At 30.7% G+C, this 60,948-nt stretch overlaps 1 protein-coding gene across 1 annotated transcript; it reads left to right on the forward strand.

Annotated features, from left to right (window-relative positions):
* The first annotated feature begins 49,089 nt into the window (after positions 1-49,089).
* Positions 49,090-55,266, forward strand: LOC122273092 (putative inorganic phosphate cotransporter). Its single transcript, XM_087160448.1, has 4 exons — positions 49,090-49,147; positions 52,056-52,211; positions 52,393-52,478; positions 54,852-55,266. The coding sequence occupies exons 1-4, from the start codon at positions 49,090-49,092 to the stop codon at positions 55,065-55,067; spliced, it is 516 nt and encodes a 171-aa protein (XP_087016574.1). The 3' UTR covers positions 55,068-55,266.
* Positions 55,267-60,948: the final 5,682 nt, after the last annotated feature.

Here is a 60,948-nt window from a genome sequence, read left to right on the forward strand (position 1 = left end):
AGTTAGAATTTCAAAATATAAAGAAACATTTACCAGAGGTTATCATCCTACATTTACAGAAGAAATTTTTATAATATCTGAAATATTGAAAACAGATCCTATAACTTATAGAGTGAAAGATTTAAATGGTGAAGAAATTAAAGGAACTTATTATGAAAAAGAATTAGTAAAATATAATAAGAAAAATGAAACATATAAGATTGAAAAAATAATAAGAAAGAAAGGAAATAAATTATTAGTGAAATGGGTTGGTTACCCTGAAGAATTTAATAGTTGGATAGATGAAAAAAATATTATTCTAATTTAGGAATCATTTTCAAATCTTTTAATTTTAAATGATTATTTTCTTTTATTCTGTTAAATAAATTAATAGCATTCGGATTATATTGAATTTCATGTTATTACGAAACATTCCTATAAATGCTTTTATTTCAAATCAGTCGAGCAACAAATGATTCATCGAAATGACGTCGTTTCCTTCTAGAAGTTTCTACACGTTTCGAAATCATTTACTTCCGTGTTTCGTTCATTTGAGTTCAAATCGTCGAAGGAGTAGGTTATTATATTTAAGATTTAAGTTAAGTAGATTATTCTTTTCTTTTTTTTTTGTATTTTCAAAGTATTTTTTCCTGCACGTTTTTTTAATTCTTATTGTATTTTATTATTCTGAAAATGAATTACTTATAGTTTTATTAAACGAATTACTTAAATATTTCTTATTTTAAATTTTCTTATACTAATTATTCTTATTTTAAATTTTCTTATACTAATTATTCTTATTTTAAATTTTCTTATACTAATTATTCTTATTTTAAATTTTCTTATTTAACGTAAAGTTTCTGACTTATTTAAAGTAAAAAATTATATTATTATTATTATTATTTATTTATTATTATTATTTTATTTATTATTATTATTTATTTTTTATTATTATTTTAGACTTTACTTTATTTATTATTATTATTTTAGATAACTAAAAATAATAAGACTTTATTTTCTAAGTTTATTAATTTAAAGCTTCGATCTTCCTATCTGTTGAATTAACTTTGAAAAATTCCTTTAGTTTAAAAAACTTATTGTTTTAAAAATGATTCGGAAAAGCTGATGTCTTGCGAAACAAGGGTAAGTGATATCATAAGTCAACTTCCTGTTCAGAAGCCACCGCAGTGGCTTTTCAAACGGAAGTAATGATTGCTTAATAAGATCTGTGACGTAAGAGAGCTTGGCTCTCATAGGAATTGTGCAATAAAAGCCATCTCGGTGGCTGTGATTGCTCAATAGAAAGAAAGAACACATATTTAAATATTTTTTTAAATAAATGGAAAATGTTTATACAGAGATATTTAAACAAATTAAGAATAAAAAAATAAGTTACGATTCAGAAGAAGATGTATATTTTTATGACACGAAAGATTTTGATATTTTTTTAAAACAGAGATACAATTCCAGAATTAGTTTTTTTAAAAAGTTAAAAAGAAAATTGAACTTGATTTTTACAGTTGAAGCAGATGAAATGTTTTTAAAATTTTTAGATTATATGTATTTTAAAAAGAGTTTAAATTATAAATATTTTATGAAAAAGATATGTGAATATTATAATATTCCTAATAATATTAAGTTAGGTAGTCCTAAAAAACAAAACATTTATGATGAAATTTGGAATTCGTTTCTTAAAGAGACAGAAAAGTATTTATAAAAACTCCATTTAATAAATGGAAGATAAATTTTGTTGCGATTGTAAGACTTTGAAATCAGCTGACGAATTTTACAAATATAAAAAATATTTATTTAAAAGATGTATAGATTGTGATCTTAAAAGAAAATATATATATTATGAATGCGATTGTGGTAAAAATTATACTTATTCGCATAAACAAAGACATTTTAGAAGTAATTTTCATATAAAACGTATGAACTCCTTTTTATAAAAGTATTTATAAATTTTCTTCCTTATAAATGAGTAACATGACAAAGGAGTTCAAACACTTGAGTAATGTACTCTCAACTTTCAGTATTAAAAAACTAAGAGAATTGATAACTAAACTTAAAATTCCTGTCCTGACTGATAAGAGATTAAAATCAAATATTATTGAATCAGTAGTTTCTTATATCAAAAGTACAGGAAATTATAAATCTGTTTTATCAGATTATTTAGGATTGGATGTTTCTTATTATATGGAAAACAAAACTAAACTATTTAATAAATATCCTAAGTATAGAAATGAATTAAAAAAAGTTTTTGATTCTTATAATTTAAAATATAAAGATGGTAAATTTATACCTAAAGAAGAAAAAAATATAATAACTGAAACTAATTTAAATGCTTTGTATAGGCCTCAAAAAATAAAAGTAGAGGTAAATCTTAAAAATTTCTTTAAACCAGATTATAAAATTGTTGAGACAAAAGGTGAATATATAAAAAAATATATGACTCATAGAAAACAATATAGAGTGGTAGGATCTAAAATTTTACCTGAACAATACTATAACATTTTAAGAAATATATTTAAAAGGGCTATTGGAAATATTATAGGAAAAGTAGATGTAATTATACATAATCCTAAATTAAATGTACCTTTTCATGATAAAATGATGTCAACTAAAACTGCTTTTAATGAATACATTGATAAATTATCTAACCAAATTGAATATAAAGAACTCGATATAACAGAGTGTATATTTGATTTTAATGTCATCGAATTACCTCAAGGTGGTAGACACAAGGCTTTAAAAATGTATTCTGAAACAGATCCAGCAAAAAAGAAAAGTATTTGTCAAATAAAAAATGATGATAATATATGTTTGGCTAGATCAATTGTAACAGCTTTAGCTATCCAAAATCCTGAACTGTTAAGTGATAAATTATGTACTGAAAAATTATCAAGTAATGAAATAATTTATATTAAAAAAGGTCGTGTTTTACAAAAAACATTAGCTATAAAATTACATGATGTATGTAAAATTCCTTTAGAAGTGTGTAGTTTAGAAGAAGTTAAAATATTTGAAAATTTTTTAGACATTCAGATCAATATAGTTTGTAGAGAAAATGGTAATGAAATTATATATAATGGTGATTATAAATCAACATGTATTTTTATATATAAGAATAGAAATCATTTCGATGTCATTACATCAATGACAGGATTTTTAGGTAAGAATAATTATTGTAATTATTGTAAAGTGGGTTATAAACGTTCAAATCAACATAAATGCCCTTTAAAATGTGATAGGTGTTTTGTTGAAGAATCTAATTGTGAAGGAGAGGAAATATTTTGTAAAAAATGTAATCGGAAATTCTTAGGAGAAAATTGTTTTGATAATCATAACAAGAAAAATTCAGAAGGTTTTACTGTTTGCAAATTACTATGGAAATGTCTAAAATGTAAAAGAAATATTAATAGAAATGAAAGGAAAACAGAAGAACATATATGTGGTGAATATCGTTGTAATAATTGTTGGGAGTGGGTCACTAAAGGTCATGAGTGTTTCATGAAAAATGAAAACAGTAAAGGAGGTGTATGTAAAGATAATTGTGTAAAAAATAAAAGTATTAAATTAGATTGGTGTAAGAAATGTAAAACAGGAAAATACTTATTTTTTGATGTTGAAACCAAGCAAGATACAGGAATTCATGAAGTGAATCTAGTTATATGTCATGATTTTCATGGAAACGAAACAGAATTTAAAAATGAAAACGATTTTTGTGAATGGTTATTTTGCGAGGAACACGAAGGATATACAGTTATAGCTCATTATGGAAAAGGATTTGATTTTCAATTTTTAGCTAAATATTGTTTCAAAAAGCATATTAAAGTATTTACAATTTACCAAGGAAATAAACTAACATATATGAATGCTGATGGTTACTATATAAGATTTATTGATTCTATTAATTTTACAATGTGTGCACTCAAGAAATTTCCAAAAACATTCAATTTAAATGAACTGGCCAAGGGTTATTTTCCTCATTTATTCAACAAACAAAAGAATCAAAATTATATTGGTAAATATCCAGATAAATATTACTATGGATATAATTATATGGTTGATGAAGACAGGAAAAAATTTGATAAATGGTATGATTCCATTAAACATGAAACTTTTGATTTCCAAAAGGAATTTATAAAATACTGTAGATCTGATGTAGATATTTTAAGAAAAGGTTGTTTAGAATTAAGAAGATTATTCTTAGTAACTGTGAATATAGATCCGTTTAAATATGTAACTTTAGCTGGTCTATGTATGGCCATTTACAGAGATAAATTCTTGAAAGAAAACACAATAGCTATTGATGAAATTGTCATTCAAAAAGATCAGTACAGTAAAAAATCAATAGCTTGGTTAGATTACATATCAAAAAAGGAAAATATTAATATACGCCATGCTTTGAATGGAGGAGAGAAAAAATTACAATTAGGTGAAAAATGTTATAAGGTAGATGGATTTTATAAAAATACAGTATTTCAATTTAATGGATGTTTCTGGCATGGATGTACCAAATGTTTCACTAGAACAAAAGTAAACACTGTTAATCAATTGCTCATGGAAGATTTATATAAACGAACTAAGAAGATCAATAAAAATATAATTGAAGCAGGTTATGAATTGGTAAATATCTGGGAGTGTGATTTTGATAATAATAAGGATATGAAAAATTACATGAAAAAAGAATGGAAGAGAGATTTTATAGAACCTTTGAATCCTAGAGATGCTTTTTATGGTGGAAGATGTGAACCTACCAAATTAAAATATGAAATGAAAAGTAATGAAAAAGGCAGATATATTGACGTATGTTCTTTATATCCTACTGTAAATTATTTTGATAACTATCCAGAAGGTCATCCAATCAAAATATTTAATCCTAAAAAATACGATGAAAATTGGTATGGATTAATAAAATGTAAAGTACTTCCACCTAGAAAATTATATCATCCAGTATTACCTTATAAAGAAGAAAAATTAATATTTTCATTATGTAGAACTTGTTCTGAAACAATAAAATGTAATCATTTCAAAAACACTTTAGAAAAGAAAAAATGTAAGCAGTGTTATGAGATAAGAAATTCTGAGTGTAAACACACTGATAACGAAAGATGTCTAATAGGAACGTGGACTACCGATGAGATCAGATTAGCTGTTAAAAAAGGATATAAAATATTGAATATATATGAGGTTTGGCATTTTGAAAATAAAACAAATGAATTGTTTAAAGAATATGTTAAAACGTTTTTAAAGATTAAACTAGAAACATGCGATAAATGGAAAAACAATTTTAAAAATGAAGAAGAATACAGACAAATAGTTAAAGAAAAATTAGATATAGAATTAGATAAAATTGAAGAAAATCCAGGTTTGAGATTCATAGCTAAAATATGTTTAAATTCTTTATGGGGTAAATTTGGTCAGAGAAATAACATGAAACAAACTGAATATGTGATGGAAATTGAAGATTTTTATAGAATTATTCTAAATGATACTATTAAAGATTTGAATATGAATTTTTTGAATGACGATTGTGTGGAAATGAGTTATAAAATGAAAGATATATTTGAAAAAAATAACTTCAATACTAATATATATATAGCTGCTTTTACAACTAGTTCTGCCAGAATTAGATTATATGAAATGTTAGATAAATTAGGAGATAAAGTACTTTATTATGATACAGATAGTGTAGTATATATAGACGACGGAACCAATAAAATTGAAACGGGATGCATGTTAGGAGAATGGACTGATGAATTGGGAAATGATAAATATATTACATCTTGGATAGCTGGAGCCTCTAAAGATTATGGGTATAAATTAAATGATAAATCTGTATATGGAAAAGTAAAAGGATTTAAAATGTCTTATCAGAGTGAAACCATATTAGACTTTGATAATAGAACTAAAATAATAACAGGTGAAACAGATTGTTTAGATGTAGAAATCAATCAGTTTAAAATCGAAAAAGATAGGAATATTTCAAGTATTAAAACAAATAAACGTTATACCTTTGGATACGATAAACGTAGACTTTTAGATAATTATGATACTGTACCTTTTGGCTTTTAAAAAAATGTTTCTTAATAAATGGATAAGATTACAGTCATCCTAAACATTCAGGGATTTATTTTTCCCAGTCGTAAGATTTTAAGAGAGATAGGATGGGCTCATTTAAATTTACCAATCGGTGAATATATTGGCGTATTTACACCTAATTGTGAATTGAATGATCAAGAATTGAAGATTGTACGTAAATGTACTTCAGAAGTACACGGATTAAGATTTAATAGAAATAAGAATAGTTTATGGATAAATCATCAAGATGTAAAAAATTATATAAATAACCTATATCAACTATATGGTGGTACATTTGCTTATAAAGGAGGTATTTTAGAAAAAGAGATATTAGATGAATTGAATATACCATCTATTGACATTGATGTACCTAAATGTACTAAAATTTTAGGACCTGGATGTTCGTTATACAAGTGTATGTATTACAGAAATTATATTACAAAAAATGTTTCTAAATAAATGGAAGAATTTAATGACCTCAAACGATTTCCTGAAACATACAAATTAAATGAACTCGAGATAGGTAAATATAATTTAATATCACTGAGAAAAATAAATACAAAATACGGTGACTCTATTATAGCTAGATTAGAAGTAGACAATGATGAGAAAGATTTTTATCTCTCGAAATGTCATGGTGAATTATCTGATAAAGCTATAAGAAAAATTAATAGTGGAAAATATATTTTTGATTTTAAAGGTAAAAATAAATATTACGATTATGAATTACATGTAAAATAAAAAACGATATTTTCAATAAGGTTTTAATAAAATAAAAATTATTAATATAAAAATAAGAATTTTTAAATATGCTGATATTTCATATAAAAATGTAAAATATAGGCCTATTTTAATTTTTTTTAATATAAAAATAGGAAATCAATAGTAGTATATGGAAAGGGCTAAGTGTCCTCTAGCCCCCCCCCATATACTACTTATTTTCATAAAATGTTTGACACATCAATTTTTTTATAACATAAGGCATTGTTCATAGAAATCTTTAAATGGCAAAAAAACTGTTTACTTTATATGTGGAAATAATATTTAAAAAATACAAATAAGATTATTGTTTGCTTTCCAAAAAAATTGAGATCGAGTTTTATATGCTTAGGAATAAATCTTAAAACAAACTTTAATTACCGTCAGATGGGATGACTTTGTGCAGGAATTTTTAGTTTTCCATCTTTGACCTAATAAAAAAATAGTTAAAAGATGCTGAATTGTACAGCATCTAATCTAAAATGTGTTGTTAGCCATCTAGGAAGTAATTGCATGTAGTTAAGAGCTGATTTCAATTAGTCGAATGTATAAAGTCACACCGGGATGGGGTCACATTGTGCAATGCAATAAAATAATGACTTAGTTCAGTTATTTCCATTCACTTAAAATCGTTTAATAAACAATATTTAACATTGTTAATGTACAATACAAGCATATTACACATATATATGCACTATTTATTAACACATCTACTTAAGATGAACATAAAACTTCTATAATTTTCTATATTCTATAATTTTTTTTAAACATTTTTAGATTTTTTCTTATTAATTAAATTTTAGGTAACTTTTTTTTATGATTTTAAGGTACAATCAAACATTTGATATGAATTGACATGAATGAACAGTTGAATGGATTCCCTCATTTAACACCCCCAACGCAGAAGGATCCTCTCTTACGAACAGTCTCTAATTAACTGTATTAAGCAATTAACATATGGAAATTGAAATGAAAAATAAATAACAATATGAAAATATAAAATAATATTCACGGTGAGATTTCGAATGCTCTGCATGAATTTTGTTCGAAGTCGTGTTTCGGTGAATTCTGAACTTCATTGACGCTTTCGAAACCTATAAACCATTTTTTACTTTTGCCAAACATTTTTCTAACGCTTCTGTGGTGCAATCACAATAATTTCTTAATCCAGACTTTCTTCTATAAGTCCTTGGCATGGGTTTCTCAGAAAGGAAAATTGCACAAAGTCACCCCAGATTGTATTTTTTTTATTAATTACTAAATAGCTAACATTATAATGATTAAAAACAAAAAAAAATATGCATGATTTCTTATCTCAATTGATAAGACTTTTAAAACATAGCCTACCTTCCTGTCCAGGATAACTAGAACATCGTCAACCGAGCAAACTTTCCAGCCTCCAATTTTGCGACGTTAAAAAATTTGAAACTGCTTGTAACTTGAGCTCCCAATTTTCCAATAACGACGATGTTTACATTGCCAGTTCTTTTCAAACCATTAATTCGTTACGCTGACAACTCAAATCAGTTGATACCGAGCTTAAAAAAATATCCCTGGATGGCACGACCCAAATATTGAAAAATGACAGTTTGCACAAAATCACCCCATCTGACGGTACTCTACTTATATAAATTTTTTAATGTATGAACAATGTTTGTGCATATTGTAATTACATATATTTTAATGTAAACAAGTATTTATACATTATTTGTAATTATTTACTTGTATACGTTGTATTTGCACAGGAACTAACAAAGTGTATAGTTATACAAGTATATACGTTGAGTCTACATACCACATATCTGTGTACATAATGTACATACAGACATGCAAGTATACAGTTTATTTACGCAACTATGTACATATATTGCTCCTTTAAACAACATTCTTACATATTCTACGTAAATACGTACAATATATATACATGCGTACAATATATTCATTGTACGTATGTATATATACATACGTACATGTAATCATATATTTTGTAGTCATAATTACCCGTAATCGTGATTACAATAGTCGATTATAGTAATAAATTACTAGTAATCATGATTACTACTTTCAAATATTTTAATTACTGCTGTAATCAAGATTACAAGTAATAGATTACAGTAATAAATTACTTGTAATCATGATTACTACTTTCAAATATTTTTATTACAGCTGTAATCAAGATTACAAGTAAAAGATTACTGTCATTATCTGCTGTAATCAAAATTATGTTATCTCGTAAGCATTATTACAAATAATTGCTTACTGTAATCGAAAAATTTAATTGATAACATTTTTGCCGAACTCTGTCTCATAGTACACGCAATGGATATATGTATATTTATGCGATTAAGTATCTACCAGCTTTAATTAAAAATTATATGCAATATATTTATTTTCAAAACTTACATTCAGAGCGATTGTTATCTTAGTAAACTTCCTTATCGAAGTACTTGCTAACCATTTTACAATGGTAGTAGGTACAATGAAAATAAAATGTATTTATATTTGATACTTTGGTTTGCTAGATATGCATCAATGTCACAGTAACTTGTACTTTCATTCAAAAGTAGTAGTGACTGATTATATCGATATAAAATTTATCGATATTTTCTGTCAATTAATCGTTGTAATTTTTTTAATTTGGTATAAATATGTCGACTGATTAAAAATTTATATAATTAGTTTTCAATGAAGCTAATCGATATCATCAATATTTTATGCAATCGATTAAAGCAAATTATCGTTATACTTAGTAGTCCTTTTAATTCTAAGTGTCGAGATATTTGTCTTCGAGAATCGATGAAAAGGTGGCGATCAAAGTAAATCAAACTGTGAAAAACAACATTTTCACTGCTATTTTTGGAGCAGTGAAATTTATCACAGTGACAGTATCAGTGATTTTTTCACTGTGACAACTAGAAAAGTTACTTCTCCGTTACGTTTGACCCATCTCTACATCACGCACAAATATTTAAATCAAATTGTAGTTGGCAGGCCTGTATAGGTTACAGCGGTATGAAAATCCAATAACTTTTTTTTCTTTCATATTAATTTTTCTCCATTATGTCCACAGAGAAGAAAATTATATCAATAAAACCGAAAATTTAATGTAAGGTCGTAGTTAGATTATTTTTCTTTTTGGTGAAAGATAAAATCGTCTGTTTATTGTAAAATACAATTGGTAAAAAAAAGCAAATACAAATAAATACTTTGCAAAATACCAAATACAAATAAATACTGTTTAACTCATATAGAACATAAATATTTCAATTTAGATGATGAATGTTGGTAAGAATTATTTATTGAAAAATACTTTTGCTAATTTTATTCGAAACAGTAGTTAAATATATGTAGTTCTTTATTAAAAAAATAAAGATTAATATTACAGTAAGATATTAGTCTTAATGGAATCCAAACATATTACATATGCAAATTTCTATTTAAATAAATCACTTAATGTTTTCCAGCACCATTTCTATACAATGCAATAAAGTCGTAAAACTATACAAAAATAAAATTAATTTTTCAAAAATAGCAGTTATAGATATATCAACTCATACATCATTCCTTTATCACTATCAATTTAAACATGCCCTCTCATGATATACGACGCAATGCATATATGTATATTTATGTGACTAATTATCTACCACCTTGAATGAAAAAATCTATGTAATATATTTTTTTCTGAAAACCATTGATTACGTCATTAGTTGATTGTATAAATCTCTTTATTGAAGTATTTACTAACCTTTTTCTATGGTGGTAGGTACAATGAATATAAAAAAGATATTTATATTGCTTGGTAAACATCACACACGAATAATTAAATCAAACTATACGGAGATCCATACTTTTAAACAATTTCCAATCCAGAAAACGCTTAATCTGAAATAATTACAAATAATTAGAATAGTAAATCTATTTCATTTTATATATTCAGCAAGTTTTAGCTGCCATTATTCTTTTAGCAAAAAACAAACGTCTGCATCATCCCATGTTGCAAAGTTGCCAACTTGCTCCGGACTGCGGATATTTATTCGTGGTAGCCTTTGAATATGAAAGCATAATTCTTATATTAGTAAACTCAATTTATAACAGTTTTACCCACCACCGCTTATAAACAAATCATCATCATCTAAAACGCCACTCTATAAAAGTTGTAACGTGTTAAATCTTCTGAAAAATTACCGAAAATTTGCCATTTTTAATTGACCATTTCTAAATATATTTTGTAGAATCCGTTGCAGTTTGCATCTTTCCTTCGTTCGATGTATTGGAACTGGGCGCCTGAGACCTTACGGTCCTTTTACCATTCATCCTGCAATCAGACTAAAAAACATACAAGACAAAAATAAAGATAGCAGTTTGCATCTATGTTAGTGCCAGCTGTTACCGATTTTGAAAAATAGTTTTTTAATGGTAGCAACATTAGCGAGTCGACATAACAAATCTTGAACTTTGAAGATTTAAAAAAAAAATACCAAGCCACCATAGTTCAATTGCCAATGAAATTTATCAGGTTCGAATCCCAGCGGAAGCATAGCACCGACCACAGTTGTGTTGTAAAATATTCTTCCTTGTTCACGCATCATGAGATAAAAAATCCCGTACCGTCCAGCGACCCATCGAAGGATTATAACTATTTGAAAATTACTGTTCTAAAATAATGTGCTGCCATCTATCGAGAAAAAAACACGTAATAGAATTTCGCAATGTTTCAGATCTAGATGTCTTTCATACTCTGAAAATTATATTACTATTCTAGAGCACTTTCCAGTTTCGTCCATCATTAGAAATTCTTCTGTTTTGCACTTATTTTTGGTCATGGCTAAATCCTACATGAAATACACTTGCCCTGTAACAGTCGCCAAGCACCATGACTGTGGCTGTTCTGTGAGACAGACAGTACTTATTTTTCAGTTTGGGTGCCACATCCCTCAACCTTTCCATGTATGTTGTAGAGTTTTACACGTACGAAAACAATCAGTATATAACAACAGATAAGTAAAAGTACCGTCGCCTATTAATATCAGCCACTGTTAAAATTCAATTACTGTATATTTACATATTCTAACATTTACTAATACACGTTTTCTTGAAATTTCTAGATTCCATTTGATATTCACTATTTTTGTTACTTCAAACTGTAAGGAAGGAAAACTATGTGAACAAATCAGAAAATTTATTGTTAAGTGGTGGTTAGATTATTTTACTTCTGTGAAAGATAAAATCGTGTGTTAAATGTACAGTGAAAATGATAAATGTGTGTAAATGATACATTTTGTACTTATTTACACACCGTGTATGCACGAATGAATATAACTAAAATATATATATGAATTCATCTAATGCTATGTAGATAATTGCATATGTACAAACATTTTAGTACCGCACACATATACATTCACTTATATTGTAAGTATATGTACGTATGTATATTGTATATATATGCACGTATGTATATGTACGTATAAAATTTATGTACTTATGTATATAGCTAATAACTACCAATGCATGTGCAAACAATATAGACATGTACATATATACACAATAAATATATGCATTTGATTTCATGCAAATGCTTGTGTATACAAAAATATATATCCATGTTCAAGTACGCATGTATGTACAAGTACTTGTCTTTTGTACGAACATACACTCATTTTTAGTAAAATGTATGCCCCATGCATGCATGTACGATTTATTTATGAACAATATATAAATATATACATGTACATCATATGCATGTCCAATGCATGCATGTGCATATACACGACATGTTTATGTTCAGTGTATTTATTTAAATATTCATAATACATTTGTGTACGATTGTACGTACATTTATGTTTTACATATACACATACATACAATCGACATACATATATTGTACAGTTGCTCATGCATACATTCGACATGCATAACAGATATGCATACATACATTTTAAATGCATTAAATTGTACAGAAGCATTTACGTGTAGAGTTCAGATGTACATTCAGATAATGCACATATGAAACAGTGTACATATAATGTTTTTAAAATGTACATATGTGCATACATATATTGGACATAAACCTTTCGTACAAATTTTATATGTGTACATACATGTTATCCCAATATATGCAGTATGTACAATGTAAATAAGTGCAATTAATGAATCCCCGCATGTACAAAACATGCATTTTCATGAATGCATATCCATATGTACTATATATGCATGCAAAATCTATAAATGTATGTACATACGTACATGCATTACATATATTGTATATATACGAGCATTATATGCTCGTATATATATGTACATTCAATGAATGTATATACATATGTTTAATGCATTTATGTCTAAATATGTGTACAATGCAGTACATAACATTTATGTAAATTAACAGATAGCGACTCTAGCAAGCTAATATTTTATTTATTTTTTTATAACATAATGCATAGTTCATAGAATTCTTCGAATGGCAAAAAAAACTGTTTAACTTTACATGTGGAAAAAATATTTGGAAAATTCAAATACGATTATCGTTTGCTTTCCAAAAAATATGAGATCGAGTTTTATATATTTAAGAATAAATTTTTAAACAAACTTTAATAACTTTACTTACATAAATTTTTTAATGTAGGAAAAATGTTTGTGTATATTGTAATTACATATATTTTAATGTACGCATGTATTTATGCATTACTTGTGATTATTTACATGTATACGCTGTATGTACATAGGTGCTAACAAAGTATATAGTTATACAAGAACAAACGTTGCGTGTTCATACCATATATCTACGTACATAATGTACATGCATACATGTATGCATTTTATTTACGCAGCTACGTACAGATATTGTAACCTTAAGCAACATTCTTACATATTGTACGTAAATACTTACAATATATATACATACATACATTGTATATACTTGCTATTATCATAAAGTTACGCAATGTATGTACTTAAGTACATAAATGTATGCAAATGTATAAACATTATTTTCATATACTTTCATATATATTTTATCTACGTAACGAACATACAAAACATTGCATTTTCGTTCTAACTAACATACATGCGCACATGCATCATAAATGTATAATCATATGTACTAAGCATATATGTACTACATTAAGTATATTACAATACAATTATGTATATTGTACGTAAAAACAACGTTTGTGTGTACTCTGTGTATATATAGGAATCACAAATTGTACTTGCATGCGTGAGTACATTTTATGTACACTAAAATATTTAACTCCATACAAACTTACATAATGTATTTGCATACAGTACACAATCGTAATAACTTGTAATCGTATAGCTTGATCGCAAGAAATCACAATTACTTGTAATCTTGATTACATGTTATCATATATTTTGATTATTTGTAAGCATAATTACCCGTAATCGTTTTTTTGTGTGATTATTTGTAATCGCAATTACTTGGAATCATGATTACAGTAGTAATCAAAATTTTATTTACAGCTGTAATCGAGATTACAAGTAATTCATTACTGTAATCGACTAATGTAATCACGATTACAACTATAATCCAAGTTGTAATCATGATTGCAAGTAATTGATTACTGTAATTGTTTGTTGTAATCACGATTAAATTTGTAATCAAAATTATGTTATATTTTTATCATGATTACAAGTAATTGATTATTGCAATCAAAAAATTTAATCAATCACATTTTTTTCCAACTATGTCTCATGGTATACGCAATGGATATATGTATATTAATGTGATTATGTATCTACCACCTTAATTTTAAAAAATATATGTAATATTTTTATTTTAATAACATGTTAATCCAATCACTTCATGTAGTACTTGACTTGATAGGAATTGGAGCGAAGTACCTGCCCGCGGAGCGGGCATCTCACTTCTTCATCTGGTCATTAGGTAGTAGTTGTGACTATTGGCATGGGTTGTGATGTGGTTAGAGTGGTGGCAATGCAGCCTCTGTAAGAACTTACAGTCATATCTGATAATTCATGTAGTACAATATCTCCTTTATTGAAGTACTGGCTAACCGTATTCAATAGTGGTAGGTACAATGATCATAAAAAAAACACATTCATATATGTAATTTTTAAAGTCTGGTTGTTTTGTTAATTTCACGATCACACGCGAATATATGAATAAAATTGTACGAAATCTATACTTTTAAACACTTTTCGGTGCATGAGACGTTTAATCTGAGCTTAATACATAACATTAAAGAAGTAAGTCTATTTTATTTTATTTTAAACAGTCACCAAGTTTTAGCAACCACTATTCTTATAGCAAAAAGCAAACATATGCCTCTTCCCTCGATGCAAAGTTTCAGATTAAATACCACACGATGATTGGGACAGGGGCGCTTTCCTCACAATTCCAAACGCAAGTCAAGACAAGACAGAGTATCCAATTTACTTCATACTGCGAATAAATAGTTTTTAGTGGTATCCTTTGAATATGAATGCATAATTCTTAGTTTAGTAAATATGATATATAAAATTTTTACCTACCACTGCTAATAAGCAAATCATCGTCATCTGATACGCCCCTTTGTTACAGTTGGGACGCGTTGAAACGTTTTGAAAAGTTTGCGAAATTAACCAAAAATCTGCGAATTTTTATGGACCGTCTCTTAAAATATTTTGCCGTAGCTGCTAGTTTTACGGACCTCGAAAAATAATTTTTAGTGGTAGCAGCAAAAGTGTTTCGACATAATAAATCTTGAACTTTGAAGTCTTGAAAAAAATTTCTACATGCCATGACTTTTCACCTCCCAATTAAGTTTATCAGGTTCAAATCCCAGTGGTGACTTACCCCCGGCTCGCAACTGAACACAGTTTTGACGTAAAATATTCTCCCTTGTTGACGGATGATGAGTTAAAATGACCTTTCTGTCAAGCTAACCGTGGAAAGTTTTCCTCTCCATGTAAACGCAGACAAAGGGAACGGTGGACCAAAGAAGACACACAAAATAAGAACCTTGGGTGCTATTTCTGGTTGTTTTAAGTGGCATTTTAATTTGATTATTACAAGCTCTAAATTTTAACAGTTTTTAAGATGTGAATGAGCGACATGGAGGTAATAGAAGTGCCAGAGGATATATATTATCCTGATTGGAAGAAACCCAATAGAACTAGGCTTGATCTTGATCCGGCGGGCCAACTGTTGCCCACCGGATGGTTTTATCCAGCCCGTGGATAGAATTTTAACTTGCCGACGCGTTACGAATATAAACAATGTGCAATATACATCCATTTTATGTTCGAAGTTACAGAATGGCTTTTTTCACAGATCTTCTTTATCATATGAACCACTTGATTGTTAAGATGCAAGGGAAAGAATCAATTCATTGATGATAACTGGGCTCATCTCAAAGCTTCTAAACAGAAGCTTAATTTGTTGCCGGGCAGCTAGTAAAGAACGACTTGTCTCATTCTCGATGTAATACCCTCAGTAAATAAGGAAGAGCTTAAGAATTATGAAGAGGTCTTGAAAATACTCCATTTTTAGTTTCAGGTATCAATATTTCAGTGCCATTCGAGCAGAATTAGATATTTATACCAATGCTTTTAACGTAAATAGTGAAACAGCGAGGGCGAATTTGCAGCTTGAATTAATTAAGTTGAAATCTAACAATCATCTCCAGCAGCTGTTTCTAAATGTGACGAAGTTTGAGTTTTACAAACCATTACCAAGAGCTAGTTTCAAAAATTTAATAACTCATGGCAGAAAATAATTGCTATGTTTGATTCATCTTATAGATGTGAACAAGTGTTTTCAATTATGAACCTTAGAAAAAATAATTTCAGAAGTAGACTAACAGACGAACAATTAGCCTCGTTCCTGAAAATAAGAGCATCTGACTTCCAACCTTAATACAAGGAACGTTTGAAAATGAAATCACAATTTTATTCATTTCATTAAATATTTAAAATAAAACTTGTATATTGTTTCCTTATTTTAGAGATTTTCACATTGCCCACCGAACCTTTCTTTTTCGATTTTTGGCAATTGACCTAAAAAGTTTGCCCTTCCCTGGTATACGCAATGCATATATGTATATTTATGTGATTCAGTACCTACCACTTTAAATTAAAAAATATATGTGATAAATTAACTTTAAAAATCTGGGATGACATAGCTCTTCCCTCATTCATCTTTTTATTGAAGTATTTGCTAACCATTTTCTATGGTGGTAGGTACAATGAAAATAAAAAAGACATTTATATTTAATACTCATGAAATCTATTTAATTGATATGCGTCACACACGAATAGTAAAATCAAATTACATGGAGATCCATGCTTTTACACAATATCCAGTCCAGGAAACGCTTAATCTGAAATAATAACAAAACATTAGAAAAGTAAATCTATTTTATTTTAAGCATTCACCAAGTTTTAGCTGCCACTATTCTTTTAGCGAAAAACAGACGTCTGCCTCTACCCTTGTTGCAGAGTTGTCAACTTGCTCCGGTCTGCGGATAAATATTTTTTAGTTTCAGCCTTTGAATATGAAAGCATAGTTTGGTAAACTCAATTTATAGCATTTTTACCCACCACTGCTTATAAACAAATCATCATCTAAAACGCCACTCTAATACAGTAGTAACGTGTTAAACCTTTTGGAAAGTTACCGAAAATCTGCGAATCCGAAAATCTCCTGAAAATTTAATTAATCATTTCTGAAAATAGTTTGAAGAATACGTATCAGTTTGCATCTATGTAGCTGCCAGCTTTTACCGACTTAGAAAAATAGTTTTTTAGTGGTAGAAACATTAACGTTTCGACATAATAAATCTTGAGCTTCGCAGTTTTTAAAAACAATTATCATGCCACGACAGTTCACCTCCTAATGAAATTTATCAGGTTCAAATCACAGCGGTGAACTACCACCGGCTCGCGCCAACCACAATGGTGATGTAAAATATACTTCCTTGTTCAAGGATCATGAGTTAAAATACCCGTACCGTCGAGCTAACCGTGGAAGGTTTTCCTCTCCATGTAAGCGCAGACAAAGGGGACGGTGGACCAAAGAAGCCAAACGAAATAAGAACCTTGGGTGCTATTACCGGTTGTTTTAAGCGACAGTTTAATTTTATTATAAGCTATAAATTTAACAGTTTTTAAGATGTCGATGAGCAGCATGGAGGAAATAGAAGTTCCAGAGGATATATACTGACCTGTTGGGAAGAAACCTGACAGGAGTGAGCCAGATCTTGTGTCTTCCTGAGTAAAAAACTCATCAGATTGGTAACGCAAAATCAAGGTGAGACCATAAACTTGATTGTGGTATCACAGCAGGCGACTATTGCTTTTGAATTGAACGATAATATCATACAACAGAGTTAGGTGTTGTCCTATACTAAGTATCTGCGGAATGAGCCCTGAACGAAATGATTTGATTTTATCTTATAACCGTCGTTTAATGGCCGACCCAATTTCGGGTCTTTAACTCCCAATGTTCAGCCTTGTAATTTTGAACCCAATCCAAAAGACACGGGTACTCGAGGATCAAGTATTGAGAAAAAATTTCCTTCGCGGAGCACTTTTTTTCTAATCAGAGTTAAATGGAGAAAAAGAAAGTTGAAAACCTCCCTAAGTTAGAGAATCTTAAGTTAGAGAATATTTTACGTCAGCACTGTGGCCGGTGTGAGCCGGGTGCGGAACTGTTATCGACCAACCATCGCTGGGATTCGAACACAGTTAACGAACACATTGGGAGCGAAACAAATTGGGAGTGGGAACGAACACATTGGGAGGCGAACACTCAATGCCCTGGGCTACCACGGATCTGAACGTAATGATTAGGAATGAAAGTCATATGTGGAGGTGGTGAAAAATACCATGCATGTTGGAGCGCCCAATTGTTGCTCCCTATTGAGTATGCTCTTTGTCGTGAGACCCAAAAGCGAAAATACGACGGACGAGGTTATGACGAAGAAAATGAATCAGATGGAACGCAGACTTGGATTGAAGAAGATTAAGAAAATTAGAAACGGTGGTGCACTGTTGAAAGTTTAAAAAAGAGCTTCAGAAAAAATTTGTTTGTATAATTCCAAAAAAATGTTCGGAGTACTGATTATGTATGCATAAAACTAAAAAAAGACACATACCTATGATATATTCCAAATGGAAGGATCGGCTACAAAAGACCTAAAATCCCACCTTAGAGAAAAGAACAAGGAACTATAAAAGGCGCAGTTAGAACTTCCTCAAATAACTCTTTGCACTCGAAGTTCTTTAAGTTGTTAAGAAAATGGACGCAAAAGCTAACATTTTAAAAGAATTTTTAAAAACTTAACTTGTAATACCCGGATTTCACTGAATGAAGTGTTAACTAAACATTAAGGTGAAAAAAATTTCACAATTAGAGTGGCGGGAAATTAACAGGTGACAGTCACCTCTCGAGTGCAGAGGGTTGATAGCCAAAATTGTACGCACTGTGTCATAGAAATCAATCCAAAGAGTTTTATAAGGATGAAGAAGAGAGGCCTATTATATCTCGACTGGAAAGTTTCAAACAGAATACCTCCGTCCCATACGCTGTTATCGATGCAGTAGAATGGGCCACATGGCAAAATACTGCCCAATTCAGGAAACCAGTGCACACTGTGGATCGACAAGGCAAAAGAAAGCTATGTCAATCACATGAGCGCTAATAATAAATACGGATACAAGCATAGTATAAACCATTGTCCATCTCACAAGCAAAATGCCCATTGAGCCTGTGGGCCAGGGAGTGACTTGGTGAGCAAAAGAACCAAAAATTCACCGTCGATCAGGATCGCCTTAAGATTGTCTAAATGAGCGAATATTTTAAAATTCAGTTCAAATCGACTCTACTGTTGCAGTGATAGTTGTCAATATTAGAGGCTATATTCAAATTAGGCAAACTTTCAGTAAAATGCATCTTTTTTATTACGGGTCAAAGTCCTCAACAGTGCAAACCTTCCAGAAAAACTTAACTATAGTGTTTCCTTTTCTAAAGGAGTTTGTAAAAATACTTAAAATTCAAAGTCAATGAGAGTCGGAGTTAGTTTGTCTAATTGAGCCGTTATTTTAAAATAAAGTGCAAATAGAATCTGCTGTTGCAGTGATAGTTGCTTATATTAGATGCTAAAAAATCATTCAAATATGAGTAAAGGTAAACTTTCAGTAGAATGAAACTTTTTTAAAAAGGATCACAGTCCTCAACAGTGCCAAGCTGGCAGAAAAATTTAACATAAGAATTTTCTTTTTCCAAATAACTTTGCAAAACAATCTGAAGTTCAGAATCCATGAGGGCCGCTTGAAGGTTCTCTAATTGAGCGAATATTTTAAAATGTAGCACCAATCGACTTTTAAATGCTACTACTGAAAAGTTTAACAAACTTCTACCATAACAACCTTTATATGTGTCTACCACTTTCTCAAATATTTTACAAACTCCGTCTTAGTTGGCATGTCTGTATTGATTACGGCTGTCTGAAAATGAAATAACTATTTTTTCATTGATATTAATTTTTCTCCATTACGTCTAATCAGCAGAGAAGAAAATTATATCAATAAAACAGAAAATTCAATGCAAGCTCGTAGTTAGATTATTTTATTCTGGTGAAAGATAAAATCGTCTGTTTATTGTACAATACAATTGGGAAAAAAAGCAAATAAAAATAAGTACTTTGAAAAACAGAAAATAGAAATAAATAGTTTGGAAAAACCTAATACAAATAAATACTATTTAACTCATAAAGACCATAAATATTTCAATTTAGACGATGAATATCGGTAAGAATTATTTATTGAAAAATACTTATTTTTTATTACTTTTATTTGAAGCAGTTTTGAAATATATGTAGTTGCTTGTTAAAGAAATAAAGATTAATGTCGCAAAAAGTTAGCTTTAAGTGAATCCAAACGTATTCCATATTTTAAATGTCTATTTAAATAAATCACTTGCTGTTTTCCAGCACCATTTCTACACAATTCAATAAAGTCGTTAAAATATACAAAAATTAATTTAATATTTCAAAAGTAACAGTTATAGATATATCAACTCATACGTCATTCCTTTATCACTATCGATTTAAACGTACCCACTCACGGAATGCGCGATGCATATATGTATATTTATGTGATTAAGCAGCTACCACCTTAAACTAAGAAATACATGAAATATATTTATTTCTAAAAATTATAATAATTACAATATTAAGTAGTTCTTCAGATTTTCTTTTGTTGAAGTATTTGCTAACCATTTTCCATGGTGGTAGGTACAATGAAATTAAAAAAGACATTTAGAGTTGAAACTCATGAAGTCTGGCTGCTTGATATACATCACACACAAATAGCTAAATCAAATTATACGGAGATCCATACTTTTAAACAATTTTTAGTTCAGGAAGAGCTTAATCTGAATTAATTACAAACCATTAGAATAGTAAATCTATTTTATTTTAAACATTCATCAAGTTTTAGCAACCACTATTCTTTTAGCAAAAAACAAACACCTGCCTCTTCCCTTGTTTGCAGAGGGGCCAACTTGCTCCGGACTGCGGATAAATATTTCTTAGTGGTAGCCTTTGAATATGAAAGCATAATTCTTATTTTAGTAAACTTAATTTATAGCAATTTTACCCACCACTGATGATAAACAAATCATCATCATATAAAACGCCACTCTATTACAGTTGTAACGGGATAAACCTTTTAAAAGCTACCGAAAATCTGCGATTTTTAATTGACCATTTCCAAAAATATATTGTAGAATCGTAGCAGCTTGCATCTTTCGTTCGTTTGCTGTAGTGGAACTGGTCGTCTAAGGCCTTACGGCCCTTTTCCCACTCATCCTGAAATTAGACTAAGAAACATACACGACAAAAATAAATATAGCAGTTTGTATCTATGCAGCTGCCAGCTTTTACAGGCTTTTAAAACTAATTTTTAGTGGTAGCAGCATTAGTGTTTCGACATAATAAATCTTGAGTAATAAGTTTGAATTTAAAAAAAAAAATTTATGCCATATGACAGTTAACCCCCTAATGAAATTTATCAGGTTCAAATCCCAGCGGTAGCATACCCCCGGCTCACTCCGACCACAGTGGTGATGTAAAATATTCTTCCTTGCTGACAGATCATGGGTTAAAATACCCTTACAGTCGGGCGAGCTGCAAACCTGCCAACTTTTACGCATTTGGCGTAAAATTTTATTTCTATATTTAAAGTGGTAGTAAAATGTATGCTTTCTATATATTCTTGCATTTATAAACTTAATTTATTATCTTTTTGATCCACCACTATTTTCAAAAAAATTAATTGTTTACATAAATATGTAATACCGTAGAAGTAGTATGCGTAAACTACACCAAAATACTGCGTATATTTCTGCCTAAAATTGTAATTTAAATTCCATTTTACTACCACTGGGGAAAATCATCTTTGAAAGGATTAAAAGTTGGCAGGTGTGGAGCTGACCCAGGAAGGTTTTCCTCTCCATGTAAGCGCAGACAAAGAGACGGTGGACCAAAGAAACAACACGAAATAAGAAGCTTGAGTGCTATTTCTGGTTGTTTTAAGCGGCATTTTAATTTGATTATTACAAGCTATAAATTTCAGCAGTTTTTAAGAGGTCGAAGAGCGACATGGAGGAAATAGAAGTTCCGGAGAATTCATACTATCCTCTTCGGAAGAAACCTGACAATACTGAGAAAGATCTTGAGTCTTCCTGAGAGAAAAACTCATCAGATTGGTAACGCAAAATCAAGGCGAGACCATGAACTTGAATGTGGTGTCACAGCTGCCGACTATTGCCTTTGAGTCGAACGATAGTATCATAACAACAGAATGAGGTGGTGTCCTATACCAAATATCTGCCGAGTGAGGCTGAACGAGCCCTGGACGAAATGGTTCTATTTTATTTTATAACCGCCGTTGAACGACAGACCCAATTTCAGATTTGCGAATCTAAATGTTCAACTCCGCTGCCTAGTAATTTTGAACCCAATCCAGGAATAAAGGGATATCCTAGATCAAGTATTGAGCCAAATTTGCCTTCGCGGAAATTTGATTTTACGTCAGCTCTGTGGACATTGCGAGCCGGGAGCGGAATTGTAGTTCTCTATTGGGTATGTTCTTGCCATGAAACCCAGAAGCGAAAATACCACGGACGAGGTCATAAAGAAGAAAATTAATCAGATGGAACGCAGACTTGGATTGAGGAGGATAAAGAAAATTAGAAACGGTGGTGCACTGTTGAGAATTAAAAAAAAGAGTTTCAGAAAAAGGTTGTTTGTAGAATTCCAAAAAAAAGTTCTGAGTACTGGTTATGTATGCATAAAACCAAGAAAGAAACAACCCGAGGATATATTCGAAATAGATGGATCCGCTACAAAAGACCTAAAATCCCACCTTAGAGAGAGACTAACAAGAAACTATAAAAGGTGCAGTTTGAATTGTTTTTCTCAATTAATAGTCCAAATGGTACGCACTGGGTCAAAGAAATCAATCTTAAATGTTTTATAAGGACAAAGAAAAGAGGCCTATTATATCTCAACTGGAAAGTTTCAAACAGATTACCTCCGACCCATACGCTGTTATAAATGCAATAAAATAGACCACATGGCAAAATACTGCCCACGTGATGAAACCAGTGCTAACTGTGGATCTACAAGGCATAAGAAAGCTCTGTCCGAAAACAAGCTGCGTCAATTACAAGGAAGCAAATGATTAATACGGATAAATACATAGAGGAAAAGGTGTAAATATGGGCACCCTCTTTTGTTTTTTGGATAAAGTTACTTTCAATTTGAAAATTTCTAGATTTTTATCTTTCATTAACAACTATAACAAGTTTCCTAAATGCGAGAAGGCAAAACAATGATTAACATCAATTATTTCATTTCAAAAACGACGATTTTCAAAAATCTTTTAAAAAAGCACCAGAAAAAATGGGGTGTAAATATGGGCCCTCTTCAAAAAAGTCACCAAAAATAGTTTAAAAACAGGATAAAACAATACAAAATGGTAGAGAATTTATTTATAACAGGAAAAAAAATTATTTACAGAAATCGCAAACATAACTGGCTCTTTCACCCCCGGCACAGTGCCCACATTTGGCACATAACGCATCTTACACACACCTCTCCTCGAGTGTCTTCAGAGAACTTTCCATCACAAAAACTGCAAGTTGCATCGCTTGAGTCTGGTTTATCCCCACCGTTGACATTTATCAGATTCGTATCATCATCGCTGTAGATAAGAGGAGGGTCATCGAGTCTGATGAGTCTGATGATGAATCGTATCGTTGCGTGGGCCGAATTTTCTTTTTTTGAAGGCCTTTCGTCTTCCCACCCTGCCCTCTGGCCGGTCTCTTACCCCGGGAAAACTCAAGGACGTCTTCTTGAGAGCACTTGTCAAGCATCTTGGTCAACTAATCCTTGTATGGTAATCCGGTAATGAGGCTGGACCTTGCTGCTTTGCGTCCACGAGTAGTGGTTATCTTCTTAATGTTGGGAACAGGAGATATGTCGAACGGAGAAATTGCACTTGAAGTTCCCGGGGAACATTGAGGTATTTCAGCTGCCTTATCAATTGGCATAACTAGAGTCTGATGTGCTAAACTCCACTAAAAAAAAGTTGGTGTAATTATGGGCACCCTTTAAATGGGGGCCCATATTTACACCAACCCCACCTAAGAAGGATGGCCACTATCACAAGTAACCTAAAGGCGTGCGTGACAAAAGGTGTGCTTCAAAAAATAGCTTAAGATCTCCGCTTTCCGGATATCACTGTCAAATTATTTTTAACTGAACATAAGTACATGAAAAGAAAACAATTTCACATACCTCTCAAAAGTTTGCAGTCCAGAATAAACACCAATTTGCACAATAACTCACGCTGCATCCACACTACTTGAACCACGTTTGAACTGCTCTGTACAATCCTATATTAGCAACTGGCGCCATATACAGTCCTTACCGCCAGTCTTCAGTACCTCCCATAGCTACTAGGGAGGGGTGCCCATATTTACACCTGTGCCCATTTTTACACCTTCTCCTCTAATATAAACCATTAACCATCTCACAAGCAAAATGTCCATCGGACCTGTTAGCCAGGGAGAGGATTCAGGACTCTATACTAGATAACACTGGTTCACCTGTAATTGATTGTGAGCACTTAGGCATTCTTCAACATAATGTATTTTAAATGTTTTTAACACATTTTGTTGTTATTGAATTATGAATAAAGTTCTGAGGTTCGTTGACCTTCCTGCTAGAGGTGCGCGTGGTGGGGGCCTCGCTTTGTGCTGGGGAGTCCGTACTATCGATCCGTTTCATTCTGTGTTCTGCTCTGCAGATGATATGGCACTGCCTCCCTGTGGGTCTTGGGCTGGGAGCCTTAGTCGGTTCTTCATCCTTTGCCATTCGACGTTGCGTTGTGGAATTCTATCGTAACCGACTGGGGTCTTGTGCCTGAGATCCACAATTGCTTGGTCTCCTTGCGTTGTCGTGGTATTGCTTTCGTTGAGGCTGGGCATTGAAATTTTGGCGTATGTGATTTAAACAAAGCATATAGATATGCAACTTTGATCTTTCTTTTCATAAAAATGAGGCGAGATCCGTTGATTTTTCTTTCCCACGTGTTAGTTGATGCATTTTTCTACACAGATTGTACAGATAATTTTTCGGAGCAAAGATTGTGTTTTGAAAAAAGCTAAATAAAACAAATGCATATTTTGCATTTTTTGAAAGTTTGAATGGCTGTATCTATTTAAAGCATCAATATCTCCTTATTCAGAAAATGGCTTCGACACAGAACTTGTCCAAATAGTGGACTTCAATATTCAATACAAACACTGTTGGAGTGCTGTTGTTTAACTGAAATTTTCAAGGAGGGGAAACGACAAAAACTGAATTCTTCCCTAATTTTGACACAGCGTTACTTTGAAAAGTAACAATGGCCCATGGAGACAAGTGCATGTCCATAAATAGGCAGCGATTATAATATAGCAGAACAAAACTTTAACGACCGTACAAGTTGGCAGCTATGCATTTGCTACATGCTTGTGAATAGACGCCCCATTTAACGCAGTGCAGATGTCAGTCTGAAGCATCTGGAAAAAACATAGAGAAATCTTTTATTGTATTCGTACATTTGTAACCTGTCACTAAAGTAATCAAGAGGCACTTCATTTCTTGTCATATTACGTATTATTTTTAATCGCCCTCTAGTGGCTTCGGATAACATTTATAACATACATAACAGCTGTATTGTGTAACTTAAATTACTAGGTCGTTTTGTAGACGCTTGAATCACCTTGCACACGATAAGTATTGATGTTGTCTACGTAGATGTTTTGAGTTTTTAATACAAGTGTGAAATTTAATGTTCCTTTTTAATATTGAACCGAACGAGTCAACAAAAATATGGTTCCACTTTTTTTCTTTGCAAAATACCAAAATTCCAAAATCCATGATCGTCACTTAAAGGTTGTCTAATTGAGCGAATATTTTAAAATTTAGCACCAAACGACAACTTTTCAATGCTACCACTAAAAGGTTTAACATACTTCTACTTTAACAACCTTTTTAAGCGTCTACAACACAATAAAGTATTTTACAAACAGAAACACCGCATTAGTTGGCATGCCTGTATAGGTTACAGCTGTTACCACAAGGTCGCTAAACCCAATATGTTTGTAAACGAAAAGTAAGCAGTAGTAAAAAGTAGCAATTATAGATATATCAACTCATACGTCATTCCTTTATTACTATCAATTTAAACGTACCCTCTCATGTATATTACGCAATGCATATATGTATATATAATTGATTACGTATCTACCACCTTAAATTTAAACATTATATGTTATATATTTAATTTTTATAACTAAGTTATTATTCTCTATCAAAGTAAAGAATCTCCTATTATTGAAGTATTTGCTAATCATTTTTTATGGTGGTAGGTACAATGAAAAGAAAAATGGTATTTATATATGAAACTCATAATGTTTGACTTTTGATATACATCACACACGATTAGTTAATTAAATTATACGGAGATCCATACTTTTAAACACTTTCCAGTCCAGGAAACGCTTTATCTGAAATAATTACAAACCATTAGAATGGTAAATCTATTTTATTTTAAACATTCACCAAGTTTTAGCTACCATTATTCTCTTAGCAAAAAACAAACGTTTGCCTGTTCCGTTGTTGCAGAGTTGCCAAATTGCTCCGGACTTCGGATAAATATTTTTTAGTGGTGGCCTTTGAATATGAAAGCATAATTCTTAGTTTAATAAACTCTATTTATAGCATTTTTACCCACCATTGCTTATAAACAAATCATCATCATCTAAGCATCCCCTCGATAACAGTTGTAACATGTTAAACCTTTTGAAAAGTTACCGAAAATCTGCGATTTTTAATTGACTATTTCTAAAAATATTTTGTAGAATCCGAAGCAGTTTGCAACTTTCCTTCGTTCGATGTACTGGAACTGGGCGTCTGAGGCCTTACGGCCCTTTTCCCATTCACACATGATATAAAAAAAGACAGACATAAGAAACATACATGACAATAAAGATAGCAGTTTGCATCTATGTAGCTGCCAGCTTTTACGGACTTTGAAAAATAGTTTTTCAATGGTAGCAACATTAGCGTTTGACTTAATAAATCTTGAATTTTGAAGGTTTAAAACAAACTCAGCATGCCCCGAAAATTTACCTCCTTATGAAATTTATCAGGTTCAGATCCCAGTGGTGGCATACCCCCGGCACGTGTCGATCATAGTGGTGATGTAAAATATTCTTCCTTGATCAAGAATTAAAATACCCGTACCGTCGAGCTAACCGTGGAAGTTTTCCTCTCCATGTAAAGGCTCACAAAGAGGACAGTGGACCAAGGAAGCCACACAAAATAAGAACTTTGGGAGCTATTTCTGGTTGTTTAAAGCGGCATTTTAATTTGATTATTACAGGCTATAAATTTTAACAGTTTTTAAGATGTCGATGAGAAACATAGAGGAAATAGAAGCTCCAGAGAATATATATTCTCCTGTTGGGAAGAAAACCAACAGAACTAGGTCAGATCTTCATTCGTTTTGAGAGAAAAACTCATCAGATTAGTAATGCAAAATCAAGGAAAGACCATGAACTTGATTGTGATGTCACAGCTGGAGGCTATTGCTTTTGAACTGAACGATAGTATCAACAACAGAATGAGGTGCTGTCGTATGCCAAATATCTGCAGAATGCGGCTGAACAAGCTCTGGACGAAATGGTTTTATTTTATTTTATAACCGTCGTTGAACGGCTAACCCAATTTCGGGTTTACGACTCCCAATGCTCAACTCCGTAGCCTTGTAATTTTGAACCCAATTCAGAAGACAAGGGAAAACGTCGAAAACCTTCCAAGGTTAGGCTCATGGCAAGGGGTCTAACCCACGATCCGTCTACACTGCGAATGATTTACATCAGCACATTTATCGGTGTGAGCCAGGTGCGGAACTCGTAATTACCAACCGTCGCTTTGATTCGAACACTCGGATCTACCACGGATCTGGACGAAATGATCAGGAATGAAAGTCATAAGTGGAGGTGGTCTTGCCTAGAAGCGAAAATTCCACGGTTGAGGTCATAAAGAAGAAAATTAATCCGATGAAGTGCTGACTTAGATTGAAGAAGATTAAAAAAAATTAGAAACGGTGGTGGTCTGTTGAAAGTTGAAAAAAAGATATTCAGAAAAAAGTTGTTGGAAGAATTCCAAAAAAAAATCTGAGTACTGGTTATGAATGCTTAAAGCCAAAAAAAAAAAAGAAATAACCCGAGGATATATTCCAAATGCAAATATCCACCACAAATGACCTAAAATCCAACCTTAGAGAGAGGAACAAGGAACTGTAAAAGGTGCAGTTTGAATTGTCTTACTTAATTAATAGTCGAAATGGTACGCACTGGGTCGTAGAAATCAATCCAAATAGTTATTATAAAGAAGAGAGTCCAACCATATCTCGATTAAAAAGTTTCAAACATATTACCTCCGACCCATTGGCTGTTATCGATGCAATAGAATAGGTCACATGGCAAAATACTTCCCACATGATAAAACCAGTGAAAACTGTGGGACGACAAGGCAGAAGAAAGCTGTGTCCAAACGCAAGCTGTGTCAGTTACAAGGACGCAAATAATAAATACGGATTAAGATATAATATAAACCACTGTCCATCTCACAAGCAAAATGTCCATCGAACCTGTGAACCAGGGAGACGATTCATAAGAAGGCACTCTACAGCTAACATTGGTCCAACTGAAATTGATTGTGAGCCCTTGGGCATTCTTCAACATGATGTATTTTAAATGTTTTTAACAAATTGAATTTTTGTTATTGATTTATGAACAGAGTTCGGAAGTTCATTGACTTTCCTGCTAGAGGAGCGCGCTGTGGGGGCCTCGTTTTGTGTGGGTGTGTCCCAGCAGATGATATGGCACTCAAGCCCTGTGGGTCTCGAAAATTTATGTACTTATGTTTATAGCTAATAATTACCAATGCATGTACAAACAATTTAGACATGTACATTTATATACATATACATATACATATATATATACATTTTGTGCAAATACTTGTGCATGTAAAATATATGTCAATGTTCATGTACGCATGTATATACAAGTACTTGTTGTTTGTACGATCATACATACATTGTTTGTAAAATGTATGTCCCATGCATGCATGTACGATTTAATTATGAACAATATATGTATGTATACATGTACTTCACATGCATGTCTAATGTATACATTTACATATACACGATATGTTTATGCTCAGTGTATTTATACAAATATTCATAATACATTTGTGTACGATTCTACGTACATTGGGCATATTTATATTTTATATATACACATACATACAATCGACAGGCATATACTGTACAGATGTACATACATACATTCGACATGTATAACAGATATGCATACATACATTTTAAATGCATATATTGTACAGATGTATTTACATATAATGAATAGATGTACATTCATATAATGCACATATCAAGCAGTGTACATATAATGTTTTTAAAAGGTACATATATTGTACATACGTATGTGCATACATATATTGGACATAAATCTTTCGTACAAATTTTACATGCATGTTTTTTACATGTAAATTGTACATGCATGTTATCCCAATATATGCCTATAAGTATATATAAGTCCAATGAATCAATCCCCACATGTACAAAACATGCATGTTCCATGCATGCATATCTATATGTACCATATATGCATGTTCAATCTATGAATGTATGTACATACATTGTACATACGTACATGCATTACATATATTGTATATATATACGAACATTGTATGCTCGTATATATACCATATGTGTACAGTCCGCAAAAAAAAAAACGAATCACCCTGAATAACTTTCGTTCTAATGATCGGATTTTCACGAACTAAGTGTCAATCTTAATGGTTCCTGGGGGTGACCTCAAATATGTTAATTAATTAGTGCTAACTATTAATTAAGTTACGAAATCAGACACAAAAACGTACTTTCTCTGAAGAAACATATAATTTTTTTTACATATTTGGAATCTAGACCCTTGAATTAGGGGGGGTAGACAAAATTTGAAAAAAATTGGGTGGTAAATTGGGCCGCAATAAAGGTTAATATATTTGGCGATAGTCCAGAAAACCGCCAAAAAAAGTCGCCTGCGCAAATAAATATTTTAAGATAACCCATTGACTAATTCAAAAGAGGAGTGCTTAATTTTACTAGGTTGCTACGCAACCACGCTCTGATAGTAAAAGAATTGAAATAATGTTCAGTGATTGCTCGGAGGGGTTTAATTTATTGTTAATAGAAAATATCTCGAAGTTTCCAGGCCATAAACAATTTTTTTAGGGGATTTCTGTCCAAAAAGCAAAAAAAATATTATTTTAATCTCCTTTGAAAAGTAAATTTGAATCGATTTATAAATTATTTATGATAGTTTTCAGAATTTAAATACATGAACTTTTTACCTGATATTATTTAGATTACACTGTTTTTACTATATTTATTCGAGGATTTTATACTTAAAATCAAATGAGCATAACTTATTATAGCTATATACAAAATTTTAGGGATAATCATTTTTACAGCTTTAATCGAGTCTTCTAGGCAAGAAAGTTTGAAGAAAAAAAAAGTGCTTGAAAAATAAAATGTAGATTGTATAATAATTCTAATGCACATTCACAAGGTTTTCTATAATTTACGATATTTCTTTTTTCTATAACTCAAGGAATTGCTGAATGTTTAGTGGCATTTTAAAAAGATTGAAATATGTTATGTTTAAGAATAAAATATTGAAATAATATGTTGCATATTGTAGGATTCATTGTTTAAAAAATCGCTTCATTCTACTAGATATTTAGGTTACATCGTTTCCTTTGGATAAAGATGATTAGCAAATAGCATCCTCATGTTTCGATACATTCTGAAACTTATACGTTCGCAAATTCACCATAAAATGTCGCACAGCATATTCTTCAGTTACGATAAGATACATTTACCACCAAATACTGCTACTATGGTTATTTTTGCTTTCTTATATATATCTGATGCTCTCTTTTTAAACAGAGCTCGTAAGATCCTTAAGATACTGAAATGGGGGCACAAAAACTTAAAAGATAAAATATTTAATTTCATTAACTCAAAATATCTGGTGTCAAAATGTTAATTTTTAACTTTTATAATATTGATGTTCTTACGTTTTTAAAGACCATATGAATCCTGGTAAAATATTAAAATGCATATGTTTACTTGAACGAGTGTAAAATCCTTATCAAAATAATGATCAAGAGCCAAATGTAAAGCAGTATAATTGACGATAAAAACTCAATTGGCTTCAAAACATATGAAGAGGGAAGTAAAAGTCGACATGTTTCGAGTTTTCAAATATAATCGCCCATTCTCAGGACTTGTCAGGCTTGGATAACTTGTGACTTTTATTATTAGACGCTCAAAACATATCTATTTTTATTATCATCTATTATTTTTTTAAATCAATGAAGTTTTTATATTTTCGATTCAGTTTCTTGGGATTATCCATTTAGTTACACAACATATTAAATTATTTCACTCGATATTAAAATAAGTTTTACATATGTTATGGGCACAGGTTCTTAGACAGAAAAAATAATAATTCACTACTTTGTAAAAAAATTAATGCAGTAAAAAAAATTTTTTTTTTTGCTGCAAGCCTTAACATTTTAATTTAAGGTCATAAAAAAATTCCGTTTGCAATTGAAATTTCAAAAGTCGAATGTGAAAATGGAATGTCCCCTACTACCAGGAATCGAAATTAAATAGTTTCAAGGACAACTTTTTAAACAAGTTAGCGTTTCTGTCCTACTCGAAATTGTTTGGAAAGGTATTTTTTATATATCGATTCCAAAGTTCATTCTACATATATTTCAGGGTATACTTTCGGAGTATTTCGATCGAGTTTATTTTTACACCCTTATTTGCTTAAAATTATTAAATAATTTACTTTAAATAAATTATTCAAGCTACATGATTTAATGCATTTATAGTATAATAATAAACGGAGCTTCCGACGCATATCCTTAGCCTTAATACCGCTATCATTAAATAAATGGAATAAGCTTAGATAAATAATAAAAGTTAATTTTTCCCTCGTTTTAATTTTCAAGGAATAATATGTTTCGATCAAACAGATTTCATTCTGGAAATAGCGAAATTATTGAGTAGGTCCCTTGGAGCAATATCATTCTTATCCTCTTTTGACGAAATATAGGAAAAATTAGTTTTCACAGTTTCTGTAAAAAGTATGTTAGCCTACTTGCCACGTTTTTTTTTTAAATTTTTTATTAAAATAAGTTCGGAAATTGTGTATTTTTTATAGCATTTTTTTTGAAAATCAGATGACTCTAAAATTGGCACAGCTTCGGAATCCTTACAAATTTCAATTTTTAGTATTTCCTGCTTAACAAAATAAGGCATTTTCCCGATAACAAATTATACTACAATAATATGTTGGAAATCATGCTAAAGTAAAAAATTAAACTAAGTAGTTTAGTATATTATCAGAAAAAAAAATCTACTTGGTATCATAAAGAGTAAAAGATATAATGAAATAACTAGTGAATCACACGTGGTCAGATAATTTAAAATTTAATTTCACAACTAAGATAGTAGGACGACATTTAAGATACTGAGATATTTTAAGACACTAAAAAATTGGCTACGTATTCCACAGCTTTTTATGTTCAGTATCTTTATCCTCTTTGTAGTGACTTATAAAACATCAACACTATTTTAGATAATCTAAGTTGAAGTCACAAGAAACAAAAAAAAAGGACAATCAATAATATATATTCTTTTTTCAAAAAAAAATAGTATGCTAAGTAAATAATCAGCTGTTTTGAATTAAATAATTTTAAACAGCTGAATGTTTTTAATTTCTTAACAAGGTTTTATTCTTAGCTAGCAGACAATAATTCTTTAAAAAAAACTTGACTAGAATTTGAAAAGGAAACCTAAATTAAAGAAAATCTAAATTAAAGTTCTAAAAAAATTATTAGTATATTAATGAAGAAATAATAAACGTAAAATGGTAAAGAATAAGAATTTTAAAATGTTAAAATTTTATTAAATAGTTGGTAAAATAGTTCTGCGATACACTTCCGGAAATTTCTTTTAAGATTAGGATGATATAGGGTAAACCAACAAATGAAGGAGCATTTCATAGATATTTCTTAGAAATAAGATTTTAAACGTTTCAATTTAGATTGATTGGTAACATTAGCTTACTACCTAACAATAGGAAGTCATCTAACAATGCATTTAGTTACCTGGTCTTTGAGTCTTTTCTAGAAAAAGTTTTGAATTTGCTAGTATCTGTTCAACGCCTTGTTTCTTTGACAAAATTATAAGGACAGTGTTTGTTGTTATCCGTTTAAACTACAATTAATTGTATATAATAATGCTTTTTCTTCTCATTGTGAAAAAAAGAATTCAAAATGTGGTCATTCAAGTTACGTTTTATTTATTTTAAGCATCATAACATAAGCAAGTACTGAGATTAGGGGGTGTTTATTAACTGGATTACCGAACGATGAAAAACCAATGAATAGACAAGTGTTCCTTTACTGGGATTTTTTCAAGTTAATGAAAATAAAAGAAAAATTTTAATTTTCTTGTACCTTTTGTCATATTATAAATCAAAATTATGTTAAAAATAAAAAACAACAACTTCTAACCAGTGAAGGAACAGGCATGTTCCTTCACTGAGAATAGATTTCCCAGTGAATGAATAGTATGTGTGAAATATGATTTTACATGGATAATTAGTAGTTCAGCGACATAGAGGACTCCTAAAATTCAGTTAAATGTTGTATGAAAAGTTCCTATAACAATTTCATTTAAATATGCAAATTTAATTGCTAAATTTATTTAAAGAATTATAATAATAATTAATTTATTATTTATCTTTATAAATGTAGTGATTAGTTATTACATCATACCTTAGACTCCTTAATAAACTATGTTTATTAACTAAATATAACAACTAAATATAATAATAAAAGCTTGAATGGAAAATTTCCTTGTAGGATTTTGTGCCAATAATTAGCTAAATTATTATCTTATTGCCGTCTTTAATGTCCTAACGGGAACTGGTAGGAAAAATCCATTTAAAGACAATTATCTAGGTGAAAAATGGATGAAGTTTTTTTTAAGGCGACATCCACCGATAACTCAGTGCAATGCGAAGATAATTTCAAAAGGCAAAACTTCCCTTAGAGAATAATATTCGAAATACTGGTTTTAAGAACTTCAGAAGAATCTTTAGGAGGGAAGTAGCCCTGGCTTCCTTTTATAAAGTGATTGCATTTACAATGCGAATGAAACAAGAGTTAAATACTGCCCTTAAACGGGAAAAATCTTCGGCCTTAAAAATTATAAGGATTTATATTCTAAAGTACCTAGGAAGGAAAAAGTACCTCCATTGGTAGTTTTTCCTTACAGAAGAATTCGTTGAGATATTACAGAATCAGTCCCTGCTACATATTTCTTTGGAAAAAGCTATTCATGAAATGAAACGATGACCGCAGCAACATTTTACAAATGTATTGCAAATGTTTCTACCCATGGCTAATTAAAAATGCAATCAAATTCCATATTTTGCTTCTTCTGGATAGGTATAAATCTCATATCAATTTGATACTGAGCAAGTTTTGTTCCTCAAAACAAATTTTCTGGTTTAGTTTTCTACCTAATTCATGGAAATCTCTCGTTAGATCATGAAAACAAAAGAATTGTAAAACAATATGTCTTGAAAATTTTACATCCATTTTTAAATAAGATTTGAGGCATCAACTGATGAAGTTAAAATGCTTTTATGAAATGCGATATTTTTCCATTCGATGTAGAAAACGTTGACTGTAACAAATGCATGCAAAACAGACACCAAGAGTTAATGAGCAAGACAACTTATCAACAAAACACATGCTTTGAGAGTAACGATGCGCTATTTCTTCAGAAGCTTGAGAAGGAAATCTCACAAGTTATGTTGCAAATTTTTAAAGGAACATTGACAGAAAAGTTTAATGTCCCAAATATCCAATAGCCTGTGCTTTCTTCAATATTGAAGAATTTATTTCAAAAAGAACAATTGCATAATCAAATTTTGGCTCTGAAGCTGAGACAATTAACATTAATAATGAAAGTATCTTGAAAACTGATTTTGAGATAAGTCCTCTTGAGGCATTGTTAGTTACAAAAACAATTGGTTTTATAAGTAACTGCTAGATATAAGTCAATGAGAGATGGGTTTTACTCAAACTTCGAAACTCCTTTTTCTCATTTATTATCCAGTGAGAAATTCTGGAAATGGAGCTGGAAAATCAAAAGAAATTTCGGAGATACATTTACATTGACCCAAAATTTGGAAAAAAGAGGAAGGTTAAATCAAAAGAAAAATAAATAAATTACTCATGACGAAGAGAAAAAAAAAATACTTAAAAAGATTTAAAAAAAAAAGCTTAAAAAATATGGGGAAAAGAGTAAACAAAAAAATGATCGAATTATAATAATAATAAAAAAATCATCGGATTACATAATGATAAACATTCATAATTTAGAACGGACTATTAAACTGTGAGAAAAAAATGAAAAACATTTTTTTAAAATTACTTTCCATTCCATGACTGAAAAAAAAAGTAATATTTTCCATATTAACTATGGTTATATGTCGTAATTCCAAGAAAAATATTGTTTTTTTTATACATTTGTGTGGCCTATGGATTCCTAACGAGCATCAAACATAAATTAAGTGTTCATTCACAGGAAAATTTAGTGTTTATTCACTGGTAAGAACTGTTCCTTCACTTGGTCATCTTACTACTTATTATTTAAACCACCAAAAGCTTAAAACAATATTATGTAAGTTATCTAACTTTTTTTTACATAATTTGCATTTAATAACAAATATGTCGACACCATCATTTAGCTAAAATTACAAATTTTGAAATTTTTATGAATTTTTTTAAAGGCAAGCTAAGCTCAAGTGTTCCTTCATTGTTTAGTTTACCCTATAAGATGTTGAGAAATTTGCGATGTTGTGAGAGATGTTTAAAAATGTTGACTACGTATTTTTATTAATATTTATAAAATATATATTCAAGAAATTGATAAATATATTATTCCAAATCTATGCATACATATGTATATTATTGAAATTGTATCAGTTATTGAAAAACAAAATAAGAAAATAAAAAATAATCACATTAAATAAGCACAATCTGGTGTATTCTATCAGAAGCACGCTTTTTTAAAACTAGACATTTGTTGAATAAAGTGTTTCTTATTCAAAATTATTTACTAAATTGGAAATAAATTATTAAATGACTAAAAAAGAAACATCGTATTTCATAGTGTGAAAGAAATAAAAATAAAAAGATTAGCAAACGATTATTAGCGAAAAAAATATGAATGAAATTTTACGCTACGCGCGCGAAGTAAAGTTCCTCCCAAGTTTATCACATTTTAATATTAATCGCCCCAATCAGTTATTTCTTTATTGTCGCCAAATTATTTTTTTAAAAATAATTAATTTTAATTTTTCTCAGCTTCTAATAAATAAAAACAGTTGAAACTTTAGATTTTTCAATTGAAAAATATGTAGATTAATATGGTATAAAAAAATTCATACCTTATAATTCAATATTTTTTCATCCTCACTTTAATTAAATAATAAAAAATAATAAATAATTATTAAAAATTATTTTTTGCATGAAATTAGCTTTGGGTAAATGAGTTTTATGAGTGGGTGAAATTTTTTTTTGAATTGCTTCATTAGTTTTGAAAATATGACTGAAAACGCAAAAAGCGAAATTAACATTAAGGGGTACGAACTTTGAATCGCTCTCCTGACCAAACTATGGGGACCACATTTCCCAGATTGCGGCTACCCCCTATATTTTGAAGATAAGAAATCCAAATATGTAAAAAAAAATGCATGTTTATTCAGAGAAAGTACGTTTTTGTGTCTGATTTCGTAACTTAATTAATAGTTAGCACTAATTAATTAGCATATTTGAGGTCACCCCCAGGAACCATTAAGATTGACACTTAGTTCGTGAAAATCCGATCATTAGAACGAAAGTTATTCAGGGTGATTCGTTTTTTTTTTTGCGGACTGTACATCCAATGAATGTATATACACATGCACAATGAATTTGTGTCTAAATATATGTACAATGTAGTGACTAAAATGTATGTAAATTAACTGATAGCGACTCCAGCAAGCTAAATAATAAAATCAACAATATTTAAATTTAGTTTTCAGCTTTAAATGTTCTATATTAACTTGAAATTGTTTGAATAAAAAATAATTTTCAAGTATTTTCATAAAATGTCTGACACTACAAATTTATATATTTTTTTATAACATAATGCATAGTTCAAAGAAATCTTCCAATGGCAAAAAAAAAACCTGTTAAATTTGATATGCGGAAATAATATTTAGAAAATTAAAATAAGATTATCGTTTGCTTTCCAAAAAATATGAGATCGAGTTTTACATGTTTAAGAATAAATTTTAAAACAAACTTTAGTAACTTTACCTCAAATTTTGAATGTAAGAACAATGTTTGTGTATATTTTTCAATGTAAGAACAATGCTTGTGTATATTGCAATTACATATATTTTAATGTACACATGTATTTATTCATTATTTGTAATTATTTCCATGTAGAACGTTGTATGTACATAGGTATTAACAAAGTATATAGTTATACAAGTACATACGTTGCATGTACCTACCATATATCCACGAACATAATGTACATGCATACGTGTATGCCTTTTATTTACGCAGCTATACAAATATATTGTACCTTTAAATAGCATTCTTACATATTATACGTAAATTCGTACAATTTATATACATACGTACATTGTATACACATGCTATTATCGTGAATTTATACAATGTATGTACATAAATGCATGAAAACGTATAAGCATTATTTTCATATACGTTCATACAAATTGTATCTATGTATACGAACATAAAAAATATGGTATTTGCGTAGAAACTAACATACATGCTTACATGTATCATAAATGCGTAATAATATGTACTAAGAATAAACGTACTGCATTAAGTATATTACAATATAATTATGTATATTGCACGTACAAACAACGTTTGTGCATACATTGCATGTTTGTATATAGGAATCGCAAATTGTACGTACATGCAGGCGTACATTTTTTGTACGTAAAAATATTTAACGCTATACATACTTACATATTGTTTTTGCATATAGTATACAATCGTAATAACTTGTAATCATATACTTTGATTACACGAAATCACAATTACATGTAATCTTGATAACATGCAATCTTGATTACATGTAATCATGATTACATGTAATCATATATTTTGATTATTTGTAATCATAATTACCCGTAATCGCTATTACTTGAAATAATGATTACAGCAGTAATTAAAATGTTGAGTACAGCTGTTATCAAGATTGCAAGTAATTAATTACTGTAATCAATTATTGTAATCATGATTACAGCTGTAATCAAAATTTTTGAAAGTAAGTAAAATTATTTACTCTTTGTTATTAAAAGTTTTGTTTTGTTATTAAGCCCTTGTGTGCTTGTCTCATTTGTTATTTTACAATTGCATTTAAAATTCAAATTTAAAAGATTTTACATATGTATTGATATTTCTTTTTTTTTCAGGATTAAGTTAAAATGTCAATTATTTTCAAAAAGTTATAATCATATTTTAATTTGGTCAATAAAAATTATTAAAAACACTAGATTATTAATTAAATTTTCCTTGGATCGAAAAGTACTTTTGTTTATCTTTATTATTAAAAAAATAAATAATAAATTTGTAAGTTAAAAAAATCATCATCAAAGGATTGAAATTTTTTTAAAAACACGATCTAAAATAAAGCAATGAAAAAATTTTGACTTTTTTTTGGGTCGCGACATGAACATATTTCTCAAATTTGGGTCACGGCTTAAAAAGGTTAAGAACCACTGCTTTAAGCGACCCGTGATGGCTCACGGGACAGAAAGTTCGCGTTCCAACGAGGTGGTAATTATTATTAAATAATTGTTTCACCATGCGAAAAGTTTAAAAAAAGAAATTGAATGCAACAAAATGGTTAAAATATTAAATCTGAAAATCTTAAGGGTTTCCTAATTTTCCTTTGAAAATTATTTCGCGCTTTAAAAGGAAGGAACTAACAAATGGTAACTTATTTCTCATTGGCTGAGAATGATGATTTCGTGTGCAAAGGGGAGTAGCTATCGCTATGACGCAAAATGGGCGGAGCGAGGGGACTTTGGATCTGATTCTTTAACGACGACGACCTGCTCCTTTCTTTCTCGGATAAAGTTAGATAAGGGTTGTGACGTAGTCAAAGGAAAACAAATATATGAAAATACAACTCCTATTTTTTCTGATAGATGGCAGCACTAAATTAAAAATAATTTCTAGGTAATTGAAATTTTTGTTGCCCTTAGAATAAATGTTTTTTTCCTCGTATATTTTTTATTTATTCAAATATAAAAGTATTTAAAATTTCTTTTCATTTAGGAAAGCAATATGATTAACATTATGTAAAAAAGAAATGTTTTCGAGTTGTTAACTGCGGTTAACAAGATTCTGAAATGCATTAATAAAGATAACGGTTTTCCACATTTCTTTTTTCCTCAGATTTATACATAAATAGAGGTGGAGGGAAATTTAAATATCATTATTTCTCTGTTGTGCTCTTGGCGGTTGCTCATAAAATTATTCTTCAGGCTTCCATTCAAAATGCAAGAAACGTTTGGAATAAACTACGAGGAGGTTTTCGTTTTGTAAAATACGAGCCATGTTGACGATGACGACAAGAACATATGACTAAAATAATTGCAACTGGAATAATACATCTTATTTTCGAGTGATAATTATTATCTAATCTTTTCACGTGTGCTAATTAATAATGGCAGATAAAAAGCCAACTTGATAAAACTGGACGAGAAACTGTTGCTTTCCGAATAATATTATGCCATAAAATATACAACCTTTAAAAATTTCAGTATCATTAACAAATGTGTGGTGCATAAAAAAGAAGATATCAGCATAATTATGATGTCAATAAAATATACTATTTTAAGTGAAAATTTCCTTTTAGGGTAGTATATTCAACCAGTGTTTTCATATGACCTCAGAAATCAAGACATGATAGGTCGGGTGACCGAGGAGGCCATATAATTTTTTCAATGTATTATGTATATAAATATATATAAATATCATATATATATATATATATATATATATATATATATATATATATATATATATATATATATATATATATATGTTAATACACTGGAGGTTCCGCGTTTGACTGACCACCTGACCGGAACATATGCTCCTGCACCCCAGAGCCCAAAGGTCAAGAAAACTGAGATGGGCACAGTCGGCCTTGGCCCTCTTAATGGGCTGTCGCGCCACTGAGTTAGTTAGTTAGTTTAGTATATATATATATATATGAGTTTATATATATATATATATATATAAACTCAGCGGCGCGACAGCCCAAAGAGGTCCAAGGCCAACTGTGCCCAGCTCAGTTCTCTTGACCTTTGGGTTAAGGGGTGCAGGAGCAGATGTTCCGGTTAGGTGGTCAGCCGAACGCGAAACCCCCAGTGTTTAGTTCCCAATCATGCCTGGTACTCATTTATCGACCCACTGAAGGGATGAAAGGCTGAGTCAGCCTTTCCCGGCCCGAGAGATCGAACCAGGGACCTATGGCACGACATCGCGAAGCGCTACCGCTCTGCCACCGGGCATCTTTTATATATATATATATATATATATATATATATATATATATATATATATATATATATATATATATATATATATATATATATATAACTAAACTAACTAACTAACTCAGTGGCGCGACAGCCCATTAAGAGGGCCAAGGCCGACTGTGCCCATCTCAGTTTTCTTGACCTTTGGGCTCTGGGGTGCAGGAGCATATGTTCCGGTCAGGTGGTCAGTCAAACGCGGAACCTCCAGTGTTAGTTCCCAAGCATGCTTGGTACTCATTTTATCGACCCACTGAAGGGATGAAAGGCTGAGTCGGCCTTGCCCGGCCCAAGGATCGAACCAAGGACCTGTGGCACGACAGCGCGAAGCGCTACCGCTCAGCCACCGGGCATATATATATATATATATATATATATATATATATATATATATATATATATATATATATATATATTATATATATATATATATAACTAAACTAACTAACTAACTCAGTGGCGCGACAGCCCATTAAGAGGGCCAAGGCCGACTGTGCCCATCTCAGTTTTCTTGACCTTTGGGCTCTGGGGTGCAGGAGCATATGTTCCGGTCAGGTGGTCAGTCAAACGCGGAACCTCCAGTGTTAGTTCCCAAGCATGCTTGGTACTCATTTTATCGACCCACTGAAGGGATGAAAGGCTGAGTCGGCCTTGCCCGGCCCAAGGATCGAACCAAGGACCTGTGGCACGACAGCGCGAAGCGCTACCGCTCAGCCACCGGGCATATATATATATATATATATATATATATATATATATATATATATGAAATGGTAATATAGTGAACGAAATGTTCGGTCCCGTGCTTTGCTATACATGGTTAATGTTATTTTTTGTGGATATAGTGCACCAAAAAAGTGAAGAAATTGCATATAAAGAACTTTTTTCTGTCTTCAACTGAATTTTTTTGTAATAATTTTGAAATTTCTACTTAAAAAAAAATACATATGCCGATTTTCAAAACCATTTATAGTGGGGAACGTGCATTTTTTCTTGTTTGCTTCTTTTATCTCACTTTCCCATCCCTAAACAAACAAAGCAGATGTTTCCAACCCAGGTTGGATCAATATGCATTTTCTGTCAGAGGGAATGAGCAATTATTCATTATTGGTCAAAGGGTTGGACACTAATATGTGTTGATAAGGCCCTCATTTCAACTTCTTTTTGCTCTCAGTTCAGTTTAAAAAATCATGCAAACAAGTGTCTCAAATTTAACTATGGCGAACAGTAAACGTAAAACGTTCGCCATTGATGATAAATTGGGCAAAATCAGAAAATTAAAAATGGATGCAATCAAGCTGATATTTGCAGGGAACCAGACTATGCCGGCGGCTCTATTTTCGCCAAATTACAGTCCCTGGCCATATTATTAGAAGCACTGTCGGATTTTATGTCAAATTATAATTATCGGTCGATGTTATACAGCTGTATAATCTTTACTCGAATGAAGCCGGTTTAAACATGGAGGACTTAGTGACTCGACAGACATAACGTGATTCGGTCACCATTTACTCCACGGGGAACCTTCAGTTGGTGGGGATCGAATCCACGACCTCTTGCACATTATTAGAGTTAAAACCTAATGCCCGAGAAAAAGTTTTACTAAGTTTAAAGGTATAACATGAAGAACCTATTTAAACTTTACATTCCATAGTTTTAAGAATCATATTACTTCAAACATTAAAATTAGCAAAAAGTATATATAAGCCTCATAATTTTATATAATTTAATTAAGTAAAAAAAGTTTTTTGACAACAGTTTTTATCAAAAAATTTTAAGTTTCAATAAAGATCCTTAGTTAGAAATTAAACAACGTAAGATAAAGAATACTTACAAAAAAATTTTTTTAAAAATTCTTCTCATTAGAATAAAAAACTTTCATGCTTTTATTTTTTTTTAAATATATAATTGGACCTAGAAAACCATTCTATAGAAAATTATAATTAAATAAGAAAAAAAAATTACAAGTAATATTCTTTATTTTTTAAATTATAACACTTACCTGCTTTATAAATAGAATTCCAAAATGATATGTTCTTCATTTGAAAACTTTATTCTCAAATAATATATACACAGATTAACTTTCAGATGACATACCACACAATAAAATTTTGTAATTGCAAGATCTCGATATGAATTCCAATATGTAACTTAAAAGCAGAACAGCTAAATTCTCGTTGAATTTTTGGCATAACACCAGAGCAGCAGAAGTTGCTCTAATGCGCCAATAAAGAGAAATCCTGTTGTTTGCACACAGTTATCTTTTGGATTCCTTGTTGCCTTGTTTTCTGATTTTTAGGGCTACGAAAAAGCGTCTTTGGGATTTGCCAAAAACAGAACAAGAGGCAAATTTATTTTTTCAGGAGCGAAATATTTTACCAAATTCCCATGACATGAAACTTTATCTTGGTAAAAAAAGTTTTGGAAATGTTATTTCATTTGGAATCCTATTTATTAGAGTTCATATGGCGACAGCATCAGGTGAAAGAAAATAGAGATTGTTTTGAGTCTATATTAAACTCTATATCGGCCCATTGTCCACCGAAATCCGATTGACTACTTTGATTTAAAATAAAGTGTTTTATTTTATGATTTGTAGCAAAAATTTTAGGCGTAGATTGGCGGCACTTAAAAACCGCCAACTGTATAGCTACGGTAGCTTTAATACGTACGTATCGAATTTTTATTTCATACTTTTCTGAATCATATTACTTCAAACATTAAAATATACAAGAAGTATACACAAACACATGATGTCATACGATTTAATTTTTCAAAAAAATATTTTGACAACAATTTTTATTGAAAAATTATAAACTAAAAAACGTAAAATAAGGAATTCTTAGGATAAAAAAACGATTTTATAAATTCCTCATATTAAAATAAAAAAAACTGTCATATTGTTTCTTTTTTTTATTCTTATAGTTCTAAAGGCCTGGTTTCTTAGGACAGGACGCCGTCAGCTGGAAATCAGCGCTAACCTTTGATTGGTCCATTTGTGAGCTTGATAGTATACGTCATCGAACGCTCATCTTGAACTACAATTGCCGTCCAACTCAACTGCAGTTGGATTACAACGTGACGTTAACCACAGAAGCAATGGTGGACAACATCCAACAGCACATTGAAATCAGCCAAGATTTTGATTTTGATATTAAACATAGCTTCTTCATTAAACATAGCACTCTTCATTTAGCTCAGCTATAATGTGTTTTTTCTTGGACAAAGTCATTATTTACTCTCTAAAACACTGGTCGACAATAACAAAATCAATATAAATTCAAAATAAATATTCGTTTACGTTATTAACGCATGCGCAATAAGAGATAATGTCTGCGTTGGACCAACTGCTCACGCTGAGCTAACAAAAAAGTATTTTTTTGGCGTCAGCTCTACGTCAACTTTCCGCTGACGCCCAGATAAGGCGCTAGTTCTAAGAAACCAGGCCTTGAGCTAACAAACCAGTATTTTGTTGGCGTCAGCGGGACGTTGACGTCACGCCGACGCCCAGATAAGGCGCTTGTCCTAAGAAACCAGACCTCAGACATAAAAAACCATTCTGTAGAGAACTATCATCAAATAAGAAAAAATATTATTCACAAAAATAATTTTTTTTATAAAAATCAGAACACTTACTTGCTTTATAAATCCGCAGAATTCCAAATGAAATGTTCTTCGTTTGAAAATTTTATTTTCAAATAATAATATATATATACATAGATTATCCCTTCATTACTTTTAGATAACATACCACACAGCAAAAGGTCATAATTGTAAGATCCCGATATGAACTTTAACATGTAACTTAAAAACAGAATAGCTGAATTCTAGTTGAAATTATTCTTTCAAAAGTAACACATACTTACCAAGAAAACAATAAAAATTTATTAATAATCAGCATAAATGATAGTATTTCAAGTAATTCGGATGATTTTTAATTGTTGTTTTCCGAAACATATAGATACAGAAATATATACTATTCTATAAAGAAGAAGAATATTCTATAACTATTACAGTTCTATACTCTCTGAATTCACATTCATTCATTGGAATGACGAGAGCAATGTTGACTTCGCTTTAATTTGTAATGAAGGCAGAAAAAAATGTATTGTACCGCAATACACACGCATCTGTAACAGTATGCGATCCCAAACTCGGAAGTTATCAGTTGGAAGTTTGTTGATAAGGGAAGTTAAAAAGTATTGAGGAATTTTTCTTCAAATGTTTGGTCTGTTCTATTTCTGAAAGATTTACCAACGTCTTGGATGCTTTTTTCTAGTTCTTCGGCCTTTTCCTTAGAGAAATTTTGCTTCTTATTTCCTGGTTATAAAATGGCGTTTGACTCGGCCAATGATTCTGATGGAACTAAATGAAATCTCAATAAATAAATGCCTGATATTTTCAGGCTCCAGGGAGAGGGCGAACTCAAGCATTACGATCGCGAATATAAAATAAATAAATATTTAAATGTGCGCAATAAACTATTTTTTTGTTCAAATAGAGCTATAGGTAATTATCACTAATGTTATTTTTAAAATAAGTGAAAAACTGAATCGCTTTTAGTAAAATTTTAAACAATAGCTAACGCTTGACCCACCAGAAAATTCCATTTTGTTTTTCGCTCATCCCTATTTAAATGATTGAATATTTGAAAAAAACTGCACTAACATCAAGTGTCATCTACTTCAAGTTTTAAAAAAAATTTATTCGAATTTGAGTGGAAGAAAAAGAAGTATTTCTAATAATGATGGAAAATATGAAAAAGATATAGGGAGAGGGTGAACTAATAGTAGGAATTTAAAAATAACAATGTTTTGATAAAAAAAGTGTTAAATTTTTTTTCAACTTAAATTTATTATTTTTTTGAAAACATAATTTTAAAAAAAATGGAAATGAATATTTATTGGAGGATGGAATTCAGTCCACTGATTTTTTCTCAGGATTGAAGAGTGGCACTCATGTTGTATACAGTTTGTCTAAAGTAAGAACTCCCTTAGCCAGAACTCCTCCTATCGCTAGTGTGACGTCAGCCTAAACGCCATTATGAACTTAAGTGGCCATTTTGCCAATATAGGTGACAATACTTTTTAAAAATTAATTTTTAATCTTTTTAGGATGAAAGGTTTGAAACCGCAATTTTGTTTTTTTTTGCTCCATTGAAAAATGGTGTCACAAACATTTTCGTGACAATAAAAATAAAATTATGACACAAGGTTGACAAGACAAAATATGAATGCAACGGGAATTTCATACATGATATATAACAGTTGGATAGTTCTTAAAGAATTGTTGATGCAATCAGTGTCTTGAGATTTCAGACAAAGAGAAATCTTATACATTATGAACCGTTTTATTTTGCACGTTTTTCTAAATGTAATTCAAAACAATAGTTAGTATGATCATATCATTTCTTACAATTTCACAAGAAAAATATTTATTTCAAAATTGTAAAGAAATTGATTAAGTTAATTATTTAATTAATTTGAGCTAATTTTTAAGGACTGTGCTAAAGTATTTCAGAAATAGTGCATAATCCAAACGTCTGTCAATCTGAAATGGTGTCTTTGCATCGGTAAACTTTTTACAAAAATGGCAGCCAAAAAAAAACTTGTTTTAACTTTATTTCATAAGAGACACATTAAAAATTATTCTAACTATTTTTTATATTTTTAAGTTGCTGACATTTTCTACGAGTGTCCTTTTTGAATATACAGTCAAACCCCGCTATAGTGAACCCTCAAGGGACCGAAATTTTCGTTCACTATAACCGGGAGTTCACTATATCCGTTAGCCGGGCAATTTAACTAATGGTTCCCAAATTCCTCCCTTTTATTACACGTTATTCAAATAAATGACTGAAAAATATTATGTAGTAGCAAAAATTTTTTATTACTCTTCATCCTGCGTACAAAAAAAAAAAAATTGTAATCTTTAGCTGTTGACCAACCTCATCATCAGATATGGAAACATTTCCCGACTCTCAGATAATTTTTCCTGAATTTCTGTTAGTCCACTTTTTAAACTTGTCTAACCAGCCATTCGAGCACATAAAATTAATCTCATAAAATCGCTTAGCAAATTCATCGACATTTGTCCAGATACTGGAAGAATGCGTCTTCTTTGAATGATGAACCACTTCAGTAATGCTTCTTCAACATCGTTGTGATCTGCTTTTCTCAACTTTTTTCTGCCATCTAAATTCTTTTCATGAGCAGAAATTATTAATTGCCTATTTTTCCATATGTTACAAACTGCAGATTTGGATAGTTTATATTCCCTGCAAATATCAGCTTGATCGCATCCATTTTCAATTTTTCTGATTATGCCCATTTTATCATCAATGGAGAACATTTTACTTTTACTGCTCGCCATAGTTAAATTTGAGACACTTGTTTGCAGGCTATTTTTAACTGCACTGAGAGCAAAAAGGAATTGAAATGAGGGCCTTATCAACACATATTAGTATCTAACTCTTTGACCAATAATGAATAATTACTCATTCCCTCTAACAGAAGATGCATATTGATCCTACTGACACTTAACAGTTGCATCATCTGCCTGGGTTAGAAACATCTATTTGATTTGTTTAGGGATGGGAAAGTACGATAAAAGAAGCAAAGAAGAAAAAAATAATTATGATGGTTTAAAAAATCGGTATATGTATTTATTTTGAAGTAGAAAGTTCAATATTATGACAAAAGAATGAAGAAAAAAATCAGTCGAAGACAGAAAAAAGTTCATTATATCCAACTTCATCACTTTTTTAGTTCACATATCCACAAAAAATAACATTATACGGGTATAGCAAGGTACGGGACCGAACATTTCGTTCACTATATCCGAGAGTTCACTATAAACCGTGTTCACTATAGCGGGGTTTGTCTGTATATTCTATCACTTTACATTCGAGTAAAATAATAATCTAAATAGTAAAAATTGCAATAATATGATAATTTTTTTATTTTTATTAATAGTAATTTTATAGTTATAGTGTGTAATAATAATTTTTTGTTATTGTTATTAAAAGGTGTTACAAAATTTTTTGCTTCAAGAGATTCTCTAGAAATTAAATTTACGAATTGGCAATATAAAATCATCTTTTTCTGGACTGATTGCATCTATCTATCGTACAGTATATTGTGCATTACAGAACTATTAGAATATTCAAAAATTGTATACTTTATCTAATATGCTGCTTTAAACTTTACATGGAGCAGTTTAAAAATAATTTTAAAAAGCTTTTCAAGCGAAACCCACGCAATTGGTACATGAAAAATTTCTCCCCATTTTCTAACTTTCAATAAAAAAATAAGTACAGTTTGATATTAATGATACTTTTTTTTAAATATTTATCATGTGATTTAGTCTTTATTAACACTAGAAAGACTGAAACTTAATATATACCTATATTGCCTAAAAGCAATCAAAATGATTGGATTGTGAAGGAACAACTAATGTGTAAAAAAAAATTTCAAATTACTTTTTAATATTTTTTTACATTATTTACAGTAAATATGAACAATAAAAAAATTACTTCGCTTGAAAAAAAATTTGCATTACTATTTGTACATTTTTTGCAAATGAAAAAGCAGATAAAATGACTTCCTTCGGCAATCTAGTGTTATAAACTCCCTATCACTCGACTTGCTGTAGAAAAAAATAGAATTTTGGTGAGATTAGACGTATAAGTAGTTAAACTTTTCTTTGTTTGTTTTTATCAAAACATTTTAATTGATTTCCGGTTCCTGATATAATAAGTAGTTGGACTTCCTCATTTAATGCTTGTTAAGGCAAATCATTATTTGCTATTTTTAAAATATTAACTCAATTGTAAGTTGTCCGATCAATTATATACAATGATTCCACACATAATAATTGCTTTGTTAATCTTCGTTGTAGTTTCTTCAGCAGAAGGTAAGCTACTTTCACGTTTGATTTATATTTAATTATTAAAATATATGTTTTAAAAATGTTTTTGAAGTGGACTTGAGTGAAAATGAAATAATTTTTTGCTGTTTAAAAATGAATAGCGTATGTCCCATACAGGGACCGATCAAAACAATTCAGGACCAATGCTTACCCAATTGTTCGGGCCGCTTATGAAATATTTTGAAATTAAGTTTCTAAAGAGTAGTCCTAATAATAAAAATAATCTATTCAACTGCGTGATTCAAGAGAAACATTCTAAAAAATTTTGAAAGCAGACAATTGAAGCTCGTTTAAGTTAAGCGTTAAGTTAAGAGTTAAGATAAAGTTCTCGTATCTATATATTGAAGCAAAATATAAAACAACGAAACAATGTTATGTCAAAATAAAAATAGTTTAGTCACCACAAACAATTGAAAATCAGTGATTTTTGCTAAAAGTAGAATTATTTTTTATAGTAAGCTGTAATTATTCTTTTTATTCAGTACTTAAACCAACACAAAGCTAGCCGACTTTTCATTAGATTTAACGATACGTTCTGCATGTATGCTAAAATATTAAGGTTATTACTTATAATTTTTATTAAAAAATGCACACAAAAAATATTCTAAAGAGCAAAATTTGTAGTAGTCATAGAAAATATAAAACACATTTAAATAAGAGTTTATTTAAATATTACACTTTTAAATATACAGTGCATATTCAGTGCATTCACTTAAGCCGTTGACGTAAAAATTGCACCAATTAAAATTCAGCTGCACTTTCGAATTTGTTTAGTATATGAGTTTGGTTTATCACAATATAAAAAAATATTTTAAAAAAGTGCATTTTTTGAAAAAAAAAACTGTTTCTTTCAGATTTTAAAAAAATAGTCATATTGTGGACTTTTTACTAATTTTTGAGCCCCCCCCCCCCCAGAAAGTGTGGGCCCTTGGTACATACCTATTGGGGCTAATCGACAATCAGGCCCTGGTCCCATCATTTTTGAAACACATGGAGGAGTTTTCGGAAGTGATAGACCTGAGATTCAATAAACCTTTTTACTGCCATTTGTTTCGAGTTTATGTTATGATTAAATATTTTTGGGATTGTGATTGACTTATTAAGTAAAATTAATATAGTTTATAACCCAAAAGCTAATTTGATTTTTAAAACTGTTGTCTTTTGGTGGTGGAACTTAAAACTATTCCGACAAAAAAGAGTTGGTAGTAAATTTGGACGTAGAAATAACGACGAATAACGTACAAGAGAAAGTAGCTCTCTAGTGTTGACCTCTTGATCACACTCTAACCTTTATTGTTACCCTCATTCATGTAAAGGAAAACCCTTCTTTGTATTCCCTGAATTTATCTGTAGATGGTCGGACAAATCTTGGTTTCCCAGCTTTATTTAAAATTTGAAGTTAATATACTGACCAAAGCTTTATAAAGGGCTAAATAATAGGAAAAGGAGTGGGGTCGATTGTAACAGGGTACGATTGTAACAGACCGAAAATTTGGAGTGTCGGGTTCTATATTTGGTTCCTAGATTGCGCACAAGGTGTACTTAATAAATCTACATGAACACCCCTGCTGGCAACCATTTTTATGTACTTTTGAAATAGTTACATCATTAAAGATGTTTTCACGCTACGTAAGTACTTTTTTTGATTTTAGAATATTATATTGTAACAAAGTAATTTTGTTTAAACAAATAAAAAATTTTAACCGAATATGTAAGTGGACACCTTAATTTACATTTCAGAAAAAAAAGATTAGTTTCGTTAATTAACTACAATTGTTTTTAACAAATGAAGCTGAAATGGCGTCTTGAGGACGATTGTAACAGTAAGTAAAGAGACGATTGTAACAGCTGAAAATAAATAATACGGCAGAGGGGGTGTGATTGTTCCTTTTTCCAGTGGTGCCACCTATGGGCAAGAATTCCTCTTCTGCCACACCTGTTAATAGGGCAAACCTATTTATACATTCATTCATTCGTCTACAGATTATAATTTGACCTGAACTAGAGAACGATTAATTTCCAATTCAGTACCCCCAGAGGTATTGGTTTCTAATGAGAAGATGAAGAAATTTGTGATCCGACAGATTTAACGCGCACCAGTCACTATTTACTATACAGGGAGTATTCAGCAGGCTGGATTCGAACGCCAGTTCTCACAAACAGGAATATAGCGCTCTGCCAACCAGGCTGTCCCGACCCTTATTAGTTAGTAACCAAATTATTTCATGGTGTTATTCGTTGATTATGCTATCTGCAGATTTTGTCTTGTAAGCTCTTCACAGTTACATCCATTTTTATTATTGTATAAGGAACCTCCAAGCGGTTGAATGAGATTAGTAAGGGTACATAGCCCTTAGGTAGAATTAGGTTTTTTTAGGTACATATATAATTTGTACGCTTACCCTTCTTTTGACGGAAATGGGGATGAGTTGAGGGAAGATAATTGATTTAACGTTTTTGGAGTATTTTTTCACTATGAATTGAATAAGAGAATCCCGTAACGATCAAACTAATAGTTTAAAAGTTATAAACGTTTTACGTACTAAAAGTAACATATAAAAATAATCAAATAAGCAACCAAACAATTTTTTATTTGTTTACGGACCTGTCATTACAATTAAAACAAGTGAGGCTTTGCTTCCTTTGCCTTTTTTATCACTGAATTAAATGAGACTATACACAAGTCAATAGAAACAAATAGTTGTAGTAAGAGATTTTATGTATAAAGAGTACTATTTTGGCACCAACTTTACTGTATTAATTATAGTTAATTTTTTTTATATACTTAACATTATTGATTAATAGGAATTGATTGATTTAGGAACTATTTGTAAAGAAAACATTTTGTAGTTCAGAATGTCCAAATTAGGTTATTATAATTAATTTTTCTTAGGTATGACGGCTCCAGCTATTTGTTTATTGGCTATAACACAATCTGGTTGTCGTCCCGAACTCATAGTTGCCTTACTGTCCATTGGATTAGGAATTGATGGTTGCGTATTTTCAGGATATAACATTACCACTGTGGATATGACGCCTAACTTTTCTGGTAAGTTCAAGATAAATGAAGCATTTTAAAAATGAAATTTGCATGGCATGTTATAATAGAAAAATTTAAACTTCTATGTTAGTTTGCTTTTCCTACTATTTTAGATTATAAACTTCATGTTTTGTTTCAAGTTAGTATTACTTTTAAAAACTTTATCAAATATATTGTTTAATCGCTTTAGGAACTATTTATGGCATAGCAAACACAATCGCTAGCTTGTCTGGTGTTATAGCGCCAATGGCGGTAGCGTATTTCCTACACAGTGGAGTAAGTTAAATTTCTCTTATATTTTCAATGCTAAGAAAAATAATAAAATACGGGATAGAGCCGCTGTAGTTCAGGGATGGAGAGTTTGCCTCCCAAAGAAGTGACCCAGGTTCGAATACTAACAGGGACTGGCTGATACGAATTCTGCTCTCGATTGGCATTGGCTAACGTGAAGTATCCTTAGTGGTAGCAGGATCATGGGTTAAGGTTTCGTTTTTCTCCTCTTCATTTAACGCAAAAGAGGGTTAGTTCCATCAAAAAGTTCTCCGTGAAAGCTAGTCTGTCCCAATGCTTGATCCAAGAGTTCCCTCGTCTTTTGTTTTGGGTTGAAAATTATAAGGCTATAAAGTTGATCATTGATAGTCGTAAACTCAGAATTGGGTCTGCTCTTCAACCCTGGTTAAATAAAAAAAGTTAATAAATATGGGGATGACAGGGATGTAAGATGCATCAAAAAAGTAAAATGTAATAACAATCGCAAAATGAATTATTGTGAAAAACCGAAATAATTTAAATTGCTTATTTTAAAAAACCAAAGACCGTCGGACTTTGTACTAGATATACATGCAGTATCAATGTAAATAATAGAAAGTTCGCAATTGTAGATTAAAAGAAGAATTAAAAAAAATTGATTTTATTAAAATTGTTTCGGTCAATAATTATGAAAACAAAAAACAATTTGCACAATTAAACAAAATGCGATACAAATTGCACAATTTAAATATTTGGAACAAATATATTTTTCAAAATTTATTTCCTTAACTGTTACGTTTAAGTCCTGCAGTGGATTGATCGTAAAGACATGAATTCCCTTTTGAGCATCAAAGTCAAGCAACGCTGGCTGTTGTCAGTAAGCTAGTGGGAGACTTTGATCAGTCTGCCGTAAGAACCGAGGGTGCGTGGTATTGGTCCTCGTTAAACTGTTCTACCGTAAAGTGCTCGACTACCCGTAAAGTACTCGTCGGACTACCAAAGCAAGAAGGCCATCAAAATTGTGATGGCATGTGATAGCAATCTCTACGATGTTTTCCAGGCAGTCGCCAATAACCCATTGTGTAGCTCTAGTGAAATAAAGTACCTACCTACCTGTTACGTTAAAATACGAAATATAGTTATTAAAAATGCCTTTCAATTTTAACGTATATAAAAAATAAAATAGAAAAAAGATAAGGGGCTCCATCTTCTGCTCTTTAACGCTCTACTAATGTTCTTTACTATCTCTTTTTTCATGCGAAAAATAGTCAATATCAGTCAATTTTATACTATGCATTAAAAATTAACTAAAAAAAATCACATAAATTTATTATTCATGATTATAAAAAATGCACTAGATTTATTTTTACTTTTTTCTACATGCTATAAACTAAATATGAACTAAATTTGAAAAATAAAATAAAGGAAACTCGTCTGATTTCCGTTAATTTCTGTTTAATATTCGCCATGTTTTCTCGCAATTAGTTATTTTCTCTCTAAATTATTAGTAACACTCCATAAGTTAAGTTTGGAAATGCTTTTTTAAGTATTTTTGTAGCAATAAACTTACAAAACAATACACTTACAAAGCACACTAAGCGCATTTAAGCTACTCTAAAAGTGGCATAGTTTCAATATAGGTCACTGGAATATTATCCAGTGGAAGTTTGGAGTAAATTCGACCGGTTAGAAAACAATATCACGCTGGCTCCAGCTAAAAACAGCGCATTCACACAAAGGTCATAGCATGGATACCAGCTTAGTACGCCACTCGTACACACAAGTCATCGCGTGGATGCCGTCTTAGTACGGCACTCGTACTCACGAGTCTTTGCTTGTAGGACTGCTTTGTATGGTTCTCGTACGCACAGGTCATCGCATGAACGCCGGCTTTGTATGGTTCTCGTACGCACAAGTCATCACGTGGACGCTGGCTAAATACGGCGCACGTACACATAGATCATCGTGGGGATGGTGACTTAGTACGGGGCAAATACTCACAAGTCATCACGTGAATGCCTGCTTAGTACGGCACTCGTACATGCAGTTTAGCGAGTGGACGTCGATTTCGTTCGGTACAAATACATTCAGGTCATGACGTGGACGCCGGTTTAGTACAGCAAACAGGTCATCGAGTAGATGTCGACTAAATAAAGTGGGCGTAACGAAAAGTTTGAATGTCGATATTTTTGCTCTGCATCGCAAAATATAAAAACCGCTCTTATTGGCATAGATCGTATTGGCGACAACTCGGAGCAACAATCGCCAACACATGTTCCCTTTCACCAATAAAAGCCACTTTTTTTTCTTCTTAAAAATTCTTTTCTTTTCGGCTAAAAACATGTTTTGACCACTTTTTTGCAAAAACAAGTAATTTATTAACATTAATTTCCTCTTCAGACCACAATAGAAAACTGGAGTAAAGTATTCTACACTACTGTGGCTATTTATTTCATTTGTTCTGTCACATTCATTGTTTTTGGATCTGCTGAACTACAACAGTGGAATTCTGAAAAAATAAAGGAAAAGAAGATAAAGGACAACACTACGTGCGTCACGAACCCTACTTGTGTTCTAAATCACAGAGCATCATCTCTGGAAACATTTAGGTGCTGATGACGAAGCAATGAATCTTGGTTGAATTGTCTACTTCTAGATCACAGCTTTAGTAGCATAGCTGTCCACCCAGAAGAAACAGAACATTTTAAGTGGTAGCCAAATGACAATAAAGCTAAACTGAATTACTATTGCCTATCCTGAAAAACTTCTCAATATAATAAGTTGTGTATCTGTGTTTAAAGTATTTGTATGTAGTGATGGAAAAAATCATTCTATTAATTTAATAAAAACAGTTATAAAGTATTAAATCGTAAAATTTTAATAAACATTTGTAATGAACTTTTATGAAGGGACGTTAAAAAATTTTGACTTGCAATGTGGACGTTGAGATTAAAAGGGGTTGGGAACCTATGCAGGGATGTCTACTGCTCCACTTTTTGACACAGTTTTAATAAACTGGTAGCGAATTCTATAGTAAAATTTGGAGAATACAGGACTAAATATTTACGAAGTTTTTATTTCCATATTCGGAAATATAAGTGATTTCAATTTCATTAATTCAGATTGACATTTTACTTTAGAACGTGTGGTAAAACAACTAATGTCAGCAACATCGATGTCTGTGTAAAGTGTATTAGATTTGAGGAAAAGGCGACAAGATTTTAATCCTGGATGATGATCACTGGAAAAAAAAGTGAAGAATTATTGGGTGAAAAAATACCCCTGCTCCATCGCATACAGTATTTTTAATATCTTTAAATTTGATGCTAATTGAAAACCTACAGCTAAATCATACGAAGAAATGAGCAAGTAATAAGCGATAAATAACAGAGTGTACAGTCTTAAGTTTTGTTGCTCATTTCTCATAGTTTTTCATACAGATACATATATCTGCATGTAAAACCAAGAGAACCTAAGAAACCAACCTAAGAAAACCAAACTTTTTCAATTTTTTTTAATGACATAACGATTTTCCTTCTATAATTAAACCTTTTAAATGCAAATAGAGTTCGGGTAAATCTCTCGATTTTAGTTTATTTTGAGAGGGAAGATTTATCGTTAGGGATTCCAGGGCTACCAACTTTCTACGCTTTTTGCAAAAATTTATTCTAGTGCTATCTAAGTTAATGTTTTAATGCCTTACTTTTCATTCATTGATAGTTATTTTCCACGCCACTACATATAAGTGATATAAAAATTCATATGCAATCCCACTTTATTGAAGCTTTATCGAATAAAGCTACCATAATGTTGCTCAACACAAAATGTTTTTATGCAATGATTATAAATTATTTATCACGATGTAGGGTTAGGCGCCGCTGCGTCGCCCAGGCACCCAATCTTTTCGTAAATAAAGAAAGAAAGAGGCTCTAACGCAATGAAAATTTTAAAATGCTGGAAAAATTACCAACACTTTTGGAAGCTTTGGTACCTAATTGTCTCATTATCATCATAGTTGGCCAGACAGCCCAATGTGAGCTAAAGCCTTCCTCTGAAGATTTCTCCATGACGACTTCCGATATATTTAAGATCTCCAATTTTTTTTCATTAATTGCGAGAAAACCAAACTGCACTGAGTCAGCCCATCTCAATCGCGGCCTTCCCCGCTTTCTTTTTCCAGTAGGTCTAAAAAGCAGTATCTTTTTTATTGTGTTGTCGTCACTCATTCGAATAACGTGGGCGATCCAATTCATTCTATTTATTTTTATGTATTTAATAATATCAAGTTGTTTATAAATTTTGTACACATCAATGTTAAATCTCCTTCTCCAGTTAATGTTTTCATTTAAACCACCGTGTATACCCTGCTGGCAGGCAGACAACAACATGTTTTTTTTTAAATTTCAAATACAGCAACCTTGGCGATTCTTGCTAGCGCAAAAAGAGTTACATAATGCTTTGAGCGACCCGTGATGGCTCAGGGGACAGAAAGTTCGCCTTCCAACGAGGTGGTAATTATTATTAAATAATTGTTTCACCCTGCGAAAAGTTTAAAAAAAAATTGAATGCAACAAAATGGTTAAAATATTAAATCTGAAAATTTTAAGGGTTTCCTAATTTTCCTTTGAAAATTATTTCGCGCTTTAAAAGGAAGGAGCTAACAAATGGTAACTTATTTCTCATTGGCTGAGAATGATGATTTCGTGTGCAAAGGGGAGTAGCTATCGCTATGACGCAAAATGGGCGGAGCGAGGGGACTTTGGGTCTGATTCTTTAACGACGACGACCTGCTCCTTTCTTTCTCGGATAAAGTTAGATAAGGGTTGTGACGTAGTCAAAGGAAAACAAATATATGAAAATACAACTCCTATTTTTTCTGATAGATGGCAGCACTAAATTAAAAATAATTTCTAGGTAATTGAAATTTTTGTTGCCCTTAGAATAAATGTTTTTTTCCTCGTATATTTTTTATTTATTCAAATATAAAAGTATTTAAATATCTTTTCATTTAGGAAAGCAATATGATTAACATTATGTAAAAAAGAAATGTTTTCGAGTTGTTAACTGCGGTTAACAAGATTCTGAAATGCATTAATAAAGATAACGGTTTTCCACATTTCTTTTTTCCTCAGATTTATACATAAATAGAGGTGGAGGGAAATTTAAATATCATTATTTCTCTGTTGTGCTCTTGGCGGTTGCTCATAAAATTATTCTTCAAGCTTCCATTCAAAATGCAAGAAACGTTTGGAATAAACTACGAGGAGGTTTTCGTTTTGTAAAATACGAGCCATGTTGACGATGACAAGAACATATGACTAAAACAATTGCAACTGGAATAATACATCTTATTTTTGAGTGATAATTATTATCTAATCTTTTCACGTGTGCTAATTAATAATGGCAGATAAAAAGCCAACTTGATAAAACTGAACGAGAAACTGTAGCTTTCCGAATAATATTATGCCATAAAATATACAACCTTTAAAAATTTCAGTATCATTAACAAATGTGTGGTGCATAAGAAAGAAGATATCAGCATAATTATGATGTCAATAAAATATACTATTTTAAGTGAAAATTTCCTTTTAGGGTAGTATATTCAACCAGTGTTTTCATATGACCCCAGAAATCAAGACATGATAGGTCGGGTGACCGAGGAGGCCATATAATTTTTTCAATGTATTATGTATATAAATATATATATATAAATATCATATATATATATATATATATATATATATATATATATATATATATATATATATATATATATATATATATATATATATATATATATATATATATATATATATATATATATATATATATATATATATATATATATATATATATATATATATATATATATGAAATGTTAATAAATGTTAATAGAGTGAACGAAATGTTCGGTCCCGTGCCTTGCTATACATGGTTAATGTTATTTTTTGTGGATATAGTGCACCAAAAAAGTGAAGAAATTGCATATAAAGAACTTTTTTCTGTCTTCAACTGATTTTTTTTGTAATAATTTTGAAATTTCTACTTAAAAAAAAATACATATACCGATTTTCAAAACCATTTATAGTGGGGAATGTGCATTTTTTCTTGTTTGCTTCTTTTATCTCACTTTCCCATCCCTAAACAAACAAAGCAGATGTTTCCAACCCAGGTTGGATCAATATGCATTTTCTGTCAGAGGGAATGAGCAATTATTCATTATTGGTCAAAGGGTTGGACACTAATATGTGTTGATAAGGCCCTCATTTCAACTTCTTTTTGCTCTCAGTTCAGTTTAAAAAATCATGCAAACAAGTGTCTCAAATTTAACTATGGTGAACAGTAAACGTAAAGCGTTCTCCATTGATGATAAAGTGGGCAAAATCAGAAAAATTAAAAATGGATGCAATCAAGCTGATATTTGCAGGGAACCAGACTATGCCGGCGGCTCTATTTTCGCCAAATTACATATTATTAGAAGCACTGTGGGATTTTATGTCAAATTATAATTATCGGTCGATGTTATGCAGCTGTATAATCTTTACTCGAATGAAGCCGGTTAAAACATGGAGGACTTAGTGACTCGACAGACATAACGTGATTCGGTCACCATTTACTCCACGGGGAGCCTTCAGTTGGTGGGGATCGAATCCACGACCTCTTGCACATTATTGGAGTTAAAACCTAATGCCTGAGAAAAAGTTTTACTAAGTTTAAAGGTATAACATGAAGGACCTATTTAAACTTTACATTCCATAGTTTTAAGAATCATATTACTTCAAACATTAAAATTAGCAAAAAGTATATATAAGCCTCATAATTTTATATAATTTAATTTTATATAATTTAATTAAGTAAAAAAAGTTTTTTGACAACAGTTTTTATCAAAAAAATTTTAAGTTTCAATAAAGATCCTTAGTTAGAAATTAAACAATGTAAGATAAAGAATACTTACAAGAAAAAACATTTTTAAAAAATTCTTCTCATTAGAATAAAAAACTTTCATGCTTTTAATTTTTTTTAAATATATAATTGGACCTAGAAAACCATTCTATAGAAAATTATAATTAAATAAGAAAAAAAAATTACAAGTAAAATTCTTTATTTTTTAAATTATAACACTTACCTGCTTTATAAATAGAATTCCAAAATGATATGTTCTTCATTCGAAAACTTTATTCTCAAATAATATATACACAGATTAACTTTCAGATGACATACCACACAAAAAAATTTTGTAATTGCAAGATCTCGATATGAATTCCAATATGTAACTTAAAAGCAGAGCAGCTAAATTCTCGTTGAATTTTTGGCATAACACCAGAGCAGCAGAAGTTGCTCTAATGCGCCAATAAAGAGAAATCCTGTTGTTTGCACACAGTTATCTTTTGGATTCCTTGTTGCCTTGTTTTCTGATTTTTAGGGCAACGAAAAAGCGTCTATGGGATTTGCCAAAAACAGAACAAGAGGCAAATTTATTTTTTCAGGAGCGAAATATTTTACCAAATTCCCATGACATGAAACTTTATCTTTGTAAAAGTACGTTATGGAAATTTTATTTCATTTGGAATCTTATTTATTAGAGTTCATATGGCGACGACAGCATCAGGTGAAAGAAAATAGATATTGTTTTGAGTCTATATTAAACTCTATATCCGCCCATTGTCTACCGAAATCCGATTGACTACTTTGATTTAAAATAAAGTGTTTTATTTTATGATTTGTAGCAAAAATTTTAGGGGTAGATTGGCGGCACTTAAAAACCGCCAAGTATATAGCTGCGGTAGCTTTAATACGTACGTATCGAATTTTTATTTCATACTTTTCTGAATCATATTACTTCAAACATTAAAATATACAAGAAGTATACACAAACACATGATGTTATACCATTTAATTTTTCAAAAAAATATTTTGACAACAATTTTTATTGAAAAATTATAAACTAAAAAACGTAAAATAAGGAATTCTTAGGATAAAAGAACGATTCTATAAATTCCTCATATTAAAATAAAAAAAACTGTCATATTGTTTCTTTTTTTTATTCTTATAGTTTTTAATCAGACATAAAAAACCATTCTGTAGAGAACTATCATCAAATAAGAAAAAATATTATTCACAAAAATAATTTTTATTATAAAAATCAGAACACTTATTTGCTTTATAAATCCGCAGAATTCCAAATGAAATGTTCTTCGTTTGAAAATTTTATTTTCAAATAATAATATATATATATATAGATTATCCCTTCATAACTTTTAGATAACATACCACACAGCAAAAGGTCATAATTGTAAGATCCCGATATGTACTGTCATATGTAACTTGAAAACAGAATAGCTGAATTCTAGTTGAAATTATTCTTTCAAAAGTAACAAATGCTTACCAAGAAAACAATAAAAATTTATTAATAATCAGCACAAATGATAGTATTTCAAGTAATTCGGATGATTTTTAATTGTTGTTTTCCGAAACATATAGATACAGAAATATATAC

This window comes from Parasteatoda tepidariorum, chromosome 4, assembly GCF_982258835.1.
Source record: "Parasteatoda tepidariorum strain Cologne lab strain chromosome 4, Ptep-v5.0, whole genome shotgun sequence".
Taxonomy (NCBI): Eukaryota; Metazoa; Arthropoda; class Arachnida; order Araneae; family Theridiidae; genus Parasteatoda; species Parasteatoda tepidariorum.

Bases quoted from the DNA above. Each gene is read 5' to 3' on its own strand.
- LOC122273092 (XM_087160448.1), top strand. From the start codon at position 49,090: ATGATTCCACACATAATAATTGCTTTGTTAATCTTCGTTGTAGTTTCT. The intron at 49,148-52,055 runs GTAAGCTACTTT...AATTTTTCTTAG, and splicing joins TGTAGTTTCTTCAGCAGAAG to GTATGACGGCTCCAGCTATT. The intron at 52,212-52,392 runs GTAAGTTCAAGA...TAATCGCTTTAG, and splicing joins TATGACGCCTAACTTTTCTG to GAACTATTTATGGCATAGCA.